Source organism: Chiloscyllium punctatum, chromosome 23 (assembly GCF_047496795.1).
Source record: "Chiloscyllium punctatum isolate Juve2018m chromosome 23, sChiPun1.3, whole genome shotgun sequence".
Taxonomy (NCBI): domain Eukaryota; kingdom Metazoa; phylum Chordata; class Chondrichthyes; order Orectolobiformes; family Hemiscylliidae; genus Chiloscyllium; species Chiloscyllium punctatum.
Genome location: NC_092761.1, coordinates 1487177 through 1559265, shown reverse-complemented (window position 1 = coordinate 1559265; position 72089 = coordinate 1487177). Strand labels below are relative to the sequence as shown.

At 43.8% G+C, this 72089-nt stretch overlaps 1 long non-coding RNA gene across 1 annotated transcript; it reads left to right on the top strand.

The window, feature by feature from the left end:
• The first annotated feature begins 21154 nt into the window (after positions 1-21154).
• On the top strand, positions 21155-43579 carry LOC140494018 (uncharacterized). The gene is made up of 3 exons (XR_011963830.1): positions 21155-21478; positions 23082-23193; positions 43133-43579. It is a non-coding gene; the product is annotated as an uncharacterized lncRNA (long non-coding RNA).
• The last annotated feature ends 28510 nt before the right edge of the window (positions 43580-72089 follow it).

Below are 72089 nucleotides of genomic sequence, written 5' to 3'. Positions count from 1 at the left end.
CTGCTGGGATAGTGAGCTGAAGAATATCAGATGGAGTTTAATTAGATAAATGTGACGTGTTCCATTTTGGTGAAACAAACCAGGGCGGGACTTGTACAGTTAATGTTCGGGCCCTGGGTGGTGTTGTCAGTCTGTGACCCAGGGATGCAGGTACACAGTTCTTTGAAAGTGGTGTCACAGGTAGACAGGCTGGTAAAGTAGGCGTTTGGGATGGTTACCTCCATTGGGGAGAGCATTGAGAGTAGGATTTGGGATGTCATGTTGTATCTGTACAAGACATTGGTCAGGTCACCATAAAAGCATTGTGGATCAGTGGGAAGAACTCATCTGGTTCACTGACCTCCTTTTGTGTAGACCATCTGACATTTTAACCTGGCCTGGCTAACATGTGACTCCAGACCCCTTGCAGTATGGCCAACTCTGAGCTGTCCTCTGGGTAATTAAAAGTGACACCCACATCCCATGAAAGAATAAATAAAAGTACATATGTCCCTCTCTACCTCTGCAAACCCCTCCAGCTGCAGCAATCCGCACTGGTTTTGTAACACCATTCAGGCCCTGACCACTCTCAGTAACACTCTTACCAACTCTGGCACCTTCACCTCTCCCTGTTCCTTTTGTGACATTGAACCCTGACAACGATTACCCTTCCCACTGCCCAACTCCTGCTAGCAGACCCTTTGCAATCCCTTTAACACTTACTCCTAAAACACTCTCTCACTTCAGGATTTTAAGTACTTTTTGGTGATCTTCTAAGCCTCATAATCTAATATGATCCATTTTGTCCTGAGTGAGGGGCCGGTGGGAATTTCTTGCTGAGGTTTTGTCTGTTTCAGTGGAATGTTCTTTTGTTGAGTGATTTACACTGTCCTTTCAAATGTTTTCCACTGTTCATTTATAGGCACAGATTTCAGTCTGTTTAGCCCATTTAACTTGGTCAGTTCTCCTCTCAAACCCATGCCATTGGCTATTTTTGTTTCTAGTTGTAGCATGTCCTTTCTGTGATTCATTTTAAAACTTTATATTTCTTTAAACTGCACTTTATCACAGTTTCCCGAAGGATCTCTCCAGGTGACATTACTCATTCACGAAGTTCCCTCACACAAAGGTAGCTCTGAGATAGTTATGTCCGTAGCCAGTTGCACAATTTGTTATTCAAAGAAACACTGAAAAAAATTCTCTGAACTACTCTTCCAATTCACTGTTGTTAGTGTGACTGTCCCAGATTATGGGAATATTGAAGTTTCCCAAAATTATCACAAAGCGTTTGTTTAAAAATTCCAATGAGTTCCTGTTTAATGCAATGATGAGCAATGGAATGCTGTTCGGTGGCTAAAACTGTTCTGCTGCTTGTGTCCTTGGCAAGCAGTTGCCAGAATTTATATTCAGACTGACTCTACTTCATGATCTGAGGTCAAATGATTTCTTTGTACTGCCTTTCTTATCTATTATTGTTAGCGTTACCCATTTTGCCTGAGTTTCCACAAGGTTGTGATCCATTGAATATTTATGCCCACCTTTTGTTCGCCCTGTAACCACGTCTCTCTGGTGTCTAAATTTCTTTTATCTCTGTGTCACAAATCCATCTACCTTATTGAAGAGAGTTTAAAATCACACATCAGGTTATAGTCCAACAGGTTTAATTGGAAGCACACGAGCTTTCGGAGCGACACTCCTTCATCAGGTGATAGTGGAGGGCTCGATCGTAACACAGAATTGATAGCAAAAATTTACAGTGTGATGTAACTGACATTATACATTGAAAAATTGATTGTCTGTTAAGCCTTTCATTGTTGAGAATAGAGTGATAGTTTCACTTCTGTCATGTGTAAATCACAAAACATTTTTTTTAAAGTTGCATTCTAGGGTTAGCTGTTAACAATGGTGAGAGGTAGACAATATGTTGAAGGTTTTGGCCCCCTGTGTTCTCTGTCTATGCCCTGATATTAAGATTTATTCTAATCTAAAAAGTGAGATAAGAGTTTGACATAAATTCATGCAGTTTTTAAGCTCAGAGTTCTACATGAATGCATGTAGTTTTTGAACAAAGTACAATGTAATCCTGCAAGTACAAATTCACCCCACAAAATATATATATGTGTCAGTGGGTCTTTGTCTGTCTGTGTGTGTCTGTCTGGGGTGGGGGTTGTGAGTGCGAGAAAGTGTGTTGTAGTGAGTGCAGAGTGTCTTAGGTCTGTGAGGGGGTGCATGTGTGAGTGTGGGAGTGTGTGTGTCTTTTAGGGTGTGTGTGGGTGTCTGTGTGCGCGTCTGTGTGTACCTGTGTCCGTGTGTATGTGAGAGTGCAGGATGTGTGTAGGAATATCTGTGCGTGTGTAGTGCAATGGTGATCACCTGTAATGTGACACGAACCCAAGGTCCTGGTTGAGGCCCTCCCTATGGGTACCGAACTTAGCTATCAGCCTCTGCTCGGCCACTTTTCTCTGCTGCCTGTCCCGAGGTCCACCTTGTAGGATGGTCACACGATGGTCCGAAGCTGAATGTCCTGGACCACTGAAATGTTACCCAACTGGGAGGGAACCCTCCCGTCTGTTGATTGTTGTGCAGTGCCCATTCATCCGTTTTCGTAGCCTTTGCTCGGTTTCCCCAATGTACCATGCCTCCGGGCATCCTTGCCTGCAACGTATAAGATAGATAATGTGGGCTGAGTCACATGAGTACCTGCCATGTACAAGGTGGGAGGTTTTCCCACATGTAATAGTGGTATCTATATCCACAATCTGACACGTCTTGCAGCGTCCACCCGGACAGGGTTGTATGGAATTGTCCTGAGGGCCATCCGCTTTATCCTGGATTACAACGTCTTCACTGTCCACTATGCCACCCTCCAGCCTTTCCAGCACATCACACATGGCTATCAATGGTACAAATATCTTTGCTCGGGGCTCCACAATATTCTGTGATACACTTAATCAGGCTTTCCATAGCTTTATGTTTTAAAAACCTCTATAACATGCACTCTTTTCAAGTCATAGAGATGTACAGCATTAAAACAGACCCTTCGGTCCAACTCGTCGATGCTGACCAGAAGATGTAAATAAATCCATCCCATTTACCAGCATTTGGCCCATGTACTTATTATGATATTATTCATGTACGCATCCAAATACCTCTTAAATGTTGTCATAGTATCAGTGTCTGCTACTTTCTCTCTCAGCTCATTACATACACACACCATGGTGTGCATAAAAAATCTGTCCCTTCAGTGCCGTTTAAACCTTTCTCCTTTAACCTTAAACCTATGCTCTCTAGGTGTGGACTCTCGAACCCCTGGGAAAAGACCTTGACTGTTTACCCAATCCATATACCTCATTTTTATGTAAACCTCTGTCAGGTCACCCCTCAGTCTCCGATGCTCCAGAGAATATAACCCCAGCTTTTTCAACAACAACCCTGGCAACATCTTGTCAATCTTTTCTGAACACTTTCAACTTTCACAACATCCTTCCTATAGCGGGGATACTGGAATTGCAGAGAACTCCAAATGTGGTCAAACGTATTACTCTTGTTCCCTGAGTTCCCCAGTCTTTGTCCACAATAAGTTCTGGAGTAAAAAATGTGGTCAATGTCTTTGACATAGCCTGCTGTTCCACACATCAGTGGACTCATTGATTTTTAAGGGACAGCATTGTGTCTCAAGTTACTCTTTTACTCAATATATTTATACAATCTCTTTTGGATTCTCTTTATCATTCTCTGCCAAGGCTATTGCATGTACACTTTCTGCAATCCTGATTTCTACCCAAAGTGTATTCCAACAGCCCCTGTATATCCTCAGGGATTCCCTTCATCCAGATGGCTATACCTGACATGTGCCCCCTTTTCCTTGACCGAGACCCTCAGTAGACAGCCAATGTTTCCTAATGCTGTCAGCATTGACCTGCACACAAACAGGAAAATGCTGGCGCTGATCGCTCAATTTATCTCACTTTTAAAATATTCTCACTTGCCTGACTTCCCTTTCCCTGCAAATGGACTCCCCAATCACCTTTTGAGTGTTCCTAGCTAATATTATCAAGATTAGTCTGGCCCCATTCTATAACTTGAACCTGTGGACCAGCCCTGTCCTTTTCCATCGCTGTTTTCAAACGAATAGACTTGAGTCACTTTGGCAAAATGCTTTCCCACTCACACCTCAGTCCATTTTACGACCTTGTTTCCCAAGGGGAGGTCAGGTTTTGCCCCTTTCTCTTTTCAGGCCATTTACATATTGATTGCGAGTTTTCTGGAACGCAATTACCAAATTCCTCTCTTCCAAACAATGAACACTGGCAGTCCAAGACTAGGTTTGGAAAGTTTAAAAACCCCAACCATAAACAGCCCTATTATTATGATTGATATTTGAGATCTCCTGATATGTTTGTTCCTCAGTCTGCCACTGATTATTCGGGGTCAGTAGGACAATCGTGTCAGAGTGATGACCCATTCTTATTTCTCAGTTCCACTAACATAGCGTCACTGGGTGATCCCACAGGAATAGCCTCTCTAGGTACTGATGTAATGATTCATGCAATGAAAACCCACCACCACACATCCTCTCTTGCCTCCCCTTCGATGCTTCCTGTTGCATCTCCACCTTGAAACAATGAACTGCCAGCCCTGTGTTTCTGTAATAACTATAATATCCCAGCACCATGTTCCAATCCATGCCCTGAGTTCATCTTCCTTAGCTGTCAGGCCCCTTGCATTGAAATAAATGCAGTTTGGAAATCAGTTCCCCCTCCCCCATTCCCTGCTATGTTCTTGCCTGCCTTGTCTGCTGAAATTGCTGTCTTTAACTCGTGCACCAACCTCAATCTTCTTTCTGGCCTTATCACTGTTTATGGTCCAACACCCTGCCAGATTAGATTATATCCTCTCAAGCAGCTCTAACAATTCACTCCATCAGGATGTGGGTCCCCCTCCTGCTCCCAGTTCAGGTGCCTTCCCCACCCTGTCAACCTGTGCTGACACCTTCAGACATCCAGGGACTTGCCCACCAAGGTCCCGGTGTTACTCAGTTCTCCAGGAGGACCTACCCTTCATGATGTATATCCTTCACTTATGAGACTTCCCACAGTGCATTACCTCACAGTGATCAGAAGTAAACTCCATCTGCCATTACTCAGTGTGTACAACTCTGAGTATGACTAACTTCATCCAGTCTCCCCAACCATCCCTACCTCTAATTGTCGAGAGAATGCACAACCCTCCCTATTGCTTTAACCTCCTCCAGTCCCTCTCATGGACACCATCTATGTAAACTTCTCCTGTTCCTAACTATATTTTCCTCCTGTTCCAATAAACCTTTGTGAACTTTGTGACCTAGTCCAATCTCTGCAGTGCTCTGTATAATCAGCCTCACTGTACCTGGAACCTGGCTTCAATTCCAGCCTTGGCCGACTCTCTGTGTGGACTTTGCATGTTCTCCCCCTGACTGTGTGGGTTTCTTCTGGGTGCTCTGGTTTCCTGCCATAGTCCAACATTTGCACGATACATGATTGGCCATCATAAATTGACTGTAGTATTCAGGCAAGTGTGGTTTAAGTGAGTTCACCATGAGGAATGCAGGGTTTATTGGACAGGAAGAGGGATGGCTCTGGTTGGGATACTCTTTAGAGGGGTTGGTGTGGACTTGTTGGGCCTAATGGCCTGTTTCCACACTGTGGAGATTCTATTCAGGTTATTGTCCAGTCCTGTCAACCATCCCTGTCTCTTGAACCTTGCCTCATCCCCAATACTGTCCTTATATGTGTAACCTCCAACAGTTTCTAAAACATTCATTGGCGATGTAAGCTTCTCTAGTCCTTACAAAGATCGATATGACTGTCACCTCTTCCTGCTTTTAGAACCCTCTCTATAACTATTGTCATTCGGTACGGCACTCTCAATCACTGTTCCATCCTGAAACCCCAAAAAACATTTATATCTCTGTAAACCCATCTGGACTGTCTATACTTCCTTTTGACAGTCCTGTTCGGAGACTTTCTCTATATCAAAAAAGTCATTGAGTGTAGGAAACCCTTATTATTGTACCCTCCCTCCAGCCTTACAGCACTGAGGATCTGTAGAACCTCTTTTCAAACCGACAGCCATCTCTGTGTCTGTAATCTCCTCCACTCCCCATAATACATTCTCTCTGAGCTCCTCTGTAGTCTACTAAAGACTCCCGAACACTGTCTGTATCAGTGTAACCTTCTCCAAAAGCACAACCTTCCCTATCTGTGTAAATCCCTACAACAGTCCCTTTCTCTCTAAGCTCTGTCTAACAATACAACCCTCCATGTCTGTGTATTCACCTTCAGTCCCTACATCCCTCTCTATCTGTGTAACCTTCTCCATGCATTTTTGCTCCAGTCTCTTCAACTGTCCCTGTCAGTGTAATCTCTTCCGGACCCGAAAGCTCTCCCTCTCTTTAACTTTCTCAGGCCACACATCCCTCACTATCTGTGACCTACTCCTGTTGGAGAACCCTCCCTCTGTGAACTGCTCCAACTCTTCAACTCTCCATAATCTCCTGCAGTCTTCCAGCCCTCCCTATCTAACAAGCCTCTTCCAGTCACTAAAACGCCATTAGTCTGTGGAGACCCTATCACTATCCCTATCTGTGTTATCCTCTCAGGTCCCTGCAACACTCCCGATCTGTAGATCCCACTCCAATGCCTGTGCCTCTCCCGATCCTGTTCCTGCAAGACTCATTAACAATGTCACATCCTCCCATGACTATCACCCACCCTGTCAATGTAAGATCCTCCTGTATCTCTAAACATTTACTCGTCTCCATAACCTTCTGAAGCTCTTACACTCCTATCTGTATAAACATCACTCTCCACTCGAACCCTTCCTATCACAGGAACTTCCTTCTGTTTGTGCTATGCTCCCTTATCTGTGAAACTGTCTCCAACCAAACTTGCTACCCAATCTCTCAAAAAAGAATCCAGATTTCACAGCCTCCATGTCTAAATAACCCCCAGAACCTAAGCCTTCCTATATCTATGAACATCTTCAGTCACGATGACCCTCCATATCTCTTTTTGTTCCGCCAGATGATACAAACCTCTTTATCTCTGTTATCTGCTCAGCTCCCTAAAACAGTCCCTGTCTGTGTAATCCAGCCCTGTCCGACAAACATCCTTATCCCTGTAAACTTCTCTATCCCTCCCAACATTCCCAACTCCATGAGCCCGTCAGCCCTACAGCTCTCCACATTTCTGTAACCTCCTGTGGGTCTATGGTCCTCCCTCCCTGTGAAACCACCTCCAGTCCCCACGTCCCTCCCAATCTGGGTCCTCTGCTCCAGATCAGACCATTGCTGTCACTGTAAACATCTCCACTCCTTAAAACTCTTCCTATTTGTGTAACCTCGTTCAGACCCCATACTCTCCAGCTTCCTGAATCCTCTTCCTGCCATTGCAACCAAAACCACATGTTTCTGTAATATCCACCAGTGCTTAAACCTCCCCGACTCAGTAACCTCTTACAGCCCTAACAAAACACCTAAATTGTGAAACCTCTCATTTCGCTACAATCCTCCCTCCCTCCCTCCTCAAATGCCTTCATCACCATGAAACCTCACAATTACTGAAGCCTCCTTTTGGCATTGCAACCCTCCTAATATCTGCAAAATCCTCCTGTCCTGATATTCCTCCCTGACTCTGTAATCCCCACCACCCTCCAGTGCCCTTCTGGGGATCAAGGCAGAGGAGAGAAGATTTGTAGCGTCTGGACCATATTACAGTGGTAGAATTCTGGAAATTACAGATTTGGTCTAATGTATGTGGTGTGCAGATTATTGGCGAGGACTCTAAAGAAAGGATTTATGACTACTTGGAAAACCATAGTTAAATTAGAGACAGCATGGGTTTGTGAGGGGCAGGTCATGCCTCACAAACCTTATTGAATTCTTTGAGGATATGACAGAATACATTGATGGCTCATTCAGAAAAGAAGGATGATTGGGATACAGGGAAATCTGTCTGTCTGGATACAGGATTGGATGGCCCAGTGAAGACAGAGGGTGGCAGTAGATGGACAGTATTGAGCCTGGAGCTCAGTGACCAGTGGGGTTCTGTATCAATCAGCTCTGGGACTCTGCTCTCTGTGATTTTTGTAAATGACTTGGATGTGGATGTTGGAGAGTGGGTTAGTAAGTTTGCCAATCACACGAAGGTTGATGGAGTGGTGGGGAATGTGGAGGGCTGTTGTAGGTTGTAATGGGACATTGACAGGACACAGAGCTGGGCTGGAAGTGACAAATGGAGTTCAATCTGGAAAAGTGTGAAGTGGTTCATTCTGGAAGGTCGAACCTGAATATAGAATACAGCGTTAAAAGGCAAAATACTTGGCATTGTGGAGGAAAAGAGAGATCATGGCGTCCATGTCCATAGATCGCTCAAAGTTGCCACGCACGTTGATAGGGTTGCTAAAATGTCATATGGTGTGTTGGCTTTTCTTAGCAAGGGGATTGATTTCAAGAGCAGTGAGGTTTTACTGCATCTTTATAGCGATCTGGTGAGACCACACTTGGAATATTGTGTTCATTTCTCGTCCCATCTTTACAGGAAGGACGTGCAAGTTTTAGAGAGCGGACACTGGAGATTTACCAAGATGCTAACTGGAATGGAGGGCATTTCTTATGGAGAAAAATTGAGGGAGATAAGGCTTTTCTCATTGGAGTGAAGAAGGGGGTGGGGTGTCTTGGTAGAGGTGAACAAGTTGATGAGATGCACAGAGTGAGTGAATAGTGAGGGACTTTTTCTCCTATGACATAAATGGCTATTACAAGGCGGCATAATTTTAAGGTGAATGGAGGATGGATAAGAGGATAGAGAATGGTAGGTGGTTGGATGGACTGCCAATGGTGGTGGTAAAATTAGACACATTCGGGACATTCAATAGACTCTTGGACAGATACATGGATAATAGTAAAATGAAGAATATATAGGTTAGTTTGATCTTACAGTCGTATAAAAGGTTGGCATGAAATCATGGCCGAAGGGTCTTGGGCTGAACTGTTCTGCATTCTGTGTTCTCTCTGGTAAACTGGGTAATAAGCTCAGATCAGTGTAAAAAGGATATGGCATTCAGGAGGAGCTAGTGACCTGGATACAAAATTTGCTTGATGGTAGGAGACAGAGGGTGGTGGGAGACATGTTGTTTTTCTGACTGGAGGCATGTGACCAGCGGTGGAGTGGGTCCCCTGTTGTTTGTCATTTGGATAAATGGTTTGGATGGGAATATTGGTTTCCTGGTAAGTAATTGTTTTGTATGTCACTGAAATTGGTGGTAAAGTGGATAGTGGAGAAAGTTATCTATAAGACAACAGGATGAACAGTACTACTGGGATAGTGGGCTGAAGAATAGCATATGGAGTTTAATTAGATAAAGGTGAGGTGTTCCATTTTGGTGAAACAAACCAGGGTGGGACTTGTACAGTTAATGTTCGGGCCCTGGGTAGTGTTGTCAGTTAGAGACCCCGGGATGCAGGTACACAGTTCTTTGAATGTGGTGTCCCAGATAGACAGGCTGGTGAAGCAGGCCTTTGGGATGGTTACCTTCATTGGGGAGAGCATTAAGAGTAAGAGTTGGGATGTCATGTTGTATCTGTAAAAGACATTGGTGGGGCCACCATAAAAACATTGTTGATCAAGAGGAAGAACTCCTCTCGTCACTTACTTCCTTTAAGGAAGAGCATTAAATATTCTAACCTGGTCTGGCCAACATTTGACTCCAGACCCACAGCAATATGGCTGACTCTGAGCTACCCTCTGGGTAATTAGCAGTTGGATCAAAGAATGTTAGTCCAGGCAGTGACACCCACATCCCATGAATGAATAAATAAAAATACCTATGTCCCTCCGCCCCTCTGCAAACCCCTCCAGCTGCAGCAATCCGTCCTGGCTTTGTGACACCCTGACCACTCCCTGGACCACTCTCTGTAACACTCTCACCACCTCCAGCACTTTCACCTCTCCCTGTTCCTATCGTGTCAATAAACCCTGACCATGGTCCCCCTTCACACAGCCCACCTCCTGCTAGCAGACCGTTTGCAAACTGTTTAACATTTACTCCTAAAACACTCTCTCACTTCAGGATTTTAAGTACTTTTTGGTGATCTTCTCAGCCTCATAATCTAGTATGATCCCTTATGTCCTGAGTGCGGGACTAGTGGGGATTTCTTGCTGAGGTTTTTACTGTTTAAGTGGAATGTCCTTCTGTTGAGTGTTTTACACTGTTCCTTCAAATATATTCTGCTGTCCATTTACAGGCACATGTTTCAGTCAGTTTAGCCTGTTTACCTTGGTCAGTTCTCCTCTCGCAAACATGTCATTGGCTATTTTTGTTTCTAGTTGTAGCTTGTCCTTTCTGTGATTCGCTTTAAAACTATATTTATTTAAACTGCACTTTATCACAATTTCCCGAAGGATGTCTGCAGGTGACATTACTCATTCACTAAGTTTCATTACACAGTCGCTCTGCGATAGTTATGTTCCTGAACAGTTGCACAATGTGCTTTTCAAAGAAACACTGAAAAAAATTAACCAAACTCCTTTTCCAATATCAATGTTGACCGTGTGTTGTTCCAGATTATACAAATATTGAAGTTTTCCGAAATGATCACAATGCCCTTATTAAAAAAATTCCAATGAGTTCCTGGTTAATGCAGTGATGAGCAATGAAATACTGTTCGGTGGCTAAAACTGTTCTACTGCTTGTTTCCTTGGCAAGTAGTAGCCAGAATTTACATTCAGACTGACTCTACTTCATGATCTGAAGCCAAATGCTTCCTCTGTAATGCCTTTGGTATCCATTATTGTTAGCTTTACCCATGTTGACCGAGTTTCTGCAAGTTTGTGAACTATTGAATATTCCTGTTCACCTTTTGTTCGTCCTGTCACCACGTATTTCTGGTGTTTAAATCTCTTTCACCTCTGTGTCACAAATCCATCCACCTTATTGAAGAGACTTTGTCCATTCCAAAAAATACGTAATTTATTCTTTCCCACAATTTCCTGTCACAAATCGATTCGCTGATGTATAGTTTTAGTTAAACTCTGTCCCACCCTGTTCCTTTCTACTTGTTTACGGCCACATTCCCATGCTGTTCTAATGCGTCACCTTTTCTCTTTGGATCTGGAAAGCTCCTTTCATCTGAACCCTGTCCCTGCGTCCTCTCTGTCAGTTTAAAGTCCTGTCCATAAACCTACCGACATGATTGGCCAGGACACTGGCCCCAGCACAGTTTCAGTGGGACCATCGGAGTGGATTTCTTTAAAAAGTCAAGTATGGGAAATGGATGTCTCTGGCTAACCAGCCTTTCTTGCCCAGCCCTAGCTGCCGTTCAGCGGAGTAACTTGCTCGGCCATTTCAGAGGGTAATTGAGAGGCAAACGTTTGCTGTGGGGATGTCATGCAGACCACGTGAGGATAGGCAGATGTCCTTCTTGAAAGGCGAAGTATTTGGATCTATTGTACATCTGTTATGGTATTTTTAGATTGTCAATTACTATTTTTAAAATAATTTATTTCAGATCCCACCATTTCAGATGGTGGGGTTTAAACCTTCCTCCCCCGAACATTAGCTGAGGTTTTGGATACATGCTCTAGCAATAACACCACTAGACCTTCACCTCGCCTGCTCACAGGCTATTCATCCCTGAACACTGATACCAGTGCATCATGGAGCTAAACCTGCTTTTCCTTCATGATTGTTTGATCCTGATACCTTCCTGCACTCTGGTGATATCACTTAGTATCTCTCCATGTGGTATCCCTCATTGTGTCGGTCCAATGTCTGCCTCTGTCAGTGTCTCTCACCTTTACAGATCTACTCCAGATCCTGAGCCAACAGAATTCTCCACTCCACAGAGACACAACAGCACAGGCCAGGAATGGAGACTGGGATTTTCCAGATCTCTGTGGGACTCACTGCCATTCTCTATGTGTAATCCTCACTACATCAGTCAAATTTCCCATTCTGCCTATTTTTCTATCTCCTGCAGGTAATCAGGAAAAATAGACTTCCCAACTACTGGGTATCTTGTTCATCACCACATTGAAGATGGGTGGTCAGCCAGAGAGACAAAGGGCAGGGAGATCTGGAACCTTGAATAAATCCTGCAGTGAGGTAACATCACTCACAGTGAACAGAGCAGAGAGCAACGAGAGGGTTCCAAACATCGGCGAACAAGACATGACTTAGATACAGTGTTGGAGGGGGAGCACAGTACAGATACACCCCAAGACAATCACCACCCCTACTGTAAGTTATGTTGAACTGAGACAGCATCGGGAGTGTCACAGATATCTATCCAGGCCTGTGATGTCTTAGTGAACATCAGTATAACAGAGGGGAAGGCAGGCTTCCCATGAGTGGGTGGGAATGCTGCCTGGGATCTTTCTGTTCTGTGTTCTCTCTCCAACACTGTACATTTACAATGTCTCATGGACCAGTCTCTTCAATAATTTTTAACTCCTATAACAGTTCCTGTCCCTGTAACCTCCTCCCTTCCTGATAGTCCCTCCACAGATTTGAAATATACTGCATTCTCGATTACCATATCCATCGCTGTAACTTGCTTCAGTGCCTAAACATGCCTTATCTCAGTCGTCTCCTCCTCCAATAACTGGAGACAAAACCATGCAGATCAGAAATGGTTCCTTTGATCCAACTAGTCCATGCTGACCACAGTTCCTGAAGGATTTGCATTTGCCTGCGTTTGGTCCCTATCCCGCCAAACCTTCTCCTCTCCATTTACCTGCCCAAATGTCTTTTCCGTGATGGAATTGTACTTTTCTCTACCACTACAGCAGCAGCTCATTCAATATGTGCACCATTCTCTGTGTAAAAATGTTCTCCTCTGGTCGTTTTTAAGTATTTCCTCTCCCACCTCATATTTATGTCCTCTAGTTATGGATTCCCCTACCCTGGGGTAGAGACCTTCACCATTCACCCTACGTATATCCCTCATGTTTTTATAAACCTTTATACGGTCACCCCTCAGCCAGCTACACCCAATGAGAATATGAAGGCTAATGATACAAATCTCTGCCACATTCCCCACTGCCACTTTGCCACAATGTTCTGGAATACACTTGTTCAGGACCTAGGGCTTTCTCTACCTTTGTGTTCTAAGACCTCCATCACCACCTCTTCAGTAATGGGGACTCTTTTCAACACATCACTGTTTCTTTCTTTTGTTTCCTAATTTTTGTCCACAGTACTTTCTGACATGAAATATTCATTTCAGGTCGCGGCCATCTCCTGTGTTTCCAGGCATAGATTGCCTCATTGATCTTTGAGGGGCCTTATTGTCTCTCTAGTAGTTTTTTTGTACTTGTATGCTGTAGAATCTTTTTTGGATTCTCCTTAACCTTATCTGCCAAATCTATCTAATTTCACCCATGTTGCTTTCCAGCTTATCCAGCCTCTCTGTTTCTGTCAAACCCTGCAGTATCAGTAACATCTTCATCAATCTTCGCTCCATTTGCAGATTCAGAATATGCTTCCTAAAGCAGGAGGATCAGAATTCGATACAGTACTCCAGCTGGAGACCCTGCAATGTCTGATACAGCCGTATCATGATGGACCAACACATGTACTCAATGCTCTGACCCATGAGGGCTAGTCTGCCTAATCTGCTTTTCTCCTTCCTGTCGTGGGCGGCACGGTGGCACAGTGGTTCGGACTGCAGCCTCATAGCGCCAGCCTCAGGCGACTCTCTGTGCGGAGTTTGCACATTCTCCCCGTGTCTGCGTGGGTTTTCTCTGGGTGCTCCGGTTTCCTCCCACAATCCAAAAATGTGCAGGTCAGGTGAATTGGCCATGCCAAATTGCCCGTAGTGTTAGGCGAAGGAGTAAATGTGGGGGAGTGGGTCTGGGTGGGTTGCGCTTCGGTGGGTTGGTGTGGACTTGTTGGGCCGAAGGGCCTGTTTCCACACTGTAATCTAATCTAATAGTCTAAAAAAAAACCTGTGATGGCACTTCCAAGGAACAATGTAAATGCAGCCCTTGGTCTCTCTCCGTTCGACTACACAGTCCAGAGCTCTGCTATTAATTGTATTCGTCGTCCCTGTTTTGTCTTAACAAAATCAAATACCTGAATTCAGCTCCATCTTTTATTTCTTAACCCACTTGCTCAATTGGTTAAGATCACCTTTGATAATTGTATTCACTGCCCACTATAACTCTTATTTTACTATCCACAAACTTACTAACAATAATTCATATATTCTTGTTTATGTCAATAATACACATGCGTGACCCCAGCACCAATCCTTATGGCACACCGCTGGTCAGAGGCCCCCCAGTCTGCACAACAACCCTCTCCCACCATCCTCTGTCTCCTACTGTCAAGCCCATTTTGTGTCTGTTTGTCTCGTTAGCCCTGATCCCATGTGATCTAACCTTACTAACCAGTGCACCACGCGAAATCCTGTCTAAGGCCTTGCTGAAGTCAGGATAGACAACGTCTACTGCTCTGCCTTCTTCCATCTCCTTGGTCACCTCTTCAACAAACTCTATCAAGTTTGAGAGACATGACTTTGTATGCACAAAGCTATGCTGACTATCCCTAATCAATCGTTGCCTTTCCAAATGCATGTAAGTCCTGTCCCGTGGAATTGCTTCCGACGACATTGGCACGACTGACATCAAGCTAATTGGCGTTTATGTCCCCAGCTTTCGGTCGCAGCCATTCCTAAATACTGGCACAACATTGGGCAACCTCCAGTCACCCAGCCCACCACCCGTGGCTGTCAGTGATAGAACAATCGTTGTCTGTTTCTTCCCTAACTTACCTCAATGTCCTGGGATATACTTGATTAGTTCCTAGGGAGTTGTCTAATTTTAATGTGTTTGAAAACCTTCAGCACCTCCTGTTCTCCAATGTAGACTCTTTTGAAAGCATCACTGTTTATTTCCCTGCTTTCCAGTGTGTTTTCCACAGTAAGTTCTGTCGCGAAGTGTTTGTTTCGGATCACACCCATTTCCTGTGGGTTCACACACTGATGGCTTCATTAATCTTTAAGGGGTCACATTCTGTCCCGAGTTATTCTTCTGTTGTTAATATACTAGTAGAATCTCTCTGGATTTTCCTGAACCTTCTCTGCCAAAGCTCTGTCATTCCCCTTTACGCCCTCATGGTTTCCATCTTTAGAGTAATACTACATCCACAATGTTCTTCAAGGGATTGACTTAATCCAGCTGGCTGTATATGACATGTGTCCCCTTCTGTCTTGACCAAAACCTCAATATCGCCAGTCATCCAATTTTTCCCACTTGAGTCAGCATGGTCCTTGACACTAACAGGAATATTCTGGCCCTGAAATCTTAATTTATCACTCTTTTGAAAGAATCCCACTTGCCCGACGTTCCTTCACTAGCAAACAGCCTCCACGAATCACCTTTTGGACAGTGTTGCCTAATACCTTTTGGACTGGGGCAAGGCCAGTTTTGATCTTTAACTTGTGGACCAGGCCTGTCCTTTTCCATCGCTATTTTCAAACTAATAGAATTGTGGTAACTTTGCAAAAGTGCTTCCCCACAAACACTTCAGCCCCTTTTACTACCTTGTTTCCCAAGGGGAGGTCAGGTTTTATCCCTTTCTCCAGTCGGGCCAGTTACATACTGATTGAGAGATTTTTCGCGAACACACTGAACAAATCCCTCCCATCCCAGCTGTGAACACTGTGGCAGACCCAGTCTAGGTTTGGAAAGTTAAAATCCCCGACCATTACATTCCTATCCTTCTTACAGATATCTGAGATCTCCGACATATTTGCTGCTCAATTTCCTGCTGACTACTGCGGGCCTGTAGTACCATCATATCAAACTGACTATTCATTCTTATTTCTCAGATACACTAACACAGCTTCACTGGGCGATCCTCGGGAATATCCTCTCTCAGTGCTGCAGTGATGTTTTCACTGATCCACTCCCCCTACTCTCTTGTCTCCCCTTCTATCCTTCCTGTTGAATCTGTCCTCTGTAACAATGATCTTTGAGTCCTGTCCGTCCCTCAGCTGTGTTTCTCTAATTCCTGTGATTTCCCAGTCCCATGTTCCCATCTATGCCGTGCGTTCATCTGCCTTACCTGTCAGGCATTTTACATCAAAATAAATGCAGCTTAATTCATCAGTTTTCCCTTATTGCCTGCTGTGCTCTTACCTGGTTATCAATTGAAATTGCTCTGCTGAAATACTGTCCCAGCCTCAACCTGCAGCCTGAGACCATCCCCCTCACTGTGGACAACACCCTCACCTTTCACGTCTTTTGTAAACCTACTAACGAAAACTTCTGCTTTCACATCTGAGTGATTAATGCCCCTCATATGTTCCTCCCCATCTCTGTGATATTCTTCAGTTACTGCATTTCTCATTCTTTATCTCCAGAGCTTCCAATCCCCCTGATCGATGTAAGGTTATTGATCCCTTGCAGCATGTTTAACACCAGTAGCAGCCTCCAACTCCTCAACGTATCCTGTCGCAGTAACCTCCTCAAATACTACAGCTCACTGTCTTTGTAATATCTTCCATAATCTGCAATCCTGTTGATTTCTGTAACCTCCTCCAGAACAGCACTCCACATCTCTGTGTAACTGATGGGAATGCTGCAAACCTGCCTTCACAGTCCTCACAAGTTCTCTGAGCTCCTTCAGACCTACAGCCCTCAGTATCTCTGGTTCCTCCAATCCCTACACTTCTCCCTGGCTGTGTGAACTGATCCAGACCCTTCAACCCTCTCTATCTCCCTCTCTCCTGCAACTCCAACTTTTGTCCATGTCAGTGTAGCTCCCAGCACCAACAATCCTCCCGGGCTCGATAAACTGCAGCTCCAACTACCACTCCAACTGTCTAATATCCAGTGCCTACAATCCTCCCTTTCTCCTAAAACTTCTGTAGCTCCAACTACCACCAATCTCTGTGTAATCTCCAGTCCCGACAACCCTCCCAATCTCTGTATTTCCTGAAGCTCCAACGACCACCCATATCTGTGTAATCTCTAGTCCCTATATTCCTCACTATCGCTGTAACTCCTTCAGGACTGATAACCCTGTAAATCTCCTTGACATCTTTCAGCCCAAAAACCTATCTGATTTCTAACCACCAACAGTGATCTCAAACCACCTGAACGCTAACATCCTCCAGTCTCTACAACCCAGCTTTTCTCTGTTAGCTTCTCTGGTATCTGTATTCCCCTTTATCTCCAGTTACAGATCCTTGCTCAGGGAAACAATGTCTCTGTACCGAATCTGTAAGAACACAAGAATCTTCGGTGTATCAATAAATTTGCCTCATTTTCTAAATTTTCACGACTGCAAGTTCAACCTTCTCCACCTCTTCTCATAAATATCCCTCCATTTTGAAGAACAACCTAGTGAACCTTCTCTGGGCTGCCTCCAATGCAAGGACATTTTCCCTCCAGGTAGGGGACCAAACTTGTTCACAGTATTCTCAGTGTGGGCAGGCTGGAGTCCTCTATATTTATTACAAGCCTTCCGTATTTTTATTCTCCATTCCCTTTGAAATCAATGCCAGCATTCCTTTTGCCTTCTCTGTGTCCTGCTGGCCCTGTATGCCACCTTTCTGAGATTTATACACAATGATTCTCAAGTTACTCTGTGATGTAGCTTTCTGGAGTTGATCTGAAACCAAGTGGTGACAGCAATAATCAGGAAAGTGCTGGAATGTATGGTAAACAATATGCCAGAAATGATAACTACACACTTGGAAACCTACGGAAAAAGGGCAGTCCATCAGACCATCATGTATAGGAGCAGAATTAGGCCATTCGGTCCATCGGGTCTATTCCACTATTTGCTTATGGCTGAATTGTTTCTCAACCCCAATCGCTCACTTACTCCGGGTAACACTTGATCTCTTTATTCATCAAGAACCTAGCTATCTCTGAGTTAGATACACTGAATCACTTAGCATCCACAGCCCCATGATGCAGTGAGTTCCACTGATCCATCACCTACTGGCTGAATAAATTCCTCCACATCTCTATTCTGAAGGGCCGTCCCTTCACTCTGAAGCTGTGCCCTTGTCCCCTAGTCTCTCTTCCTCGTGGAAACATCTTGCCCCCGTCCACTCCATCCAGTCCCCTCAGTATTCTGTATGTTTGAACAAGGTTCTACGCCGCCGCCGCCTAAACTTCATCAAGTGCAGACCCAGAGACTTCACCTGCTCCTCATATGACACAAAATTCATCCCTGGGATCTTTCTTGGAAACCCATTTCTCATACCCCTTCACATTATTTGTCCAGACTCTTAATGTATAATGAGCAGAGTGTCATCCCAAAACTGACCCCTGCGGTACTCCCCTCATCACCAGTTCCCATCGTGAAAAATTGCCATTTCTTCACACTCTCTGCCTTGTGCCAATCAGACAAATCCTCTATCCATGTTCTGCATGTTGTTCTGAAACGGAAATGTCATTTCACACCCACTGCTGGATTTATTTTTCTGTCTGGCTGTAAACAGCAGAGTTTCCCCATTACCTTCCCATCTGTAATTCCCTGGAGAAGGTGGTGGGGAGCTGCCTTCCTGACCCACTGCAGTCCTTTGGGTGTAGGGCCAGACACAGTGCTGGGAGGATGGAGCGGAGCTTATAGGGCACCTTGGAAATGTTGGTGTTCCCATGTACCCGGAGCTCCTGTCCTTCCAGAGTATAGTGGTTCCGGGTTTGTGAAGTGCTGTTGAAAGGGCCTGCCTGAGTGACCTCAGTGCTACTTGTAGATCTTTTAATACGTCATTCATTAATGAACATGAGCTCTGTTGGCTGAGCCAGCATTTATTGGTGATATGGAGTTGTCCCTGAGAAGGTGGTGGTGAGCTGCCTTCTTGAGCCACTGCACCAGCCGTTGGAACTGTTGTTATCTGTGTCCCATTCAGCAGGTGCTTGTCCTCATGTCTGCAACTGCATACAGACAATGCAGCTCTCCCTTTCATATCCTATATACTCCCCGCCATATAAATCTGACAGTTCCTCGCAATATCTCACCTTCTCCATTCCCATCTGTGCTAGAGATCACTGAAATTCATTTATTCTTGTTTAAACTTCTGATCACCCAAAATCTCTCCCTTTTAAAATGTGTAACCCTTTCAGCTGCTGTAACTCTCCATATAAATGTAATCAATGATAGCACAGGTTCCCTTCCTAAATCTCTGTAATTACAATGGTTGCATGTGCTAAATTGGCAATTTTCTTCCTCCTTATACATCTCAGGACTTCCAGCCCCTATAATCCCAATATTTGGAATGCTCCCATTCTCTGCACCTCCTCATGTCCTGAGGGTCCTTGAACACCACCAGTGCTCCAAAAGTTTATATTACCCCCAAGTTACTGCAAGTCTTCTAACTCTGTAATATCCAACAGTCTCCAGTACCATACGCCACTTTCTGGCTATCAATTTGCATTTGTTGAAGAATACACATCTCTGTAATCAACTCAGAAAAAGCCCTTTAGACTGTACAAAGCTCCGTCATGAATAAGCCACTATCTCTCTGTGTCCTTTGCCTTCATCAGTATATGCAACTCTCGTGTATCTTCTAGCAAACTTCTTCAGATGCTGCAGATCAGCCTAGCTCCCTAGATAACCTGTTCCATTCCATATGGCTCGCTCAATCACTGTGACACCCTCTGCTCTGTCTAATTCTCCTCTTTTCCACTGTTTTCCAGGCACAACAGTAATTCTGTAAGGCAGCAGTGCGGAATGGGACGTTATAAATCTCAGCTGAGGCTTGAGGCCTGCCATTACCTGGGAGTCACAAGGACAGAGAACCTGAGAGAGTGCGGGAGAATATTAATCAGTAGCGAGGGTCGGGACCGACTGGGACTTGGAGTAGGAGAAAAAGCAGAGCAGGAGGCTTGAAACCAGCACTGAGGCACAGAGGGAGTGACCATATGAGGGAGCAACTTGGAGCAGGAGCTTGAGTCTTACATACCTGGGAGTTACAGAGGCAGCAAAGCAGGAGGATATAAATCAGCACTGAGGATTAAGGCTGAGTCACACCTGGTAGTCACAGCGACAGTGACCCTATGAGGGAGCAGAGTGGAGTGGGTGCTGGAGGATTACACGGACCTGGGAGTCACAGAGACGGTGACCCTGTGAGGGGGCAGAGTGGAGTGGGAGCTTGAGGATTACACGTAAGTAGGGGTTGCATAGACAGTGCCCCTGTGAGGGAGCAGTTTGGTGTCGGAACTGGAGAATTACACATCCCTGGCAGTCACAGAGACGGTGACACTGTGAGGGAGCAGGGTGGAGTGGGAGCTGGAGGAATACACGTACCTGGGAGTCACAGAGACAGTGACCCTGTGAGGGAGCAGGGTGGAGTGGGAGCTGGAGGATTACACGGACCTGGGAGTCACAGAGACGGTGACCCTGTGAGGGGGCAGAGTGGAGTGGGAGCTTGAGGATTACACGTAAGTAGGGGTTGCATAGACAGTGCCCCTGTGAGGGAGCAGATTGGTGTCGGAACTGGAGAATTACACATCCCTGGCAGTCACAGAGACGGTGACACTGTGAGGGAGCAGGGTGGAGTGGGAGCTGGAGGAATACACGTACCTGGGAGTCACAGAGACAGTGACCCTGTGAGGGAGCAGGGTGGAGTGGGAGCTCGAGGTTTACACATCCCTGGGAGTCACAGAGATGGTGACCCTGTGAGGGAGCAGAGTGGAGTGGGTGCTGGAGGATTACACGGACCTGGGAGTCACAGAGACGGTGACCCTGTGAGGGAGCAGAGTGGAGTGGGAGCTGGAGGATTACACGTACCTGGGAGTCACAGAGACGGTGACCCTGTGAGGGAGCAGGGTGGAGTGGGAGCTGGAGGATTACACGTCCCTGGAAGTCACAGAGACAGTGACCCTGTGAGGGAGCAGAGTGGAGTGGGAGCTGGAGGATTACACGGACCTGGGAGTCACAGAGACGGTGACCCTGTGAGGCAGCAGAGTGGAGTGGGAGCTGGAGGAATACACATCCCTGGGAGTCACCGAGACAGTGACCCTGTGAGGGAGCAGGGTGGAGTGGGAGCTGGAGGAATACACATCCCTGGGAGTCACAGAGACAGTGACCCTGTGAGGGAGCAGGGTGGAGTGGGAGCTCGAGGTTTACACATCCCTGGGAGTCACAAGACGGTGACCCTGTGAGGGAGCAGGATGGAGTGGGAGCTGGAGGATTACACATCCCTGGGAGTCACAGAGACGGTGACCCAGTGAGGGAGCAGAGCGCAGTGGGAGCTGGAGGATTACACGTCCCTGGGAGTCACAGAGACAGTGACCCTGTGAGGGGGCAGAGTGGAGTGGGAGCTGGAGGATTACACATCCCTGGGAGTCACAGAGACGGTGACCCTGTGAGGGAGCAGAGTGGAGTGGAAGCTGGAGGATTACACGTATCTGGGAGTCACAGAGACAACTTTCTGCTACTGGGACCTGCCTGCACTGAGTTTGGAAGAAGTGCAAGAGCCATCACAGAAAAGGCTGTAAGTTCATTGGCTGATAAATACACCGTTATTAACGACTATCAGTTAATTGCTGTAAGTCTGCAAAGTTAATTTTCCAATTCTGAAGTAAGGTTCGAACTCAGAATTAAGAGACACTGTGAAATTCTGTGCCAATATAGTCAATTACCCTCAGTAAGCCACAGTGGAATAAGGGACTTAACCATATTGTTATTTCCCGGATGTTAACTTCATTCTAAGTAATTATTTAAGTTATTCTAGACTGTTGCATTTTACGACATGGCAAGACATATTTGTCAGATGGAAATTATGTTCTGTTACATTGGGAATTCATAGCCCCTGCTCGTGTCCTAGATGAACACGGGGTCTCGGAGATCAGACAGTGCTCGAGACTCTGTGATGCTGAGAGTTATGGGGATAGCGCACACAGAGAGCAGATCACCCTGCAGACATGACAGCCTGGAATAAGGAAGGGAATGGGGGACTAGGCAATCGAAGAGAAACAGTCAGGGAATCCAGGAATACCGTGATATCTCCCTCCCAATTCAGTTTCCCAGTTTGGAAGCTGATTAAGGTGTAGGCTGCTCAAGGGAGGGCAGTCAGAGCCATGTCTGTGGCCCCACAAGCAGCCTGACTGTACAGGATCGGAGGTAGAAGGAAGAAGGAACAATAGGAACAGGAGATTCCGGAAATTGAAGAAGATGTCAGTGTTTCTGTAATTTCAGGATAGTGGGGTTAAGAATGTCACTGTGTCTGCAGGACATTCGTCTGGGGTACAGTGAGCAGTCCAAGGTCACGTCCATGCTGATAGGAATGATCTGGGTAGGAAGGGTGAAGTGGTCTGGGAATCAGAATTTAGGGAGCTAGGTGGATAGTTAGCAAGCAGGACCTCAAATGTAGCAATCCCTTGGTTACTGCCAGTGCCGTGTCAAAGTGAGAACAGAACTCTGAGTTTTAGGTAGATGAGAGTGTGACTGGAACGATGGTGCAGCAGGAAGGGCTTCAGATTCCTGCGACACTGGGACTGGTTCTGAGGAAGGCAGCAATTGTGCAAGGTGGATGGGCTAACGTGACAGAACCGGGACTGAATTTCTTACGGGGTTTTTTGGGAGGGATTGAAAATAACTTAGCCTGTGCTTAGGATCCAAAAAGGAATATTAGAGGAGACTACCAGGATTCTCAAAATACTGGGAGATACATTTGGTACTAACTTACAACAACAAGTTTATCAGTGGAAGATGGAGCAAGAAAGAAAGCCTTAATCTGAGGTTCTCTGCATAGACATTAATACTCGGAGTGTGTAGAGTTACAGGTGCAGATTGGTGTGTCTAAATCTGGCTCAAGGAATGGCAGGACTGGGTGTCAAATATTGCTGGGGATAAAGAATTCCAAAATGATAGAAGTGAAGGGAAAGGATGAAGGGAAAAGTACTGGTTTAAATTAGCATTAGTTTAGGAGTCCAAGACAAAGATGATCCATCCAAGGAAACAATTAATTTGGCTGGAGCTACAGAACAAAAAAATATACAATTACACTGTGAGGTACAGTCTGTCGGCAGAAACCAAAAGAAAATGACGGAGGGAATAAATATTAACTGATATTAACTGTGTTATTGGTGTTGCAGGGTCACGAGGTTCGAGTATTCCTAGATTACATGGAGGAGAGCTTACTGCCGGAGTATGTGTCCAGCCCAAGACAACATGTACTGTTGGACCTGGTCCTTGGAAAAAGATGGGGCAAGTAGATCCAGTGTCAGTAGGGGAAGATTTTGGGGAACAGCAATCATTTTATTGTAAAGTTCAGGATGATGGTAGAGAATGATATAAGTAACTGAGAGTGAGAAACATTAGTGGACTGAGAGCAGCCTTCAATGGGGCAAGAATGAAGCTGGGAAGGTTTGACTGGAACACCAATTTGGTCAGAAAATGACAAACTGAACCATGGGCTCCCTGCAAAGACAAGATGGCTTGGGTCCAGTTGAGGAATGGTCCCTCAAATAGGAACAGCAGGATAAACAACCCCAATGCTGCTTCGTGTGATAAACAATAGAATTTGTGTCAGATGGAGAATCGAATTAAGAGCCACGAGGAATGCTGGAGGTTCAGAGGGGAGATGGTAGAGCAGAGGGGAATTATGGGAAAACTGAGAGCCACCATAGAGCTGTCCCGGAATCCTCCTGCGGGCCCCTCATAACGAACGTATCAAAAGATGGAGTAAGGCTGCGTCAAAATTAGAAAGAGGATTTATACCTGGAAAAAGATCTTCGCAAGTAGTTAAGATGCACTTAGATGCGTTGTAGATGCATGTTTGACTGAAACATTCAGGAGGCGATTAGATGATATTTGATACAAAACAAATGTGAGGATGTGAATGAAGGAGGAGATCATTACTCAGCAAAGAGTTCAGTTGAAGAGCTGGTGTAGTCATGATCGACCAAATGATACCCTTCTGTGCCAAAAGGCGTCTGTGTCATTCCGTGTGATGTCTTGAGAGTCCTCCAAATCCATAAATATCCCGTCTTTATAACCTCGTCGATCCTGTATGATACATTCTAAATCTCCATCAGCCAATGTCGCCGTCCTTATCTCTGTAACTCATACAGGCCATACAAACCTCCTTTCTCTGGAATCTCCTCCAGCCCCAATAACCTTTCCTCTCTATAAAATATTTCTCAAGTCTTTACAGCTCTCCCCTTCTCTGCAACTATCTGATCCATAGAAACCTAATCTTTGCAATCTCCTCCAATCCACACAACAATCAGCCTTACTAACCTCCTCCTGCCCTGACAGATTGCAATATCTCAATAGACTCCAGCCACTACAGTGTTCATTATATCTCCAACGTTCTCCATCACTGACAACACTGCCAATCTATTTTCTTTGCTCCAGTTCCTACAATTTTCCCTGTTGTGTACCCTAATCCAATGCCTAACCAGCTGTGTAATATCCTCTAGTCCCAACCATGCTCCTGATTCTGTAACCACCTTCTGCCCCGACACAGCTCACTGTCTCTGCAACCTCCAGATTCTAAACCTGTCCTTATCTGTGGAAATTCTCCCAGCCCTCCCCCTCTCTGTAATATCTACCAGATGTTAAAACTGAAATAACTCCACAGAGGCTGGTATCCTGTTACCAAATCACCTTTTATGTCTTCATGCATGATCCATGGCACTGACCCAAGCTAGCTCAGAGCCGGCTCTTATAGTTAACAGAGCCCCTGAAGCTTCTGTTTATTTATGAGCCAGGATTCCCTGATTAGAGCCAGTTAACAGTCCCAATCAGGTAACACGTATTAATGAGATTTAACTGACTGACCTCGTTCCAATCACTGTAAAAACACTCTACGTATCTCTAAGGTTAATTAACACCTACAAATCCCCTAGTCTCTGAAACCTCCTCCAGTTTCACCAATGCTGTCTCTGTAAAGTTCCCCAAGGACAGTCCTGTACCTTTCAGTCGATCCTCCTGTTATCAATCTCCTGCAGGACCAATACAAGCTTTTTTTCCTGTTTTCTACAAACTCTCCGTCTCAATGTTCTCCACCCAAAATGTCTCTTCCTAATCACTAACTGGTTCCAAAGACTCGGTCTGCCGTTTGTGTGTGACGTTCTTCATAAGGAGGAAGGGGTATTCGAAACAGGGAGCTTCATAAGGCATGGAGACCTTTACACAAATAGGAATGTTTGTAGAAACTAGTGGGTTTACAGAAGTGGGAAGGGTCATGGAACATGTAGGATGTTTCAGAGACTGGTAGTATGTAGGCACAGTGGACAGAATTTTTTTTATATCTGGAGCTGAGAGGTAAAGATAAATAAACCATGTGATAAATTGTCCCGGTAACATTTTCATCAGGTGTCGGGGAGGGTTTCTCTCTACAAGGCTCTCGTAGCCAGAATATTGATCTGGCTGCTCCAGCTTCATTTTCACTTCAAACAAAACCTAAAACTATTCTTGTCTTTGTAATCTTCTTCAGCCTCTAGAACAACCCATATCCCTGCAATATCCCATAACTTTCACACAACTTCCTATCTCTCTAACCACCTATGGACCCTACAGCAATCCTGGACTTTGCACTTGCTGCCATCCCTGAATTCCTTCCTAACGTTTGAACAAGGCCAATGAAATGGTAGATTTAAATAACATGAACCAGGTCAGATGGAGCTGTCATAATGGAGATGTGGCTCCAGTGTGACAATGACCGAGAACTGGATATATCAAAGGGGTTTACCATTAACACAGGAAGGATAAAAAGGCTAACTCAGTGAAGTACACTGTGTATAAAGATTGGGATCAGTATTATTGTGATGATAATCAATTCACACACTGCTCCTCCCTGTTTTCTCCCCTCATTCCTGCGTATTGATCCTGTCAGATATTGGTAAATCTTGAAAACTTCATAAAATAGTACAGTATAGAGGAAATCACTCTGCAAACTGTCTACATTGGACAAGATGTCATGTTATTTTTGAAGCCCTAGTTCTCTCTCCCCAGAGACGATAGGCCTTCCAGTTCAGCTCCCGGCACCTTTTTAAAATGGTTTGACAGTTTCTACCTCGACTCCACTTCCATGCGTGACTCCCAGATCTCAACCATACTCTGGGTGAAATAACAACCTTCCTCAGTACTTCGCTAATATTTCAATTAATTACGTTTAATATTCACCGTTTGTAATGCAATTCTACAAGAGCAAAATGTTCTCTCCCTTTCTACACAGGCTCCTGACAATATGTGCACCCCAATCAAATCTCCTCTCAGTATCCTCCATTCCCCTATCTTTCCCCATAACTGCACTTCCACTGTCACAGGGTAACGGATCTCCTCTGTACCCTCTCCAGTCCAATTCCATCCTTCCATGTGATCGGGTGACCAGAACTGTATACAGTCCCCAAGCTGTGACTGAACTCATTATTTATACAGTTCCTGCCTAAGCTTCCTGCTCTGAAATTCTGTATTTTGGCTGACAGAGAAAATCATGCCAATTGCTGCATTAAAAAGATTATTTATCTGTCCAGCTACCTTCATTTATCTGCCCACACTGACCATACTCTCATTTATTGTGTATTCCTCTCTATTGTTGATGTCCCCAAATGCCTTGCCTTGCACTTCTCTGGGTTGTTTGCTCCATTCACCTGGACCCCACAGTTTCTGTTTTTAAACAATCTGCCATGGGATCTCTTGTCAAATCCAAGTAAGTCACATGCAGTTCCAAGTTACTGCCTCAAACCGACACAGTCAGATTAATTACACACGATCTTCCTTGAAAAAATCAAGACCGACTCTCCTGGAGTCCCTGGGATTTCCTCAGTGACAGTTTATCCACTGTCGCAGAATTCTAACCTCGACCTATTCAGTCAGTCACTTGCTCCACATTAAACAAAGTTGCGGTATTAGCTGTTCTCCAGGCCTCCGGCACCATCCCTGCATCCAGGGAGGATTTGATAATGTAGGTAAGTATAAGGCAGGGAATTTTCCCCGGCACCTTTTAACAGTCTGGAACATTGTATTACCCCTTTTTAAGGAATTGAATCTCCTGTATAATTCTCCTTTCCAAGTTTGTTTCTCCCAATATTTCATCCCTATTTTGATTCAGACAGACAGAGGCCAAACCCATCTTATGATTTGGTCAAGTCTCATTTTAATCGGGTTTCATGGAGTGTTTCTCTCCACAAGGTGAATTGCATTTTCTCATGATACCATCCCCAATCTGCCTTATACCCTACCTGCCTGCGTGGTCTTCCTCTCATCTGACACTAACGTGATGATTTTTCCCCTTCTTCATAAGAATTGCCCTCTGCCTGGATACCCAAGAATTTACCAGCCTCCCTGTTTCCAGGAGCCATCTTTAAAAAGTCATTTTACTCTTGGATTGTGAAGTCGAAATTGGCCTGGACATGGCAGAAGGGATTAAACTGGGGCTCCACTTTGTGGGCAAGGCCCTGGTCCTGGTGTATGACATGGTTCATGAGAGGGACATTATCTTCCTCCAGGGATTGCAGGGGAAGCTATGACACTAGACCCTGCCAACTTGGTCAGAGGCTGATCCCTGGGTCAGTGAGGTGCCAGCCTTCTGGGTGAATATCTATCAGTATAGGAAGGAGGTCAGTGACCTTCTCCCGTGCACCAGGGTAAGTGCCACCATCTGCACTTTGTGACTTCACTCTCACTCTCTCTGTTACTGCACCCACCTCCCACCAAGGCTCATTTTCTCCCACTGTCAGTGAATGCAGCACCTTCTCTCAGTCTCTCTGTAATCTCTTCTCTGCCCCTCTGCCCAACTCTGCCTGGTGTCTGTGCTGCCCACTCACTCACTCAGAACACCTCGACACCTTCCCCCCAACTGTCCCAGCACTAACAGCTGTACCAACCACTTCCATTTCCCTAATCCTCCTTGGTAATTCTCACATTCCAGAAGGAACCATCCCGCACTAGGGCACAAAGAACGAAGAGGGATATGGGGCAGCCTAATATTCATCTCCTCACCCCCTAACAGGGGAAGGATCCTGACCCTAACAACCACGAGAGGCTGACTGACCGTGTCCAAGCTCCCAGACTGGATTCTGAGACTCCCCCTGACTCACTCTGCTGGGCACCGTGACTGACCGTATCCAAGCTCCCGGACTGGGATCTGAGACTCCCCCTGACTCACTGTGCTGGGCACCGTGACTGACCGTGTCCAAGCTCGCAGACTGGATTCTGAGACTCCCCCTGACTCCCTGTGCTGGGCACCGTGACTGACTGTGTCCAAGCTCGCTGACTGGGATCTGAGACTCCCCCTGACTCACTGTGCTGGGCACCGTGACTGACCGTGTCCGAGCTCCCGGACTGGGATCTGAGACTCCCCCTGACTCACTGTGCTGGGCACCGTGACTGACTGTGGACAATGATATCAAGCTTCCTGAGTTTGTGTTCCTGCTAAACACCAAGACAATACAGCAGACGGGTGAAACAGGTAGCTCTAGCTGAGGGGAAACGCTGCTAAAGGCAGGGTAAGGCAAGGCAATAATTCTGTGAGCATTCAAGTCAGTTCAAAGTGAGTGTGTACAAACACGGAGTGAGCAGCCCAGAGGGACAAGCCATGAGCTGTGAGTGTGTTTCCTGAGCACAGCGTCCTTGTAGCAGCATTGCAATGAGAGTTGTCAGTATACCCTGAGCTGCAGCATTGAAGTACTGAAGCGTACTGTCAGTGGGTCCGGGATGTGCTGGGAATGCATGGTGAGGCTGGCATGTGTCAGATGCCATCATTGGTGGGTGTGTACATGCAGCTCCTCTCTGTGCAGTGTCCCCCGAGATGATGCTGTTCAGGATAGAAGTCTGCAGGAGCAAGCGCCGAGATGGAGTCACCAGGTAACAGGTCTGACTTTCGTGTCAAATTCTCCATATTGAGTTTCCCCACAGTGGGGGAGGATATGAAGCTGCAAGTTGATGAGGGGGTGGATCTATAATAATGTGGTTGTTGATCATCAGTAATCATTCAGTGAGGATCTCGCCTCTCCCGTGCTCAAATCTTGACATTAACAACAGTCCAGTACAGGAACAGGCCTTTCAGCCCAGCAAGCCCGCACTGACGCATGATGCCGTTCTAAAGTTAAAACAAAAGTTTTTGCTCCAACAACCTCTATGTCATTCTATTCCCTACTTGCTTATACTTGTGCCAAGGTCCCTCTTAAACCTTGCTATATTGGCTTCTTCCCCTCTATCATTTCATTCCAGGCACTTTACATTCTGTCTGTAACAGCAAACGAAACTTACCTATCACATCTCCTGAACTTTCTCTCTTTTACCTAAAACCTACAGTCCTGAGTAATTGATACTTCTACTCTGGGGGGAAAAAGCCTCTAACTGTCCTTCTATCTATGCCTCTGATAATTCTGTAAATATCTGTCAGGTAGCCCCATATCCAATGATGCCCAGGTGCACACAAACCCTATATGTTCAATTTCTCCTTCTGACTAATACCCTCCAAACCAGACAACATGCTGGTAAAATTTTTCCATACCCTCTCCAACACTTCAACATTGTGTGGCAAAGAGTACTGTACACAATATTCTAAATGTACCTCGAAATAAGTTTCTCTACAGCTGCAATATGACCTGTTAGTTTTCATACTGCATGCTCTGATGCATGTCTGCAAGTTTGCCATCAGTTTTCTTGATCACCCTATCCACCCGTGTTACCCCTTTCAAGGAACCTAGATTCCTTCGGATGTTGATGCAATCAGTAGTTTTTCCATACAATTTATACTTCTCTCCTGCATTCGACCTTCTAAAACGCATCACGTCACAACTGTCCAGATAAAGTTACATCTATGTTTTCTCTGTCCAAGTCTGCAGCTGACCTATATCCCGCTGTATTCTCTGGCAATCATCCTCACAATATGCACCTCCGCCAATCTATTTACAGATCACAAAAGCACTGACCCACCAGTACTCTGTCTTCTCAGACCAAGCAGTTCTCTATCCATCTTACCAACTGATCCCCTTTCACTTCACCTTCTGTATGAGCCTGCCATAAAGAAGCATATTAAAGGCCTTGCTAACATCCAAACGGCCAACATCCAGCCCCATTCCCTCATCAATCAATTTTGTCACTTCCTCAAAATATTCAGTCATGTTTGTGAGACACGATCCTCCCCACACAACTGTGTTGCCGGTTGCTAGTAAATCCAGATTAGAGTACTGTTGGAGCTGTACTCATTCAGACAAGTGATTATTCCATCATGTTCCTGACTTGAACCTTGGAGAGTAGATTCGATTCCTTACAGTGTGGAAACAGGGCCTTACATTCCTTACAGTATGGAAACAGGGCCTTTGGCCCAACTAGTCCATACCAACCCTCCGAAGAGTAACCCACCCAGACCGATTTCCCTCTGACTAAAGCACAAAACACTATGGGCAGTTTAGAATTGCCAATTCACCTGACCTGTACATCTTTGGACTGTGGGAGGAAACCACGCAGACACGGGGGGAATATGCAAACTCCACACAGTCACCCAAGGCCGGAATTGAACCTAGGACCTTGGTGCTGTGAGGCAGCAGTGCTAAGCACTGAGCCATCGTGCCGTTCTTGATGGTTAACATATAGTGGGGGCTGTGACAGTTACTGGACAGTGGGAGGTATGTCGGGGTGTGATGGTTACTATACAGTGGAAGCTATGTCCGGCCATGGTGGTTACTGTACAGTGGGAGGTATGTCAGGCCGTGATGGTTACTGTACAGTGGGAGGTATGTCGGGGTGTGATGGTTACTATAAAGTGGAAGCTATGTGCGGCCATGGTGGTTACTGTACAGTGGGAGGTATGTCGGGGTGTGGTGGTTACTGTACAGTGGGAGGCATGTCCGGCTGTGGTGGTTACTGTACAGTGGGAGGTATGTCGGGGTGTGATGGTTACTATACAGTGGAAGCTATGTCGGGCCATGGTGGTTACTGTACTGTGGGAGGTATGTCGGGGTGTGATGGTTACTGTACAGTGGGAGGTATGTCGGGGTGTGATGGTTACTGTACAGTGGAAGGTATGTCGGGGTGTGATGGTTACTGTACAGTGGAAGCTATGTCCGGCCATGGTGGTTACTGTACAGTGGGAGGTATGTCGGGCTGTGGTGGTTACTGTACAGTGGGAGGTATGTCGGGGTGTGATGGTTACTGTACAGTGGGAGGTATGTCGGGGTGTGATGGTTACTCTACAGTGGGTGGTATGTCGGACCGTGATGGCTACTGTACAGTGGGAGGTATGTCGGGGTGTGATGGTTACTGTACAGTGGGAGGTATGTCGGGGTGTGATGGTTTCTGTACAGTGGGAGGTATGTCGGGGTGTGATGGTTACTGTACAGTGGGAGGTATGTCGGGGTGTGATGGTTACTGTACAGTGGGAGGTATGTCGGGCTGTGATGGTTACTGTACAGTGGGAGGTATGTCGGGCTGTGATGGTTATTGTACAGTGGGAGGTATGTCGGGGTGTGATGGTTACTGTACAGTGGGAGGTATGTCGGGCTGTGACGGTTACTGTACAGTGGGAGGTATGTCGGTCCAGGAAGCTGCCGACTGTATGAGTTATACAAAATATGATTCTGCTGCTGCTGATGGGCCATTGTACCTCATGGATGATCGTGATTGTTTCCCTAACCTGTTTAAAGTCTGTACAATTCAGTACATAACATGGTGTGAAGGGTCTGCAAAATGTGAGGTTAGCCCTTGCTCCCCATAAGGACTGTGCAGTGAACATTGTTACCGATATATGAAATGTAGGGGTGATCTGCAGCAGGCAGATCAGTGATGATGTGGTCAATTATAGGTTTCCCTTTTATTGGTTCCCCATAACCTGCCGCAGAGCAGTCAAGCCACCACAGTGTCCAGCATCAATGCTGAGCACTATGATTATATTAGATTCCGTACAGTGTGGGAACAGACCCTTCTGCCCAACCAGTCCACGCCCACCCTCCGAAGAGTAACCCACTACCATGGCCAATTCACCTGAGCTGCATTTCTTGGGACTGTGGGAGGAAACCCACGCAGACACTGGGAGAATGTACAAACTCCACACAGGTAGTTGCCCAAGGCTGGAATCAAACCTGGGTCCCTGGTGCTGTGAGGCAGCAGTGCTAACCACTGAGCCACCATGCCACTCTATATTGACTATGTGCCATGGAGCTGCCCTCTTCTGCCTGCCTGTACCTTTCAGTGGTACAGAACCTACCAGAGAGAATAGTGATGCCTGGGACATAGTCCTGTTCACAGAATCCTGCTTTACAGACAATATCTGATTGTTGCTTGATTAGTCTGTGGGAAATATACAACAAGTCAATTTTACATTCTGTATAATTGAAGAGTTAATTTCAATTTATTTCTTACATTTTTAAACAAACATCATTGTTTTTCAGTTGAAAGCAATTGAAATGAACAATAATTGATTTACCAGAGCGCAAACCTAACTATTACAGTTCAGTGAATGTAGTAAACAGCCAATTCATGTTCAGTTCAGTGAACACACCATCTTACAGGCAGCAAAGCTGTTGGAAATGACATTGAGAAAAAGCCTGAACTCAGACACAGTGTTACTGGGCCTCTCCATGACGTCCAAAACACTGGCCATCTCCAAGATCTGTTCAGAGAGCTTCCTAACTGGAGCTGGACAGTTACTGACACAATCCCTCACAATAGACTGGTTAGAGACATACCTGAACAACAGGGAGATGTGTGTGGGGCAGACTGGTCAATGGACTAGCACATGGCACTGGTCAAAATGCAGTTCAACATCTATAACAATGACCTGTAAACAGCCATGTCTTGGAAGTATATCCCTTCCAGTGTGGGACCTAAACTCTGTAGTTCTGTACCTTGGACGCAATCCTGAATGAAAGTGTTATAAAGGTGATGGACTCCTGCAGCACATGGCATCTTACATTGAATCCCTCATAAACCATATCCAGTGTATGTTATCTCTACAATGTCAGTATCCAAACAGATTTGTGCAGCGCCATTGATGGCCGGCAGCTTTACAGCCCAACGTACTTGTGTGTGACTTGATCTGGAAATCTCTGTGTAAATGTTTGCAACATTGTTCTAACCATTAACAGTAAAGTCTTATTACTGAAGGTCCGACATCCTTTCGTAATACGAACTTTTAAATTGTCCAATAAACACAAAATCCCCACTTTATTCAGTTCATTTTTATAACAATATGATGAAAACAGTGCACAACTCACAGTATGGAGCATTGAAATGATGGGTCTCAGTTCCACACCCAAGAGCAATTTATTATTAAGTGCAAGGACTTTGAAATAGAGCATAGAACATAGAACAGTACAGCAAAGAACAGGCCCTTCAGCCCATGATGTGGTGCCGACCACTGATCCTTGTGTCTGCACCCTCAAATTTCTGTGACCATATGCATGTCCAGCAGTCTCTAAAATGTCCCCAATGACCTTGCTTCCACAACTGCTGCTGGCAACGTATTCCATGCTCTCACAAATCTCTGTGTAAATATCCCGCCTCTGACATCCCCTCTGTACTTTCCTCCAACCGGCTTAAAACTATGACCCCTCGTGTTAGCCATTTCTGTCCTGGGAAATAGTCTCTGGCTTTCGACTCTATCTCTGCCTCTCATTATCTTGTATACCTCAATTAGGTCCCCTCTCCTCCCTTTCTCCAATGAAAAAAGTCCGATCTCAGTCAACCTCTCTTCATAAGATAAGCCCTCCAGTCCAGGCAGCATCCTGGTAAACCTCCTCTGAACCGTCTCCAAAGAATCCACATTTTTCCTATAATAGCACGACCAGAAATGGATGCAGTATTCCAAGTGCGATCTCACCAATGTTTTATAGAGCTGCAACAAGATCTCACAACTCTGAAACTCAATCCCCCTGTTAATGAAAGCCAAAATACCATGTGCTTTCTGAACAACCCTGTCCACTTGGGTGGCCATTTTAAGGGATCTATGTACCTGCACACCAAGATCTTTCTGTTCCTCCACACTGCCAAGAATCCTATCCTTAATCCTGTACTCAACTTTCAAATTCGAACTTCCAAAGTGCATCACTTTGCAGTTATCCAGGTTGAACTCCATCTTCCACCTCTCAGCCCATCTCTGCATCCTGTCAATGTCATGCTGCAGCCTACAACAGCCCTCTGTACTGTCAACGACACCTCCAACCTTTGTGTCATCTGCAAACTTGCTGACCCATCCTTCAATCCCCTCACCCAAGTCATTAGGAAAAATTGCAAACAGTAGAGGCCCAAGGACAGAGCCCTGTGGAACACCACTCGTCACGGACGTTCAAGCAGAATATTTTCTTTCTACAACCACTCGTTGTCTTCTGTAGGCCAGCCAATTCTGTACCCAGACAGCTAAGTTCCCCGGTGTCCCATTCCTCCTGACCTTCTGAATGAGCCGACCATGTGGAACCTTATCAAATGCGTTGCTGAAGTCCATACACACCACATCCACTGCTCGATCCTCATCATCACCTGCCCCTCACAAAGCCGTGTTGACTGCATTTAATCAAGCCATGCTTTTCCCGATGGTCAGAAATCCTATCCCTCAGAATCCTTTCTAACACCATGCAGACAACAGTCGTGAGGCTTACTGGTCTGTAATTGTCGGGGATTTCCCTATTTCCTTTCTTGAAGAGAGGAATTACATTTGCCTCCCTCCAGTCCTCAGGTACGACTCCAGTGGAGATCGAGGATGCAAAGAACTTCGCAAGTGGCGAAGCAATTGCATTTCTTGTTTCCAAAGCAATTGTATTTCTCGTTTCCAAAGCAGCGGAGGACAAATTTGATTCGGGCCTGGCAACTTGTCAGTCTTAATATTGCTCTTCAGAGGGTCTGTGTGGACCTGTTGGACCTAAGGAACTGGTTCCACATGTAAGCTAAAATGTGCTGAAAAAAGCAGTGTGTGTGTTATCATTTTGATTCAAACCTCAACCCACAAAGTCTCATTTGAAGACCCTTCTAAGCTATTGTCCATCCTTTCAGCAGTAACTGACTTGTTAATTAATAAAGCAACATCACCTCCTCTTTAACACCCTGCCTTGTCCTGTCTATAGTTCCAGTACAACAGAGTATTGAGTTGTTTGCTCTAACCTCCCTCAAAAGAGCCTCTGTGATGGTAAAACTGTCACACCTCCACATGTCAACTCATTCCCTTATCGCATCTGTCAGCCTGTCTGATAATACTCCCAGCATTAATCTAAGCTGGAATATAATACCTGGAATACCCTGTACCTCGGAGTTCTTCAGTCATTTCCTGTTTCTTATCAAGCTGCTCAAACCATGAACCACAACTCTAACTCTGGCACTAAATGAATATATGCGGAATTGTAATTTCTTTTTTTTAAAAAAAAACATATTCATCAAATGCAACTTTCCAGAACTGAGCAGTCAGCTCCACATACAATGAGTTTCTGATGGTTAATTCCCCACTCAGTGTACAGAGGGGACAGCCCTCAGTAGTGGAGAAAGTGAGGACTGCAGTTGATGGAGATCAGAGTCAAAATGTGTGGTGCTAGAAAAGTACAGCACGTCAGGCAGCATCCGAGGGGTAGGAGAGTCGATCTTTCGGTCATAAATTCTTCATCAGGAAGGCATTGGTGCATTCCTTTATTTTTTCATTCCATGATTCACAGAATGTTGTGAACTGTACTTACTCAGGGAGGCAGCACTGTGTATTGCACTGAAATGGAAAGCAGTCAATCAGTTGGTTGGACAGGGTGCAGAAAAGTTGAGGGGAAGTATACACTGATTGAATGAATTACAAACATAAGGATAGGTAAATCCCCTGGGCCAGATGGGGTTACCCTAGATTACTCCAGGAAGTGATGTGAGAGATTGGCGTGCCTTTGGTGATGATCTTTGCGTCCTCACAGTCCACTGGAGCAGTGCCAGCCAGATGATTGGAAGGTTACAAATGATACTCCCTTGTTCAGCAAATGGATTAGGGATAACTGTGGGATTGACTGAACAGTCAGTCTTACATCAGTGTGGGCAAAGTATTGCAGACGTTTCTGAGAGGCCGGATTTACAATTACTTAGAAAACAATGGTTTGATTAGACATAGTCAGCATGGCTTTGTGAGGAGCAGGTCATCCCTCAGAAACCTTATTGAAATCTTTGAAGATGGAAAAAGCACATTGATGAAGCGAGACCAGTAGATGTGGTGAACAAGGCGTTCGCCATTGTCGGCTCATTCAGAAGGTACAGAAGCATGGGGTGCAGAGACATTTGGCTGTCTGGATACGGGCGTGGCTGGCCCACAGAAGACAGAAGATGGAAGCAGTTGGAAAGTATTCAGCCTGGAGCTTAGTGACCAGTGGTGTTCTACAGGGATCGGCTCTGGGACCTGTGCTCTTTGTGATTTTTATCAATGATTTTGATGAGGAAGTGGACAAGTAGGTTAGTAAGTTTGCCAATATCACGAAGGTTGGTCGGGTTGTGGATAGTGTGGAGGGCTATTGTAGTTTGCAACAGGACATTGACATGATGCAGAGCTGGGCTGACAAGTGGCAGATAGAGCTCAACTTTAAAAAATGTGAAGCAATTTTTTTAAAAGGTTGTATTTGCATAAAACATACAGGGTTGAAGGCAGAATTCTTGGCTGTGCGGAGTGACAGAAGGATCTTGGGGTCATTGTCCATCGATCTCTCAAAGTTGCCACCAAGTTGATAGGGTTGTTCAGAAGGAATACGGTGTGTTGTCTTTCATTATCAGGGAGATAGAGATTATGAGCAGCGAAGTTATTTCTTTGCTCTATAAAGCTGTGGTTCAACCACACGTGGAAGCCTCAGAGAGTGTGCAGAGGAGACTTACCAGGGTGCTTCCTGGACTGGAGGGCATATCTTACAACGAAAGTTTGAGCTGCTAGGGCTTTCCTCCAGCAGTAGTAGTAGAGTCAGATCCATTAGGGATATTTAAGAAGACTCTTGGATAGGCACACGAAAGTTAGTGCATTGAAGGTTATATAGGTTAGTCTGATCTTAGAGTGGGATAAAAGGCTGGCAAAACATTGAGGGATGAAGTGCCTGCACTGTGCTGTACTGTTCTATGTTGCAAATTTCACTCAGCTTGTGGATTTTCGTCAGTTGGTGAATGTGTGAGGGAGGTGAGGGAGTGAGGGAATGGAGTGTGTGAGGGAGTGAGGTGTGTGAGGTCAGGAAGGTGGGTAGGGACGTTAGACCAAGACTTCCATTTTTGATGTAATTGTTACATTCACCTAAGTGTCAGCACAATATGTGTGGTTATCAAGACCAGACAAAATCCACAAGTTCAGTTATTAAAACGATTTTGGCTTGCTGTTTGCTCCTGGTTTCTACAGATACATTCTGCTGGGTGACCCATGAATTAGTATCTGAATATCCACAGACATGTTTCATTTTGTTTTGATACTGTTGAATGTGAAGGTACATTTATTGGATGTAGTTTCAGAGGGTTCACTGTAAGACACAAAATGCTTCAATAGACTGTCAAATGTGAACGTTTTCACCCAGTGTCTGGCCCAGGGTGCAGATGTAGGGAGTCTGGGTGATATGCCAGATGTCATCACCATAAGTAATGTGTGCGTTGTGATTCTGACACTCCATGTCCATACATCTGCTCCATGGGCCAGGCTCTGACTGATGATGAACTTGTCAGACCTGGTTCCTGGTCAGTCATTGGTATCTAATTTAGACAGTATTTGTGCCTACACTGAGAGCAGTGATAGACTGTTGGCTAGTTTCCTCCTGCTCAATGGGGATTCCAAATGATTCTCTGTGAGGGAATGTTTCTATGACTGCCCTGACACAGGTTGGAAACTCTCTTCACAGATTCAGGACCAGGACAGGGTCTCTGTCATCGCTACATGCAGCTGTGAGGTCCAGTAGCACTGTACCTGAATTCAGGCCTTTTAGAATCCACTTTTAATGTCGGTCATGATGCAAAGTGATGGGTTTGCTGACCTGAACAATGATCAGGAGTTTGCCATATTTATGAATTGGGCAATAATAAAGTATGAGCTTCAATTATTCAATGAACAATAACTGCATCATCTCTGAAAACAATGAAGTTGATTTTATATTGATAGAATTAAAATATAAACACCAAACAATCTTTTATGATACAAAAGTAAGGAATCACATTTTTATTTGTATCGAAAAAGGACATGTTGTCTGACTGTGCTGGTGATCACAATTACACATTGAATCTCAGTATTCAAATGCATACATTGTCACCCTATCATTTGCAAAATGGTTGACCTCTACATGATTTAATATTCAGAGTGAGCAAATGATTGAACAATCAAATAGAATTATAACTCTGACACATTTAAATATAATCAATCGATTTAATTTCTCCTCTGAAATGTGTGAGCTTCAGTTATTTGCCAACAATTCTATTAGTTTTAAAATAATGATGGAAAAGGATAGACTAGATCTAAAAGTTGAAGTTCTAAATTGGAGAAAGGCCAATTTTGACGGTATTAGGCAACATCTTTCAAAAGCTGAGGGCGGCAAATATTCCCAAGTAAGCAGTCGGCTAGAAAATGGGAAGTCTTCAGATGTTAGATAGCCGGAGTCCAGAGACAGTATATTCTTGTTAGGGTAAAAGGAAAGGCTGGTAGGTATAGAGAGTGCTGAATGACTAAAGAAATTGAGGGTTTGGTTAAGAATAAGAAGGAAGGATATGACAGATACAGGCAGAATAGTTTGAGTGAATCCTTAGAAGAGTATAAAGGCAGGAGGAGTATACTAAAGAGGGAAATCAGGAAGGCAAAAAGGGGAACATGAGATAGCTTTGGCAAATAGAGGTAAAGAGAATCCAAAAGGATTTTACAAATACATGAGATAAAAAGGATAAACAGGGAGAGAATAGAGCCCTCAAAGATCAGCAAGGTGCCTTTACGTGGAGTCACAGGTGATGGGAGAGATACTAAACGACTATTTGATATCAGTGTTTACTCAGAAGAAGGACATGGGAGATGTAGATATATGGAGAAATAGATGGTGATATCTTGAAAAATGTCCATATTACAGAGGAAGAAGTGCTGGATGTCTTGAAATGCATGAAGATGGAAAAATCCCCAGAACCTGATTAATCAGGTGAAACTTGAAAGGGTTCAGAAAAGATTTACATTCATGTTGCCAAGGTTGGAGGGTGTGAGCTATGCTGGAGGTTGAACAGGCTGGGACTGTTTTCCCTGGAATGTTGGAGACTGAGAGGTGACCTTATAGAGGTTTATAAAATTATGAGGGGTATGGATAGGGTAAATAGACAAGGTCTTTTTCTTCTGGGATAGGGAAGTCCAGAACTAGAGGGCATAGGTTTCGGTTGGGTAGGGAAAAATGTAAAAGAGATGTAAGGGGCATTTTTTTCTCACTCAGAGGGTTGTACGTGCTTGGAATGAACTGCCAGAGGAAGTGGTGCTGGTTAGTACAATTATAATATTGAGATGGTGTCTGGATGGGTATATGAATAGAAAGTGTTTCGAGGGATATGGGCTGAGTGCAAGCAGGTGGGAATAGATTGGGTTGGGATATCTGGTTGGCATGGACAAGTATGACCAGACAGTCTGTTTCCATGCTGTCTATCTCTTTGACCCTGTGACTGTAATTTAGAAATGATAATAATTTGACATGCATTATCAAATAAATAAATCGTTTATATTATTAAATTGTAGCATACAATAAGTTGAAAAGTTGCTATTTTTAGAATGAATGATAAAGAATAAAGAACATTCCAACACAGGAACAGATCCTTCGGCCCTCCAAACCTGTGCTGATCCAGATCCTCCTATTGTCTAAACCTGCCACCTATTTTCTAAGGTCCTGTATCCCTCTGCTCCCTACCCATTTATATTTCTGTATAAATACATCTTAGATAACGCTTTCGTTCATGCCCCAACCCACCTCCGCTGGCTACACATTCAAGGCTGCCACCGCCCTTTGTGTAAAAAACCTCCCACATATATCTGCCCCAAACCTTTCTCCTCTCACTTTGGACTCATGACCCCGAGTATTTGAGTTCCATAATGTGGGGGAAAAACTTCTTGCTATCCACCCTGTGTATATCTGTCTTGATTTTGTTGACCTCAACCTTCGACTTTGTCATGAAAATAGTCCTAATCTACTCAATCTTGCTTCATAACCAGCACCGTCCATCCCAGGCAGAATCCTGGTGAACCTACTCTGTACCCTATTCAAAACATCCACATCCTTTTGTTAATGTGGTGACCAGAACTATATGCAGTATTCCAAATGCGGCCAAACCACAGTCCTATGCAACTGTAACATGACCTGCCAGCGCTTGTACTCAACACCTGATCCAATGAAGTAAAGCATGCCATATGCCGCCTTGACCACTTTACTGACTTATGTTGGCATCTTCAGGAAACAATGGACCTGAATACCCAGATCTCGCTCTAAGTCAATTTTCCCCAGGACATTTCCCTTTACTGTGTTGTTCACTCTTGAACTGGATCTTTCAAAATGCATCATCTCACATTTGCACAGATTGAACTCCATCTGCCATTTCTGTGCCCATCTCTCCAATCAATCTATATTCTGCTGTATTCTCTGACAGTCCCCTTCACTGTCTGTTACTCCAAAATCTTGGTGTCATCTGCAAACTTGCTAATCAGGCAGCCGATACCTTCTTCCAAATCATTGATATATATCACAAACAACAGTGGTCCCAGCATGCATCGCTGTTGCACAACACTGGTCATAGGTCACCATTTTGAGAAATCCCCTTTCACTATTACTCTCTGTCTCCTGTTGACCAGCCAGTTCTCTATCCATCTAGATAGAACTCCCTGGACACCATGCGACTTCACCGTCTCCATCAGCCGACCATGGGGAACCTAATAAAACACCTTACTCAAGTCCCTCAGTACCTTCTCCAGCAACTTCCCTACCTCTGATGTCAGGCTCGCTGGTCTACAATTACCTGGATTATCCCGCTATCCTTTATAAATAAGGGGACAATATTAGCAATTCTCCAGTCCTACGGGACCTCACCCATGGTCTATCATCCTGCAAAGATATATGTTAAAGCCCCAGTTATTTCCACACTCACATCCTTCAGTAACCTGTAGTTGAACCCATCCAGACTTGGAGGCTTGTCTACTTTAATACCTTTTAGAGTATCCAAAACTTCCTCCCTCTTTATGTCGACTTCATCCAGAGTATTCGGGGATCTATCCCTTACCTCAACATCCGTCATGTCCCTCTCCTTGGTGAATACAGATGCAAAGTACTCGCTAAGAATCTCACCCAATTTCTCTTAATCCTTTCTTCCTTTGTCCTTGTGTGTGCCAAACATTTCTCTAGTTACCCTCTTGCTCCATATCTACGAAAAGAACTCTTTGGAATTTTCCTCAACCCTGTTTGCTAACGATATCTCATGACCACTTTTAGCCATATTAATTCCTCGCTATTCACTGTGATATGTGGCCAGTGAAAAGAAAATAAACATTTGTTCGTGTGAGTGGGAACTCAGACCTTTTCAAAGTATTTTGTGCAAAAACAATATTTGAAATCCGTCTCAGTGCAAATAAAAAGCAAGAGAAGAAACCTCTTGGGAAGAGTAATTTTCAGCCACTGTCCCCTCAAAGTACTTCTGAGGTGGAAAAGAGTGAGGGTTTGTAAAAAGGGCACAACAGTAACTATGGGTGGCTTGAACATGCAAATTGGCTCAATTAATCAACTGGACAGTGATATCCTTGAATATAGAGTGTATGAGAGAGTATTTCTGAGAGCAGGACGATATGGAAACAACCAGAGAATGGGGCAGCACGATGGCTCAGTGGTTAGTACAGCACCAGGGTCCCAGGTTCGATTCCAGCCTCGAGGGACTGTCTGCGTGTAGTTTGCACATTTTCCCGCTGTCTGCGTGGGTTTCCTCTCACCGTCCAAAGATGTGCAGGTCAGGTGAATTGGCCATGCTAAATTGCCCATAGAGTTAGGTATATTACTCAGAGGGAAATGGGACTGAGTGGGTTACTCTTTGGATGGTCGGTATGGACTTGTTGGGCCGAAGGGCCTGTTTCCATACTGTAGGGCATCTAATCTAATTTAGATTTGATATTATTTGGCAAGGAAGGATTGGTGGATGAGCTTTATCTTGGAAGAAGTTACCACAACATGCTGGAGTTTCACGTTCAGATTGAAAGAGTGAAGACTGAGTCATACATGAGAGTTTTAGTGTTAGGCAATGATAATTATACTGACCTAAGGAAGGAAGGCTGTATGGTCTGGGGGGAGCAAAGAACAGTCAAAGGCAGGACAGCTGAAGAAATTTGGCAAACAATTAGGGAGATACTATAGATTGAAGAGGAATTGCATAACGGAGAAAAATCTTCCATACCTTGATAAGGAAGTCAAGTATAACATGAAGGCACATCCCAGTGCATGTCATACTGCACATGTTAGTCACACAGTGGGGGATTGGGTAAGTCAGTGGCCCCGTGGTATTACCATTGAATTCTTATGTGATGAACCCAGATAATGTTCTGGTGACCTGGGTCCAAATCCTGCCACAGCAAGTGGCAGAGGTTGAATTCAAATCTGGAATGAAGAGACTGATGGTGGTTATGAATCGATTGCCAAGAAAAACATACCTGGTTCACTGATGTCCTTTAGGGAAGGAAACTGCCGTTCTACCATAGATTCTCCACTCTCAGACGGAAGACGTTCCTCCTTATCTCCATTCTAAAGATTATCTCTTGACTCTCAGGCTATGTCCTTGATCTTTTCTCTCCTCAATGTGAAAGCATCTTCCGAATGTCTACTCTGACCAGGCAACCAGTATTCTGTATGCTTCTATTAGATCCCCTTTCACCCTTATAAACTGCAGCACCTATAGACCCAGAGACCTCATATGTTGAGCTTGTAATTACTAGGACCATTCTTATGAAGCTACTCTGAACATGCTCCGGCGTGGTACATCCTTCCTGAGTTATGGGGCCCAAAACGGTACACAACAAACCAAATTTTGTCTGACCAGAGTCTTGTAGAACCACAGAAGTCCATCCGTTCAAGTCATTGCAAAAGAAATTCCATCACTGTATTTAAGGCCACCTTAAATAATAATCTTACGATGGACAATAATACATTTACCATGGAGTTACAAAAATGAACAATGATTAAAACATGCTGGGAAGAAGAACCTAGCCTTGACCAAAGTCTCTGTGCTCTTCCACATGCTACAGAATGCAGACAGGCTGCAGCTACCCACAAATGGTTGCAAACAAACCTGACAGCTCCAGACCCTGTAATACACACCTGAAATTGGACCTGAATGGGACCATGGAATGTCGCCTTTGGGCCATCAGTGTGACAACCCCAGGTTGGATCTGATTAATCAGGGTAAATGAACCTGATCATTTCATTGGCAAATTCTTCACACCCTCCCAAAAGGCGTGAAGACTTGGGAGGATAAGAATCAACGTAAAACTGCTTAGCGAGTGGTAGCTCGAGAAAAACCACTGAAAGACAAGACACCTACAAGACCATCAGAAGAACAAGAAGACTTCACCACGTGGAATCTGGTCAACTTCTAGTGGGGTGATATGTGATCATCCAAAGTTCAGTTAAACAATAAGATAGATTGTAGTGTTTTTCATTACGGTATTGTACGTTTTATTGTTCTAATATTAATTGTGTTCAATAAACAAATATCATTGTTTATAAGAGATGTCTCAGTTCTTTTGCTGAATATAAGATTTCAAACACAGTATTTCCCTCAGTTTCTTCATCTAGATTCTTCATGTACAAAGTAAAAAGTTATGGTTCCCTTGCAAAATACCAGTTGTCATTGGCTGCTATCCTTGAAGGATCCTTTTATTCCCACTCTCTACCTTCTACCAGACAGTCAAGCTTCTGTACACACTAGTACCTAGTCTCTGACACCATGGGCCCTTGTCTTACTCAGCCATCTCCTGTGAAGCACCTTGTCAACGTCCTTCTTGAAGTCCAGACACACAGTATCCATTAGCTCTCCTTAGTCTAAACTGCTTGTTACATCCTCAAAGCATTCTAACAAATTCATTAGCATGACCTCCCGTTGATGAAACCATACTGACTTTGTCGTACTTTACCAGGCACTGGCAATTATTCAGAAATCTCATCAATCACAATGGATTCCAGGAACGTACCCATGACCGGGGTTAGGCTAATCAGTTTTTAATTTTCTGTCTATTGCCTCATGCCCCTTTTAAACAGGATGCCAGTGAGATCCAAGATGGCGGCGGCCCAGTAGGTCTCAGTCTGCAGAGCTCTGCCCAAGACTCAGGCAAATTGAAGTACCCACCCTCACCTCACCTGCTAAATTGCTAAAATAGCTTTTGCCCAGCAGCCCTAGCCATTCTACATCAAACCTTAGCAGTCTGATGCTTTTTAAAATGACCAGAGGTAAAGTCTCTCACAGTTCACAACGGGCAGAGCCCAGGCAGGGACTTTCCCCCCACTACCCCTTAGCAACAGAGACGCCTGCTTCCACCCCGGGGCGTGACCTGCAAGGGCAAGCCTAATCTCGGAATTTCTTAAACTCTGAGAGAAGATTGATGAGTCCATTGAAGAGACACTGTTCAGGTGGGAGTCGATCTCGGTCATGATGCAGAAACATGACGGAGAGGTCGAGAAACTCGGGCAGCGTGTCGGGGGAGGGGTGGGGCGGGGCAATGTGCCTCGGCCTCCCAGACCACAGATGAGTCATCCATGGGTCAGGTCTGGGCTCTGGAACATCGAGATCCGACCTTAGATGATCATATTGATGACCTCGAAAATCGAGGTCATCGGAAAAATATTCGGTTGCTGGGCCTTCCCGAATGGGAGGAGGAACGTCAGCTTGTTGATTTCCTGGAGCCATGGCTCCCACAGCTGCTAAAACTGGAGTTGGAGCTGGGCTGGTTGCCGGTTGAGCGGGCCTACCGGGTTGCTGTGCGCCGGCCGGGCTTGGACCAGCGCCTCTGCCCGGTCCTAGTTCAACTTCAGCATTAGAGGGAGAAACAGATGCTGCTTGAGTCCACCAAATGTTGGGTAAGGATCGCCATGCCATGATATATAAAGCCTCCAGGATAATGTTGTTCTCTGGCTGTGGTCCGCAAGAGGAAGGCAGTTGATGAGGCGAAGAAGCGCCTGAGGGATTTAAATATTCAATATTCTATGCGATATCCGGCAATGCTATGCTACAGTCATGGAGGATCTGTATCAGATCACCGAAAAAAGGAAAAGAATTCCTGAATGTTCTCAAATAAACTGTAGGATTTGAACTGTATGGTTAATGACCTAATTTGGCCCCCCTTTTCTTTTTATTTTTCTCCTCCTTTCTTCCTTTTTTCTCTTCTCCATCTTTCCGTTGTGGGTGGGGAGGGGGAGTGTTAGCTCCTTATCCTTTCTATGGACTCTTATCTATCGTGCGGTTTATTTGATTATTGGGGGACTTTGCTGAGTGTTTATTTATTTTTATTTGGTTGCTTATTACTTGCTGGGATTGTAATTTTGTAATTTTATACATTTTCATCTTGTGTTGTTTTGCTAAGTGTATCGAGGTGATGGTGGTTTCGCTCGCACACTTCTAACATCTAAAATACAAAAGTATTTTATGTGTGATTCATTTTTGGTTTTTAACCAATGTCTTTTGGGTGGGGTTCTCCCTCCTGTGGGGTCTCGGGCTTGCTTAGACTATCGTGGCTAGTCATTCGTTTAGGTGGTACACCTGCAAAGTCAATGGGAGCCACTCATTAATCAAAAGGAAAAAAATATTATCAAGTCTTTAAAAAAGAAAAGGTGGATGTCGCCCTTCTACAGGAGACATATCTACTTGATAAGGAGCATTCGAGTCTGCAACAGGGTGGATTCGGCCAGGTGTTCTTTTCCTCTTTCAGCTCAAAAAGTAGGGGAGTTGCCAGTCTTACTGGGAAGCATCTTCCCTTCCAAATGCGAAGCCAGATAAAAGATGAGTCTGGATGGTATATATTAATTAAAGCCCTAATATATGGAGAGGAATATGGGAATTTGAATCTCTATTGCCCGCCGGTGCACCATTTAAATTTGTAATGGAAGTGATCTACAAGTAGGTTGCTCTTGGGGTGCGCCACACAATTATAGGGGGAGATTATAATTGTACCATCGTCCCGAGGTGGACAGAATACCTAAGAGCTCTGTGGGCATATCTTTGAGATCTAGGCAGTTGGTGGATCTGATTAGGGAGGTAAGGCTGGTATGTATGTGGACGTGACTTCGCCTTCAGGGTAGAGACTTTACTTTTTATTCTAACCCACGCAAGTACCATACCAGAATTGATATTCGCCTGCCCCCTCGACCCTTTTGAACTCAATATTGTTTTGTAAACTAGGTAATATAACTATTTTAGAACATGCCCCATTACATATGGAGGCTAAGACTAGTGATGACGAGATAGCTTCCCGACATTGGTGTATGGACCCTTTCCTATTGAAGGATAGTAAGTTCATAACATATTTCTCTCAGGAATTAAAAACCTTCTGGAAAATCAGCTCAAACACGGCCGGTAACCCTTCGGTGATGTGAGAAACTGGTAAGGTAAATGTGCGAGGCTTGGTCATGTCATATTCTGTGACCCGGAAAAGACACAAGGGAGAACAAAAGCATCTGATCGAGACTCGCCTGAAGGCAGGTGAGACAGCGTATGTGGGTAGACCCTCCATTACTAGACGACAGCTGATCACAGCCCTTAGGGCAATTTTGAATGCCACACTGACTCAGACAGCAAAGAGGGATATATTATTTGCGAAGCAGAGATTATTTGAATACGGTGACAAGCCTGGCAGGTATCTAGCATACCTTGCATGAAAGAAAAGGCTCCCAAAGCCATTACGTCTATTAGAAAGAGTGCTGGTACCCTGACTTGTGATCGTGAAATGAGCAATGCAGCCTTTAGAAAGTTCTGTTTCAAATTGTACAGTTCAAAGATCTGTGAGGATAGAACGACGAATATAATCTTTTTTAAAATAATATGGCCCTCCCAGGCCTAACCTTGGAACAGGTGTTGTTCCCGAATGCCCCCCGGCAACCCAGGAAATACAGGAGGCGATAAGGCAGCTCCAGGGTGGCAAAGCGCCCAGACCAGATGGATTCCAGGTTGAGTTCTATCAAGAATTTATTGGGGAGTTGGCCAGGCCACTTATAAATATGTATAATTATTCACATAGTCAGGGCTGCCTCTCGTCTTCTCTGAGAGAAGCAAATATTTCTCTCATTCTTAAAAAAGGTAAAGGCCCCAGATGACTGTTCTTCGTATAGACCTATACCTTGTTTAATGTGGATTTTAAAGTTCTCACAAAAATGTTGGCATTAAGACTGGAGAGGGTACTGGGACGTCTTGCCAGTATATCCAATTTTCCGGATGAATCCCGTTTCCCCTTTCCGTGGTCACTGGGAGGTTTTCTTAATTTTGGTATTTTTTATACTCCGGCATTTGGTCAGCTATATCAAACCAATTATACACATTTGTTTGAGAAAATAAGATAGGACCTTCAACGCTGGGAAGATCTCCTGATATCCTGGCTAGGTAGAATAGCTTTGGTCAACATGACCATCCTACCTCGCTTTTTATACGCTATGAGAATGCTCCCCTTGCTGCTGCAGGGACAGGCGCTGCGTTAGCTTTATGGTTGGCTCGACTCCTTTATTTGGATTCATAGACAGCCGCTTATTAAATTAGAAAAGCTGCAGCTTCCACAAGTAAGGGGTTGGCTGGATTTTCTGGATTTCAGGAGGTACCAATTGAGCTCTCTAATATCCTATGTAACTGATTGGGTCTCTTGTGAACCACAGTCAATCTGGTTACATATTGAAGCCTCCCTCGGAAAGTATCCCCTCATCAATCTACAAGTTTTGGACAAGATGAGAGTTATTACGGATCATTGTAAAAATTCTATTGTATTAAATACAATCAAAGCCTGGAAGATAATGCGACAGGATGCGGGTAAACTACAAAAAACCTCCCTTATACTCCTATAGTGGGAACGTTGTGATTCCAGCCAGGGCTGAGTGATGCGGCATTCAGAACCTGGAAGTGCAAAAGTATCTCCTGTTTGGGAGATCTGTTCGATGGGGAGGTTATGACGTCTTTCGAACAACTGCATCAGAATTTTGGGCTGCATAGCAAAGATCTTTTTCAATATTTTCAAATAGGCGACTTTTTGCAAATTGATAATTAATCCTTATAAATCGGAGAGGGAAAGTGTAGTGCTTCGGCTGATGCGTCCGCCCGTGCCCAGTACTCTCTACCACTAACTATTTCATAAGGTATTGAAGGACATGGAACGGTTATATAAAACCTAAAGACAAGAATTGGGGATAGAAATCTCCTTCGACGTGTGGGAGGGTATCTGGGAAAACGCCACGAAGATCTTATCTGTAACAGAACTCAGGCTATCCAATTAAAGATAATTCGTCGGGCTCAGATGGCACCTGAGTGATTGCAAAGTTCAAGGTAGGAGCATCTCCAATGTGTCCCATATGCAAAATAGTCGTTGGTAATCTCACGCATAGTCTGTGGACCTGCCATGAGATCTGCAGGTAGTGGGGCAGAGTAGCGAATGCCCTGGCAAAGAGTTTGGATACAGAGATTGGGTTGGACCCAATGTCTCTACTTTGGGGCTCCCCAAATTTCCCCTTTTTGGAAGTACACGGGAGGAAATCATTCACTATCCTTCCCTTTTGATTGAGGAAAAATATTTTATCGAATTTGGTATCCGAAGGTCCCGCAGGAGTTTCAAATTGGCACAGGATAGTCATGGAATATATCCCCCTGACTTACTTATGAATATGGTGCACCAAAAATTTAATTATTTTATGGAATATGGGAGCATTTTTGAACTACATTTGCACAGATATATCAGCCACATTGTTCGGAGCCTTTGTTTCGCCGTGGGGACGGTTCTGGCTGGATCGGGGCCCCTGAGAGGAGGAATCCTGTACGAATATAGGTTCTGTTATGACTTAATATAGATTTACTTTGAATATGTATTTATTTATTTATTTATTTATTTTCTTTACTCCTTTTGTCTATTGTTAGTAATGCAGGATATCCTACTTCATGTTTTGATAGTTTGTAGAATAGATTAGTAGTTTTTACAAATTCTATATTGGGGTTGTTATTATATTGTAAAGCAGAATAAACGAGTTTGTACTATTTTTGTAATTTTGTAAAATATTTCAAAAATCTTCTGTTTTCAATAAAAATATCTACTAAAAAGACAGGGTGTCACGTTCGCAATTTTCTCGTCTTCTGAGACCCTCCCTGATTCTAGAGATTCCTGAAAGATCACTATTAATGCCTCCATCCAGTTTATTTATCCATTTAGTTATTCGAGCAATTTCTCCTAATCAGCTCTGCCTCCTCACTCTCTTGAATATTTGGGATATGTTTCATGTCATCTGCCGTGAAATCTGACGTGAAATAATTATTCAGTTTCTCATCTATTATTTGTTCCACACTACTATCTCTCCACCGTCATTTTTCAGTGCCCCAGTATCCATTTCTGCTTCTCTTTTTTGCCCTTAATATATCTAAAGAGACTCTTACAATCGTCCTTTCTATCACTGGATAGCTTAACTTCGTATTTAATCTTCTCCGTCCTTATTTCTTATTTTGTTGCCTTCTGTTCATCGTTGTAAGCTTCCCAATCCTCTGGTTTCTCACTGCCATTTGCCATGTTATCTGCTTTCTCTTTTTCTTTGACCCTAGCCATGCATTCCCCAGTCATCCATGGATACCTCATCCTCCCTGTACAATGCATCTATTACCTCGGGATGAATCTCTGCTGTGACTCCTAAATTGCTCCGAGAAACTTCTGCCATAACTGTTCCACTGTCTGTCCTGCTCGGCTCCTCTCCCAGTCAATTCTACCTAGCTCCTCCCTCATGTCTTGGTAGGTGCCTTTATTCAGCTGTAATATTAACTCCGGTTCTACCTTCTCCCTCTCAAACTGAAGAGTAGGTTCAATCATATTATGATCACTGCCTTCAAAGGGTTCCTTCACCTTAAGCTTCCTTCTCAAGTCTGCCCCATTGCAAAACACTAACTCCAGTATTGCCCATTCCCTTGTTGCCTGCACATAAGGTGCTCCAAAAATCCATCTCGTAGACATTCCACAAATTCCTTTTCTTGCAAACCACTGCCAGTGATTTTCCCAGTCCACCTGCATATTGAAATCCCCCAAATCACTGTACCTTTGCCTTTCCTACACATGCTTTTTTTCTTGCCATCTCCTGTTCTGTCTTGTGTCCCAGCTCCTGCCTACGATTCTTAGGCCTGTACATAAATCCAATTATGGTTTTGCACCTTTGTGGTTCCTCAATTCTGCCCACACATATTCCATACCATCTGGCTCTACTTCGAGTAATGGGAACTGAGTGATGGGACTGCAAAATACTCCAGCATTACCACAAATTTCTAGCTAAGTCATTGAGTAAAAAATATTTAATTGTCAAGTACTTTGAAATGTCGCCAGAGTGTATATCTTTGGCCAAATATTCTGTCTGTATTATGGAAGAATACAAATGTTTGAAAATGTGAGAGAATGAAGATATGACGACGACATGAGTCTATAAAGAAATTAAGATGGGTCAAGTGAACAGCCAAATATTGGTGTATGGAGCACAGTTGGAAAATATGTCTATGCTCAAAGTTGTCTGAAGGTTGAATGGAAACGCAGGGTATTATTTCAATGGAGAGATTGGCTTGAGGCACAGAGGAACCGAGGAACTGGGAACCTGAATTACAAAATAAAACCTTTCGGTGCACATCATTTTTTAGGGAGGTAAGTTAAATGTTGAAAGTTTCTGAAATAGAATACATTTAAAAGTAGGGAATATTTTCTACAGATATACAAGGTAATGGTTTAACCACATCGAAAGTGCTATGACCACAATGATATGAAATGCTGTACAGAGAAGATTCATTCAGCTGACTCTTGTGAGGATCGTTTATTTCAGGAGGAAATCTTGAACTGACTGGCCCTGGATCTGCTGGGGTTTAGGCAAACAACATGTGATCTTGTTTAACTCCAGAATATTCCAAGTAGTTGTTACAAATTGAATTCTGAAACAATATTTCAGCTTGTGTGAGAGATTACCATGAGTGGATGGAAGAATATCTCAGTAAAGAAGATGGTGATTTGATGTAATCCTCTCAAAGTGTTGTGCCTTTGTGGAACTCTCTTCCCAGATAGCACTGAGGGATAAGACATTGAATAATCCTAAAACAGATTGTTGACTAAGAATGACGCACTAACGTTGTCAGGGCAAAGGAGTGATGTGTGATTGAGGTCACAATCAGATCATCCACGACCTTATCACATGACGGAGCTGTTTAGATTCCTTATTCCTGACGCTAGTTTCTACATTTTTGTTGTCTTCAGATACTGAAAAAAAATGACACGTTTCTCATGAACATGAAGATTTTTCTTTTCAGATTATTGGGCACAGCTTTCCATATGTGACATTTAAACGGCACTCAAAAGGACTCAGGAAAGATTCATGATGTTGTAGAGACATCAGGAGCATAGGACAAAGGGAAAGCCTTGCTTGAAACTGCTTTAGGAATCAGATTGGGTCGAATGGATAACTTTAACAATGCAGATTCCTTTAAGTTGTTCTTATGAGGTGCGTTTCATTAGCAAGGCCAGCATTCTGTTGCCTGTGTTTAATTTCTGATCAGAATATGGTGATCAACCCCAGGGGTTCTTGTGGCACAGGAACACTAACAGGAATGTTACAAAGGGAGAAATAGGGTTCTTAACAATTTGATAGTGAAGGGAGAATGATATAGCTTCAAATCCTGTGTGTCCTTGGAGATTGTATTCCTCACTATTTGATGCTCACAAGCTATGGAAATAGTGAGACCACATTCTCTGTTTCCAACAATTAAAGTGACAGTCATACAGCGTACAAACCGACCCTCCAGCCCAAAACAAATACATCAGCCAGAAAACACCAATCTATGTTATTCCCAGTTACCTGAAGACCTATAGCCTACTATTCCCTTTCATTTTGCGTTTAAACGCTGCGTTACCGTGTATCTGTGTACTGAGCTGTTTTGTTCTTTCAATATATGCACGAAATGATTTCACAGAAATCGATCACACAATTTCAATGACAGCGTCAAACCCATCAGATCAATAAAATATCCTCATTGTTTAATAATTATTAGAAAATCGGGTTGACTTTTTAGTTCATTTGGGATTTTAACGTCGCTAGACCAGCATTAATTGCCCTTGAGAATTTCCAGTCCAATTGATGTTGGTCCATCCAAGTGGCTGTTGAGAGACAGTACCAGCAGTGCATCTCATGTGGCGGTTTAACTTGGAGTAAACATTACTGGTGGTGGATGGAGTGTTAAAAAAACTGCCACGTTGTGAGGAACAGCTCGCAGGATAACAGACTCTTTGTCAATACAAATATATGGGAAGGAATTCATTAGTCTTCAGAGAAATAACAACCTTACACGAGAAGTCTATATAATAATGAAATGAAGTCTGTTTCTGTGTTTTTGGTGAATTTAAAATAACTGTGTTAAACAGCTGAAATAATGCTGATGCTGTCGTTGAGCAATTCTTGCACTGTGCATGTGAATTATCCTGGATGATTTCAGAGATGGCTGGGCTGTCCGAAGTTGAGTAAGTGCTGATACTCCATGGGATGATGCTTGTTAGTAATCTCGTCACTTACTAAGCACAGTTGGATGGAACAAGCCAACAAGTCCAACTGTCTGCTGCTTCAGTATATATCAGAGCTTTCATGGATGCCAACACATGGAATCATTTAATAAAGACAACGCCCATCGTGTCTGCATCACTCAGTGCTGATAAAAGTGCTATATAAAGTTTGTGAGGTTGCCTTCCTGAACCACCCTCCCAAACAATGCATTTTTGACACATATTATGCTCTGGGTTCAAAACAGATTTCACAAACTCTCTCTTAGTATCCTCTCTTTCACTTCAAACGTATTTCCCCTTTGACTAAGGGGAATAGCTGTTGTCTGTTCACTCGTCCCATACCTCTCATGCTATAGTACACCTCTGTCAGGTTCACCCCTCACCCTTCTCTGCTCTAAAAGCAAATGCAACCTATCTTCATGGTTTGAGTTCTCTCTTGTCTTGTTACATCTTCCAAAATGAAGCAGCTCACATATCTCAGTTTTACCTCATTGTGACCCACTGTCTAATCATCGTGTCATCGACAACATTGTTTATCATCCTCCAATATCACCCACCCCCCACCATCTCCCACATTCTTATCATCACCATTTATGAATTTCAGAAAAAAAAACTTGATTTTCTTCCTGTTCTACCAATGTGGTTTCAGAATTGGGAATTCCAGTGTCTTGTTTTTTCCAATTTTGGTGAATTTACAGCGTGAATCAGTTATGGTCTTTTGTGAGGGAGCCTTAAACAGTATTTTGGACATGGAGTTGAATTCTGCTTTTATACTCCGCCCCTCTGCATGTATTATTCATAATGCTTGGACATCATTAACCTTGGACTAACTTTTGGCACCTTGCCCTGCAGCATTTCCATTTTACGTGGGCCTGTAATTTATTCTTTACAACATTCGTTGTAATAGTCGGAGCTGAAAGAACCCTTTCATCTGCTAGATGGACACAGGCTTATTCATTAATTTTGTTTGAAAGAGCTAGAGCAATGATGATAAAGATTGAATTAAATTCTGGAACATAAATACAGTATAGAAGATAATTCACGTTGTCATTTCTACGTTGAATGGGAAGCAAATAAAAAGAACAAATATCCACCATTCTGAATATTGTTTGAAAAGTGATGTTATGTAGATATAATGCATTAAAGAAGACCACGTAACAATTTTCTTTTGAATATTGCGTGGACATTGTTCAAACAAACCGTGTTCTTGTCTTTTGCTCCTTATTCTTTCAACTGATATTTCCGTGTAATTCGAGGTGAGATCAGAGTGACTTCCCTTTCAATCGAAGCAGGACTTGACTGAGAGTGGAATCAAGGACCCCGAGCAAAACTGTGATTAATGGGAATGAAAGAACATTCTGCTCTGGGAATGGGAACAAGAGAAAAATCAGTCTCTGAAAGGTATCTTCCAAGTTGCATGTCATCCTGACTAGGGACTAATTTTCCTGTTCCTTCACAAGTATTTGTTAAAAAAGCTTGGAATGCCCTACAAACAGCTCTGTCTGAATCTGCTTCAGTTCGGATTGAAGAGGTAAAACAGGGCAACTCTGTGTCGCTTATTCCAGAGCCATTGGGGATGACAAATAAAGTCTGCCCTTGCTGGTGCCTTCTAAATCCCGGATGAATATGTCTTGTTAAAAATACAAAGATATTTTATGTTTTCATAGTTATATGCAAACTATCAGAAAGGTAAGATCTTGCTGGATGAGTATGATGCCAGTGACAATAGGAGCATGATAAGACATTGTTAACAATTAGGATCAGTACTTCAATCAGTTACTTTCAGAGGATTGATGGTGTGATGTCATGACCACAGAGCTCAACATTCCCATAATGCATTATGACAATGACAATAAACTATCGGTATTTGGGGAGCTGTCAGACACATCGTTTTTCATTTTTCATTCAAAAAACCGTAACTTGAGCGTCAACAGAAATGGCAGCTTCACTGTTCCCTTTCAGGTCAGACAAATATCCACAGTCCAAAAGAGTAACTAAGTTGAAAGTGCAGGAAAACATGTGCAGGTTCTGAGAAGAGAGAAAACATACTTAACTTCTTGAGTCCAATATGAGTTTTTTTCAGAAGAGGATCATATCAGACTCAATATGCTGCCTCTGTTTCTACCTCCAGATCCTGACTCATCTGTGGTATTTTGTCACTGTTTACTGTTTGTATTTCAAATTTACATTTTCCCCAGTATTCCCAAGCACAGTGACTCCGTTTTGAGGGAGGGGGGGTATGGTGTGTCAGTGGTTAGCATGGTTGTTTCACAGTACCAGGGATCCGGTTTGGGGGCGAGGGGGAGGCCACCATGGTGTCTCAGTGGTTAGCACGGCTGTCTCACAGTACCAGGGACCCAGTTTGGGGGGGGGGGGGAGAGCGGGAGAGGGAGGGCAGCACGGTATCTCAGTGATGAACACAGCTGTCTCACAGTCCCAGGAACACAGTTTACACTGTATTGAGTTTTGACATTCTCCACGGGTCTGCTAGTGTTTCCTCATGGTTCCTTCTACAGTCCAAACTGATTCAGTGTATTGGTCATGATAAATTACCCACCATGTGCAGCTAGGTGTGTTAGCTATGGAAAATGCTTGTATATGCTAGAAAACGGGTTAACAAATGCAAGTGCAGAAGTAGGATATGAGGTGGTTCTGGGTGAAATGCTGTGCAGACAGTCAGTGTGGATTCGATGGGCCAATGTCCCTCAAAATAAAAAAAAAGTTAAATCAAACAAAATAAGTTACTGGTGATCAGAAACAAAAAGAAACAGAGTGCTAGGGAAACAGAGTAGTTTTGGCAGCCTCTGTCGAGAGAAAAACAGAGTTAGCATTTGAAATCCACTAACCATGTATCAGATCTGAAAGCACCTGGGAAATTGTGTAATGTGTGTTGGTGGAATGATTGGAGTATATGGAGAAATAGAGGGATTAAAAATGGATTATTGATAATCAGCTGCGATAGAATTAAAATGTGAGATTATTTTCATGAATTTTCACCTTTTCGCATATTCCTGTGTATCATGCACATGTAGGTATGTTTCCAAGTCAATGTTTCACGTGAGTTCTATCCTCTCCACCTCTATTTCCTGAGTGTGGACATCTTTCCTTCATTAATAGGCCAGCATTTATTTCCATTTCCGATTTGCTCCTGAGAAGGTGTTGGGGAACTGCCTTTCTAAACCCATGCACTTAGACATACTATCGGCTACAAGTACTCAGGCCTGTCTGGTTTCACTTCTGTGAGAACTTGTAGTATTATGCCTGAATAGCTGGCTTGGCCATTGCAAAGGGCATTTGAGAGTCTATCATTGCTGATGGCCTGGAATCGCATGTAAGTCAGACCAGTGAAGATAGCAAATTTCCTTCTCTGAAGGACACTAGTGAGCCAGGGCTTTTTAGTTTTGACCACCATCAATATTTCATTAGATTGCTAATTCCAAATGTGTTATTGAATTCAAGTTCCACCGTCTGCTGTGGTGGGTTTGAAGTCCGGGTTTAGGTCATTGTATGATGTACTTAGCAGGCTGAATTACATCACTCTATTCCTGCATAAATCCTTAGAGGGCAGAATGGTCTCATTGTGACGATGCTGACTGGCTGAGTGGGAACTTCCTTTATCTCTGTAATATTACTGAGTGCTTCAGAGAACAACACATGGGTTAGGAGCAGCAGCTGGCCATTCAGCCCCTCGAGCCTGCTGCACCGTTCAGAATGTGCATTGCTGGTGTGATTGTAACTAAATATCCCTCTCCAGTCTGTTCCACTAAACTTGGATTCTCTTGTTCATCAAAGATCTATGGAAATCAACCTTGAGTGTTTTCAGTAACCCAGTCTTCATTGCTACTTTGGCATGAGAACACCACAGATCACACAACCCTAAAGAGAAAGGAGCATCCCTGTCTCAGTCTGAAATGGGAAGGTGCTTATTCTCAAAATGTGCTATCCTTAAACCAATCACCACTCTTTTGAGATACAAGGAGATTATAATTAGGAACAAATATTGACCATTCAATCCCCCAAACCTACTCATATTCCCATTAACTCTCCTAAATCACATACTTACCAATTTGGGTCTCCACTGAACTTGTGGGAAGACAATCCCAGGCACCACAAGATCATATCAGCATGAGACACTAGAGCATAATAAGGCCATTCAGCCCAACTACTCTGCCATGGCATTTGATCACGGCTGAAATGTTTATCAACCCCATTATCCTGTCTTCAACTGACCATTGATCGCTTATGAATTATATATATATATATATATATATATATATATATATATATGTATATGTATTAAAGACATTGTGTGTGCCTGCACGTGGGGTTGTGTTCGTGGTGTTTGTGTGTAAATGTCCATATCCATGTGAGTATCTTTGTGTGCATGTGTTATGTGTCTTAGTGTCAGTATCTACGTTTGTGTGCGCCTCTGTCTGCATCTTCATGCAATGTTTTTGAAGAAAATACATTGAAATTGGAATCAGTCTCCTTCCTCCTCTCGCTCTGTCTGTCCCTGTTGTTCATAGAGTTCATGGAATCCCTACAGTGTGGAAGCAGGACCTTCGGCCCAACACATCGAAACTGATCCTTCGAAGAGTAACACACCCAGACCCATCCCCCTACTATCCTACTTTTATGTATGACTAATGCCCCTAATCTACACACCACCGGGCACTATGGGCAATTTAGCTTGGCCAATTCACCTAACCTGCACATCTTTGGACTTTGGGAGGAAACTGGAGCATCCAGAGAAAACCCATGCAGACACAAGGATAATGGACAAACTCCACACAGTCAGTTCCCGAGGGTGAAATTGAACCTGGGTACCTGGTGCTGTGAGGCAGCAGTGAGAACCAATGAGTTTTAAGATTAGATTCATACAATTCTACCCTCTGCTGGCCTTCCCGCACCACTGCATCAGTGGCAGAGATTTTTTTAACTCTCTGATAAGACAACAAATCCTTTACTGTCGATCTCTGAAACTGCATTGCTGTTTAGTTTTTCGAATGATATCTTTGAACACACAGACCAGATTCATCAATATTGAGCGATATTACTGCTAGGCCTTTGTCAGGATTTTTCAATACTTTCTCACATTTTTTAAGCATTGCAAGACACAGAATGAGAAATAAATTCTTCTCATCTCCGTACAAAATGGTTCACACACAGGTGAGCATTTCCATTCTGACAATCCCAAGTATATTTGCTACCCTCCATCTACCAGCATTGTGTCTGTGTCTGCTTGTGTGTGTGTGTGTGTGTTGATGGTGCTGTGAGCTGCTGCCCTCTCTCCCCCCCAGACTGAATCATTGTATGTTATCACACTCTGCTACTGTCACTGCAGTTGGATGCAACGGCCAGCTGCGGGAGAGATTGTGTCATTTTAAGCACCACAGAGACTGTCAGAACTGCACCCACATTTAGTTACTCACAGACATGGGTATGTGTTAATGGAAAAGCACAGCTGGTCAGGCACATCTGAAGTGCACGAAAATCGCGGATTCGAGCCCTTCATCACGAATTGTAAATCCTGGAAATGTGGTCTGTCCAGAGCCTGAGAAAGCCTCAAAATCCCCACCTTTACATTGTAGTCCTCTCGAGATGAATGATAACATCGTATTTGCCTTCTGAACTAATGACTCAACCTACAAGTTTATCTTCAACAAATCCTGGACTTGGAATCCCAAGTCTCTTTGAATTCAGATTTCTGAATTTTCTTCCCATTTAGTAAATAGTCCATGCCTGCATTCTTCATACCATAATGCATGACCCCACACTCTCCATCTACTACTCCTTTTCCCATTCTCCTAAACTGTCTCAATCTTCCTGCAGGCTCCCTGCCTCCTCAATACTACCTGCCCATCCACCTATCTTTGCATCATCTGAAAAAGTAGCCAGAATGCCCTCAGTTCTGCCGTCCAAATCATTAACCTACAAAGTGAAATATCGTGCTCCAAACACTGACCCTTGTGGAACACTACTAGTCACCAGCTGCCATCCTGAGAAGGACCATTTTATCCCCACTGTGCATCCCGCCAGATAGCCATACTTTTATCCATGTTGGTACTTGGCCGCAAACACCATGGGTCTTTATTTTACTCTGCAGCCTCCTGTGCGGTACCGTATTAAAGGCATACTGGTTGTCTACATTGTTAACTCCATTGTGTCTCCTTGATCTAAACTGCTTGTTACCTCTTCAAAGAATTCTCATTAACTTGAGGGAAAGGTATTTATTGAAATGGGGAGCAATCACAACATCAGGGTTATTCCTAGAGTGGAAGTGTTCCTCAAAGCAGTCTCTGGTCTCCCAAGTGTAAGGTAGACTGCATTTTGAGCAGCAATGACAGGAGACTGGATTGAAAGTGTATACGTGAAATGTTGCTTCACCTGGCAGGTGTGTTGGGGCCGTAGACAGTGAAGAGGGAAGAAGTGAATGGGCAAGTTTTGCAGCTTCTGCAATTGCATGGGAAGGTGTCATGAGGGAGTGGGGGAAGTGTTCGAGGTGATGGAGGGTGTCAGAAAGGAGATCGTTGCTGTGAAATGCTGACAGTGGACGGGAGGGGAAGATGTGTTGAAGGTGCTGTTCGACTGGAGGTGGTGGAAGTAGCGGAGGATGATTCTGTGAAAGTGGATTCTAGTGCATTAGGAATTGAGGGCAAGGGGAGATCTATCATTGTTCTGGGAAGGAGGGGAAGGTATGAGGGCAGAAGTGAGGGAGATGGGGGCAGTCACAGCACAAGGGTCAGTCCATCAGAGTGAGAGGATTTCTTATTTGAGAGAAAAGGTGGTCATGTAGGAAGCTTCCCACTGGAATGTGACATCCCCAAACAGAAATGACAGAGCCAGAGAAACTGGGAGAATGGCATCACTCTCAGCTGATCATGTGTTCAGCCACATACGGAGCCACAAAGTAATTCAATAATATAAACAAAACCGTAGTCAGATGAAAGTTCTTGAACTGTCTCTAACAAAAGGATTTTTTAACAAACAGTGAAGAAAAAGGGTAGACAGGCCGTCAGTAATTCATAGCTGGACTTTTAAAAGTGGTTGCAAAGTGACTGGGGGCACTGTGCGAAATATTCCATAATTCTCTGGATTACAGGAATGTTCCAGTGAAACTGGCGAACCTCCAATGTGGCGCCTGTCTTCAAGAATGGAGTGAGTCTTCAAGTGTTTAGATACTATGTTCGTCTGAATGATGCAGTATTTTTGAGAGGATGAATGGTCTCGTGACATACTTTCATCCTGAGGGATTAAAAATATCTCCTTCTACTGATGTGTTACAAACTGGGGGACAAACATTTGCCTGAACCTGGGAATTATTTGGGAAACTATCTGGAACATTGTAAAAAATGACATTATCCAGAGAATTCTAGTTACAGTATTTTCCAGAAGAATTTATCACCATGTAGGGGTACTGCATAGGTGAGAGGGTGAGTAGGTGCTGCATGCAGTCGTGAGAGTGTTGGAGTGTGACCCTTGTTCGGCAGTAGGTGCTATAACAGATATACAGTGAGTGTGAGGGAGCAGAGAGAATGTGGTGACCCTTATCCTTATGTTATTGATGCTTGTCCTGTATTGCTGGAAATTTCTTCAGACAACAGATACTGCACTGAGCTGGGTGGGGAGCTCAGACCATGCTCGGTTTGTCTGGTGGTGTGGCCTGCTCTGGGAATAGAATGGTCATCTTCTGTACCTGTTCTCCACTAGGATCTCCGTGTCCCTGTCAACAAACCGTGGTGTAATTGCCCCTTATATGCCATGCTCAAGGGAAATTGAGCAGAGCAGCTTTGAACTGAGAAAGGTCAAACCTGTGCCCATTGGCCTTTTAAAAATGGCACCAGTGCTCACTTGGTAAGCTCTGAACATTGTTCGATCCTGGATGGATTGTGGAGCTGTAACCTAGCAGTATATTGGTCTACGCAGTATTTCATGATCAACAGATATCTCATCTTGCCTTATATGTGTCCGGGCTGGATCTGTGACAAGGAATGAGTATCCGATATAAATCCTGACATAACTATCACTCCTCTAGCTGGGTCAATTCTGCTGTCAAACCCCATATTTCTGCAATATGTTGTCCATTAAGCAATTGCCCAAGCAAAACGCGAACATCTATCCCTCTGTTATGGAGCAGAGCAGAACCCCTCAAAGTACATGGAGACGGTATTCTCGGCCCGAATGTTTTCTTATCGTAAAGGTAAATGTCAGGTGCTGTGTTTCAGCTACAATTTAATTGGTCAAAATATATAACAGTAAGCAAAACACAATCTATTCAAGCACAGTACACAAAATATAACGAACATAAGTGAATCTTGGAATAACTTAATTCTTTTGGAAATTTAAACAGAATAATAGGTTATTTAACTAACAGTAACTGATCCAATATGGTAACGGGGGAAAAAGTGAGGACTGCAGATGCTGGAGATCAGAGCTGAAAAACGTGTTGCTGGAAAAGCGCAGCAGGTCAGGCAGCATCCAAGGAGCAGGAGAATCGACGTTTCGGGCATAAGCCCTTCTTCAGGAAGAAGGGCTTATGCCTGAAACGTCAATTGTCCTGCTCCTTGGATGCTGCCTGACCTGCTGCGCTTTTCCAGCAACACATTTTTCACCAACCAATATGGTAACATCCCAGAAACACAAATTTGTCCAAAACCAAATCCAGGAAGTTAATTGTCTCACATACAGTTCTCCAACCCAGGCGGAAAGAACATCAAGAAACAATCAAAAGAGAAATCTCAGAGAGAGAGAGTGTAGCAGCCGGGAGAGATTTCCTGCCTTCCAACCCTGCTGAGAACCCCAGAATAACTGGCGAGAGGGAAAACTAATAATCCTGGTTCTGGGAGAAAATGACCATCACTCCACAGGACCAGGCCAAGGCTGCAAGGACCACAAGGAATGGACTGTATCTACACCATATATGGCACTGTAGAAGCCTCTCAAAATGCCTAACTCCACTTAAGCCGTTAAATGATGGTCAAATAAATGTCAAAGTTAAACATAAATAAACAAACCGAAAGGATGCCCAGGCCTGGTGATCAGACACAGACGTCGTTAGGTGCCCAGAAATTCCTACCCGGCCAAAACAAAGTACAATTATTGAGCTTTTGAGATAAATCATCATCTCCCTCCCTCACCTCAAAATTAGAGATGTACCATTCACCCAACAGTCAGCGATGTCAATATTCCATCCAATCCAAGTATTGTTGGGGTATGTCAGAGTTGTCATGAAATGAGTTAACTGAAGCTGATTGTTCAGTGACTGTGATTAATATCAGTCTTCCTGGATCTAACTGGGTCACTGCAGGCTTTCCCTCTTCCATAATTATGGCCTTCTTTCTACTTGTAATGCTATAGTACTTGGGGCAGAGTCAACGTCAACAAGATTGGGATCAGCAGATGCAGAGAGAGGGAGAGATCAGAATCTGAGAACATTATACTGGAATGTTCCAACAATGGATCTGAATCTGGGAACAGGAGATTGGAATCTTCCAACAATAGATAAAAATCTGTTAACATTAGATTCGAATGTTCCAACAATGGATCAGAATCTGAGAACATTAGACTGGAATGTTCCAACAATGGATCAGAATCTAAGAACATTAGACTGGAATGTTCCAACAATCGACAGGACTTTATCCTTTGGTCTTTACTGGTTTTCTCTGGATTGGGTATGGTTATAGTTGAAGACTGAAGCCGTACTCATGATTATTCAGTCAGGTTACTATCCCATCCTCGCTATCGTTGGTGTTCCTGGTAAGCCTACCTCTGTCGATTCTATAAATGATGGTGAAGGTTATTGTTACTTTGGTTATTTATATTGAGCAAATGCATAAACTTCCAGTCATAAACTCCACTTCCTTTTTCATGCATTTCAAAATCTTTATGAATATATAAAAAGAAACTAGACTAATTAGAACTTTGAGTCCCCGTTTTACTTTAAACTGTTTTACCATTCTCGATTCTCTCTGTCATTAAAACGGTCAAAATTCACCTCTATAATATCCCCAGTCTCCACTTCTGTGTCAGTGCTGTTGCTGAATGAACTTGTCATCTACCCCTTTGTTAACTTCAGACTTTATGGCTTCACTTCTCTTCTGACCTTCCTTCCCCATTACAAATATTTTGACCACAGACTTTTTCTGGTCTCTACAGTTACTTCGCACCAGGGACACTGTATCAGAGTAAGAATATCACTGACTGTGTACTTCAGAGGCACAGGCTATGACTCTAAAAGCTGGTGACAGAACAGAAATTCGCATGACAAAAATTGGAATGAAACCTAAATTCACTCATGGCAACCATAAGCCACCAGATTTCTTTTTCCTCATTTTGCTGATAACCTTTGGAAAGAACCTTAAGATGTTTGCCCAGTCTGGACGAAGTGTGAATTCAGGCCCACAACATTGTGATTGGCTCCATATTTTCTTGACAAATGGCCTCACAGTCAATAGCAATTAGTGATGGATAACAAATGCTGCCCTTACCAGTAATGCTGGCATCCTGGGAAACAACAACATTAAAAGTGAAATAAACAAATGGATATTGAAGATCTGACATAAAATTCTGCAGCATCTAGAAGTGTTGGAGAATCTCAGTAGGCATGTCTCTCTGTCGGGAGAAACACAGATAATGTTTCGAATGCAGTGATCCTGTCAAAACTTAATGTAACTGGGAAATAATATTTTTTATATCAGGGATAGTTCGAATGGTGAGTGGGTGGTTTGTGTTGAATGGATGGAGAAACTTTCAGAAAAAGAGAGACAGAGCAAGAGAAAGGCAAAACAAACAGAAGGATTGCTGATGATGAACTGGAAGGAAAATAGAATGGGAAATTATTCTAACATTTTGCCTTTTCCGATATTCCTAAATATCATGTCATTTCGGGATGTCCCTGTTTAAAGTTAGTTATGTTCCTTCTATCTCTCGTCTCTGAGTCGGGTGATCAAATCCATCAGCAATACTGGTGCTGCCCGTCTAGTTGCTCAGATGCAGAGAAACCTAATGTTACATTGTCAACTGCTTCTGTAGACAGAGGAACTATCATTGTGGGACTGTGTGGAGACGTAACAGCTTTCTTAGCTAGGAAGAGAAATTGAGGAGAGCGAGGCATTTTCAACACTGAATGGCACCATGGGTGTGTGTAATTGACTTGCTGCTATCATTAGAAATTCAGTGGCGTTTTTTTGGATTGGATTCTCGGGTTTGTACCGTCAGCTGCTGCGTTCATTCAGGAAGACCCGATGCTCTGATGAACCCACTCTGGACAGTGAATTTACAGAGTGTCTGGGTGCATGGGAAACAAATGGAGCTGAGACTCCACAGAAGGGAAGCTCTGTAAACAGGGTGGGGCTGGGCACTGCACATTCCTCCCTTGGATTTCCAGGAACATTTGTCTAAGATGGACCCATTCCAAGTGTGAAGTGCAAAACCAGTTTGCCTCAAAAATGAGGTGGTCACTGAGCTGTGTCCCCTCATTCAGTATAACCTGCAGCTTCGCACCAGGGTGCTGACTCTCACCATGAAGTGAACTGTTACAATTCTGGAACTTTCCAGGCAGGAGTGCGTAATTTATCCACCATCTCGGAAGTGCAGTCCTCCAGAGCTGTATCAAGAGCTGTCAGAAACCATCTGCCTGCAGAGAAGAATACATTGGTTCCATCTCCACAGGGGAAGGTGCAGAAACTAACTTCCAGAAATAGGGAACAAGGGGACTGGTGAAAATAAGAAACTGCAGGAAATTAGAATTAATGAAGACTATGTTTTTTTGAAAATCTAATTGAATTGAAGTATCATAAGTTGCTAAATCTGATGAGCTGCATCCCAGAGTATTCACGAGGTGGCATTAGAGCTCAATAGACAATAGACAATAGGTGCAGGAGTAGGCCATTCTGCACCACCATTCAATATGATCATGGCTGATCATCCTTAATCAGTATCCTGTTCCTGCCTTATCTCCATAACCCTTGATTCCACTATACTTGAGAGCTCGAGCCACTCTTTCTTAAATGAATCCAGAGACTGGGCCTCCACTGCCCTCTGGGGCAGAGCATTCCACACAGCCACCACTCTCTGGGTGAAGAAGTTTCGCCTTATCTCTGTCCTAGATGGTCTACCCCGTATTTTTAAGCTGTGTCCTTTGGTTTGGCACTCACCCATCAGCAGAAACATGTTTCCTGCCTCCAGAATGTCTAATCCTTTAATGCTCTTATATGCCTCAAACAGATCCCGTTTCAGTCTTCTGAACTCAAGGATATACAAGCCCAGTCGCTCCAGTCATTCAGTGTAAGGTAATCCCGCCATTCTAGGAATTGACCTCGTGAATCTACGCTGCACTCCCTCAATAGCCAGAATGACTTTTCTTAAATGTGGTCTCACCCGGGCTGTGTACAGCTGCAAAGGAACCCTTCTGCTTCTATACTCAATCCCACTTGTTATGAATTCCAGCATGCTATTAGCCTTCTTCACTACCTGCTGTACCTGCATGCTTACCTTCATTGATTAGTGTACAAGAACACTCAGAACTCTTTGTACTGCCCCTCTACCTAAATTGATTCCATTTAGGTAGTAATCTGCCTTCCTGTTCTTGCCACCAAAGTGGATAACCCATACAGTTATCCATATTAAACTACATCTGCCATGCATCTGACCAATCGCCTAACCTGTCCAAGTCACCCTGTAATCTCCTCACATCATCTCCCCTTTCACCCTGCCACCCAGCTTAGTATCATCAGCAAATTTGCTAATTAGTTATTACTAATACCATCTTCTATATCATTAAAATATATTGTAAACGCTCGTGGAAGAACTACTGATTATCCTGCAAAGCTGGTTAGATTCTGGAAAGGATCCTGCAGACTGGAAAGCAGCTATTGTAAACGTAAATATTTACAACAGAACATAGAGGGAAAACAGAAAACTAAATAGCTCGCTATCAGCTGTGAGAAAAAGACATTGTAACCTTTTATAATGGATTTGAGAACGAGACACTTGGAGAATAGTGATCTGATTTGGTAGAGTCGGCTTAGATTCTGGAAAGGGAAATGATCTTTGATAAACTTGGTGGAAATTATGGAGATTCTCCGCGGTGACATCGAAAATTGAGAACCAATAGGAATGGAGTATTTATTTTTTTCAGCTGACGTTTGACGTTGTTGAATACAGTTGAGTGGGGAAAGTTAAATTCCATGTGTATGTAGATGTGAAATATATAACACATGGTTTAAAAATTGGATGTTGGAGACAATGAAGGGAGTGGGATTTTTCTCTGGACTGAAGGCTTGTTGGGTATCAGAATAAGCAGTGTTTGGGCAATAGCTGTTCACAAGTTTTAAAAACTGAATCAGATGTGAACAAATATCTTCGTTTACATTTATATTTATTTTTCAATGGTGAGAGATTGGGAAGTGTTGTTGTTTAAAAGGACCTGGATGACCTTGGTCATAAGTCACTAACAGAATTATTACGTTGCAGGAAGTAAGTAATATGTGGCTTTTCATGTAAAATGATTGATGTCCCAGAGTTGGTATATCTTTCCCAATGATAGTGTTTTTTTTTGAGAGAGTATTTGGTGCATTGTGTATAGATTTGGTCTGTTTTATCAATAATGATTTCTTTGTCACTGAGAGAGTCCAAAGGTGTTTTACCAGACTAAACCCTGGCATGATGTTATCACGAGGAGGGAGTGCAGGAAATATGAGTTTAACCTGTAGCTCTGTGAGAGAAAAAGAAGTTGATACTTGTTGGTTACAGACAGACACTCATTACATCCCAAACAGCTGAATAGGGTCAACATTGCGCACAATGCATGGGATATTTGATTCCCAAACGTTTACGTGCCTCTGCAGAGCCTCCATGTCGATTGACAGAAAGGTACAGGCTCTGAATGAACTCTGGGCACTTGAATGCGCAGTTACTGTGTGACACTGTACTAAATGTCACTTTGCACACAAGCCTGTCAGCAGTCACAATACCTTCATTTTGAAAGAGTTAACAATTCTACACCAGCTTCTGACCTCCATAGAGACCATGGGTCTGCTTTCTTGAAGATGGAAGACATCTTGGAAAATGGTTAATAAAGTTTGCTTCATTCCTACTCTAAGAAAACCATGTGAAAGTAGCACATAGATAATATGAGTAATTAGCCGTGTGAACCAGGTTGGAACAGTCCACCTGTTCATCATTGCTCCATTTGTTTGTGATTTAGCAGCATCTCTGACACCTTCCTGTTCCTGTATTAGTGATTTGTGAAGCTGAATGACGTCTTTGTGTTCCTTATGTACGTGACTCCGGGTGTGAAATGGTCTCTTTCTGATCCCATGTAAGTGACATGTGGGAGTAAGTAGATTCCTTCTTTTCCTGTGTAATAGGCAGGAGGGACTGAGTGAGCTACCACACGTCCTGTCCAGTAGTTTGATTGACTAAGTAACTTCCCCATATTCTTGTGAACCCAGATTGTGGTGCAGAATGAGCACCTCTGTTTACTGTGGAAATGTGCAGTGTCTGCCATTGCTGTTACATGAATGTTACCCAGGCTTTAACAGCATGATCTTGAATGGTGTCCAGTTCTAGTTGCACATGGACACTCTCTACTTCAAGAGCTGAGTAGTGACAACTTGTTTTGAACATGATGTAAACTTCTGTGAATATCCCCACTCTTTCTCAGTTTGGACTCAATGGGCTGAATGGCCTCCTCCGACACTGTTGGGATTCTATAATTACCAAATAGAGATACCTGGGCTGAGGGAGCTAGTCCGAGGATCTCCTACAAACGTGTCCCATGGCTGAGATGATTGATGTCTGCCTTGAGTTCAGGGCCAGTCTCTCTTACCTGAGCCCCCGTGTTTACTCTTTTGTTCATATCAATAGGTCATGGTGTAGAAGCAGAGAATGTTTTCCTCAAACAGAGGGTAGTGAATGTCAGGAATTCTCTTGCACAGAGAGTTAAGGGAGGGAGATCACTGAAACGGACAAATGGTGGCCCTCAGGGATGAGTTCTGGGACCTCTGCTGGTTGTGAGTTTATAAATGACTTAGATGAGGAAGTGAAAGGGTGGGTTAGTAAGTTTGCTGATAACATGAAGGTTTGTAGATTGACACATAGTGTGGGAGGCTGTTGTAAGTTGCAACGGGATACTGAAATAATGCCGAGCTGGGCTAAGAAGCAGCAGATGGATTTCAAATTGGAAAAGTGTGAAGTGATTATTTTTATAAGTTTGAATTTGAATATGAATGCAGGGTTATAGGCAGGAGTCTTTCCAGTGTGGAGTAATAGAGGGATCTTGGAGTCCATATCCTTACATCCTTCAAAGCTGCGGCCTAAATTTACTGGGTTGTTAAGAAGGTAAAAACAATGACTGCAGATGCTGAAAACCAAATACTGGATTAGTGGTGCTGGAAGAGCACAGCAGTTCAGGCAGCATCCAACGAACAGCGAAATTGACGTTTTGGGCAAAAGCCCTTCATCGGGTTGTTAAGAAGGCGAATGGTGTTAGCTTTCATTAACAGGGGGATTGAACTTAAGAGCTGTGAGGTTATGCTGCAGCTCTATAGAGCCATGGTTAGATCACACTTGACATATTGAGTTCAGTTTTGGTCACCCAATTAAAGGAAAGATACGGCAAATTTAGAAAGAATGCAGAGGAAATTTACCAGAATGCTGCCTGGACTGGAGGGCATGTCTTATGAAGAAAGGTTGACAGATTTAGGGCTTTTATCATTGGTGTGAAGAAGGATAAGAGGTGACTTGATAGAGATAAACAAGATGGTGAGAGGCATATATATATATATATTTATATATATATACACACACATATATAGATATAGATGTATACACATTGGATAGCCAGAGGCTTTTTTCCTAGTCAGAAATGGTTATCACGATGGGGCATCATTTGAAGTGAGGTTTCGAGGAGATCTCAGAGGTCAAATCCATACACAGAGAGTGGTGGGTGCGTGAATTGCACTGCCAGCAGTGGTATTTTGTCAGGTATATTAGGGACATGTAAGTGACTCTTGCATAGGCACGTGGGAGGATAGTACAATGTAGTGTATGTAGGCTAGTCTGATCTGAGAATAGGAAAAAAGGTCGGTGGAACATCGAGGGCAGATGGGCCTGTACTGTGCTGTACTGTTCTATGTTCTATCTTGTATGAAACTATTTAAAGGGGGGTAGATGGATTTTGACCCTTAAGAGAGGTGAGGGTTTTGAGGAATCGAGCATTAAAGCGGATTTGAGACCTCGAGCTGATCAACAATGATCTTAGTAGAGCAAGGCAGGATTGGGGTTAAAACAATGTGTTCCTGTTTCTGATGTTCTCACATTCTGTTATTGAAAAGTTATTGAGTCTGATTTTCCTGGAAAGTCTGTTATTGAATATTGCAGTTAGGGACACCAGAGGACTCTGTGAGCAATCACTAGGTGAGGTCTGGGGTATGTATTCACAGTGAATCTGGGTCTACAACATGAACAAGAAATGGTGCACAAGTTGCTGAGGGGGGAAGCTCTGTATAGAGAGATGCGGTGCCTCTTTCATACTCAACCTGGATTTTCCAATTATATTTTCTAAATATCCTCAACCGTGTGGGACCGACTTAAGGGGCTGAACAGTCTCCCCTGTTTCTGTGCACCATGTTATAGTAGTAAGCAGCTTCCAACTGCTCCTGTCTAGCAGGTTTAAGGGGCTGAAAGGAACACAGGAACATGGGACTGAGGAGCAGGAGTGGGTCATTGGACACTTCGACCCTTCACCACCAGGCACCTACTGTGGTTGATCAGGTTGTGGTCGCAGCCCCACTTTCCTGTCTGTATCCCATTCTCTGTGACTCACTGCTCTGCCAAATATTTAACTAACGCAGCTTTGAATAAACATAAACAAAGAGGAATGTCAAACATCTAGGGAAGAGAATTCCCACTTTAAAGGCCCTTTTAGAATTTTCTCCACCCTCTTATAGAATCAGAGAGTCATACAGCATGGAAACAGACCCTTTATTCCAGTTTTCCCACATCGGCCAGATGTCCCAATCTGGTCTAGTCCCATCTGCCATCATATGCCCAATATCCCGCTGAACCATTCCTATTTATGTACCTATTTCGATATATTTTAAATGTGTAATTGTACCCGCTTTCAACATATTCTCTGACAGCATTTTCTGTACACGCATCACCTTTGACAAAAAAATGTAACTCCTAAGGTCCGCTCTAAATCTTTCCCCCAGACCTTCAGCCTATACCGTCAATAACTGCACTCCCCTAACCCTGGGGAAAAGACCTTGACCATTCAGGCTATCCATGCCCCTCAAGATTTTATAAGCCACTTTCATGTCACCATTCACCCTCCTTCAGTCCAGGGGAAAAGCCTCAACCTGTTCATCTTCTCCCTGAATCTCAACTCCCCCGCTCCCCCCAACCCCCCACCCCCAGTATCGAAAAATCCTTGTAAATCATTTCAGCGTCCTCTCAACATCGTCCCATCAGCAGAGCCAACATGGTGCACAGTATTCTTAACGTGGCCTCACCTGCGTCCTGTACAGGGGTAACATGCCACATCAACTCCTATGCTCAATGTTTTGACCGATTAAGCCAAGCATGTCAAATGTGTTCTTCACCATCCTATCTACCTGTGACACCACTTTCAAGGAACTGTCAACCTGCACCTGTAGGTCTCTTTGTTTAGTAACATTCCCGAGGGCACGACCCTGCTTTAATTTACCAAAATGTAAAACCTCACAAATATCTAAATTAAACTTATCTGCCAGTCCTTGGCCCTATGATGGTCAAGGATGCCTCTGTACTCTAAGATAATCTTCTTCACTGTCCGCTACACCACTCTGTTGATGTTATCTGCAAAATTACTAACCATGCCTCTGATATTCACATCCAAGTTATTTATCTGCATGATGAAAAACAGTGAGCTCAGCAGTGATTCTTTCAGGACACCCCTGGCCAATTTCCTTCAGTCTGGAAAACAATCCGTTGCCTTCAAGACATTTTTGTATCTAATTGGTTAACGTTCCCTGAATTCCATGTGACCTAACCTTAGTAATCTGTTAGAATGAGTAACCTCATTAAATGCCTAGCTGTAGCCAGTGAAAACAATGTACATCAGACGACCTTCGTCAACCTTCTTTGTCACGTCTTCAAAATACTCAATCACATTAATAATACTTAATTTACATGGCACAAAGCCATGTTAACTACCCCAAACCAGTCCTTGTCTTTCTAAATGCATGTAAAACATATCCCTCAAAACCCGCTCCAACAACCTACATTACACTGACGTTAGGCTCACTGAGTTAATAGTTAACTGTGTTTTTAGATCACTGTTTCTTTTTCTAGTCCCACTCTTCCACTGGTTCCAAAAATTTCCACTATTACTAGATTAATGAAATGGCCAATGATACAGGTCTCAGAGTGTGTCAGGGTCAGTGTTAGGAAGAAGTCAGGCAGATTTCTTTCATCTGCTAAGACAAGACGTTTATGACTAAAACAATGTTACTCAAACTATGATGGAAAGAAGAATGATGAGTGGGTATTGAAAACATGTACATTAATAATTCCCTTTGAAAAATACTGAGGAACACACACACACACACACACACACACACACACACACACACACACACACACACACACACACACACACACACACACACACACACACACACACACACACACACACACACGCACACATACGTTTGATGAAAAAACAACCTGGAAACCAAAATCTCTGCGATGTTAGCTTGAAAGAGCGTTGTCCAATTATTATTGGAACTCATGACAAAAGGAAAAATGAGAGCTTGGCCCAAATGTTATTCCACTTGTAGAGTCAGAGAGTCCTACAGCATGAGGACTCAATGCTTTGACCCAAATTAGTCTATGTTGACCTTATTGCCGATCCCCGCTAAACCCATTTCCCTGCACTTGGCCCATATGTTTCTGAACCTTTCCTCTCCATGTTCTTGTCCAAGTGCCTTTTAAATATTGTTAATGTAAATGCCTCAACCACTGAAAGCTCATTCCATATGCATATCACCCTCTGTGAAATATATCCCCTTCTTGGTCTCTTTTATTATTTCCCCTCTAACCTTTAGCTGATGCACTCTCGTCCTCGATTCCAAAACTCCGGGAAAAAAAGACTGTGTTCATTCACCATATCCGTGCCTCCCATTATCTTGTACCTGTCCCCACCATCAGTCCCCCTCAGTCTCCTATGCTCTAAAGAAAAATGTCATTGCTTCTCCAACCTCTCCCTGTAATTCAGACTGTTGGGTCATGTGAACATCCTTGTAAATTTCGTCTGCAATCTTTCCAATTCAATAACATCCTTCTGATCGCAATGTGACCAAAACTGAACAAAACAATGCAAGTGCAGCCTCAGCAACATCCTGAAACGTGCAACAGAACTTCCCAACTTCTACACTCAATGCCCTGACTGATAAATGCCAGTGTGCAAAAAAAATTT